The sequence below is a fragment of the Dreissena polymorpha genome, chromosome 13, assembly GCF_020536995.1.
Source record: "Dreissena polymorpha isolate Duluth1 chromosome 13, UMN_Dpol_1.0, whole genome shotgun sequence".
Lineage (NCBI taxonomy): Eukaryota > Metazoa > Mollusca > Bivalvia > Myida > Dreissenidae > Dreissena > Dreissena polymorpha.
In genome coordinates this window covers 22,392,245-22,464,333 of record NC_068367.1, presented here as the reverse complement: position 1 = coordinate 22,464,333, position 72,089 = coordinate 22,392,245, and the positions used below count along the sequence as shown (strand labels likewise).

General features: G+C 35.9%; 3 protein-coding genes across 13 annotated transcripts in view; 2 read left to right on the top strand and 1 right to left on the bottom strand.

Moving 5' to 3' along the window:
* Positions 1-6,859, top strand: part of LOC127855111 (histone deacetylase 4-like) — a 183,587-nt gene extending 176,728 nt beyond the window's left edge. For 4 of the 5 annotated variants that reach the window (XM_052390479.1, XM_052390480.1, XM_052390482.1 and 1 more), the window contains one exon: positions 1-6,859. This exon is cut by the window's left edge and continues 627 nt beyond it. The gene's annotated coding sequence lies outside the window, so the exon portion shown is untranslated. The other variant, XR_008037353.1, reaches the window with a different exon arrangement.
* A 6,809-nt stretch (positions 6,860-13,668) lies between these two features.
* On the bottom strand, positions 13,669-68,604 carry LOC127855380 (sodium/nucleoside cotransporter 1-like). 4 transcript variants are annotated; one of them, XM_052390884.1, is made up of 14 exons: positions 68,459-68,601; positions 63,218-63,431; positions 60,309-60,445; positions 59,363-59,592; positions 59,009-59,032; positions 58,838-58,955; positions 53,434-53,625; positions 52,742-52,903; positions 28,596-28,721; positions 27,389-27,519; positions 26,769-26,937; positions 25,065-25,241; positions 22,152-22,332; positions 13,669-14,940 (listed from the first exon to the last, which is right to left on the bottom strand). In XM_052390884.1, exons 2-14 carry the CDS (start codon positions 63,417-63,419, stop codon positions 14,780-14,782), a joined length of 2,010 nt encoding a protein of 669 aa, XP_052246844.1. In that variant the 5' UTR covers positions 63,420-63,431; positions 68,459-68,601; the 3' UTR covers positions 13,669-14,779. The 4 variants fall into 4 exon arrangements, with proteins under 4 accessions (XP_052246844.1, XP_052246843.1, XP_052246842.1 ...); XM_052390883.1 differs by lacking the exon at positions 59,009-59,032 and having other exon boundaries at positions 58,838-58,979; positions 68,476-68,604; XM_052390882.1 differs by lacking the exon at positions 59,009-59,032 and having other exon boundaries at positions 58,838-58,979; positions 68,459-68,600.
* Positions 36,171-50,066, top strand: LOC127855381 (uncharacterized). 4 transcript variants are annotated; one of them, XM_052390890.1, is made up of 4 exons: positions 36,171-36,376; positions 40,650-41,818; positions 43,033-43,197; positions 45,678-50,066. In XM_052390890.1, exons 2-4 carry the CDS (start codon positions 41,383-41,385, stop codon positions 45,962-45,964), a joined length of 888 nt encoding a protein of 295 aa, XP_052246850.1. In that variant the 5' UTR covers positions 36,171-36,376; positions 40,650-41,382; the 3' UTR covers positions 45,965-50,066. The 4 variants fall into 4 exon arrangements, with proteins under 4 accessions (XP_052246850.1, XP_052246847.1, XP_052246849.1 ...); XM_052390887.1 differs by lacking the exon at positions 36,171-36,376 and adding an exon at positions 37,314-37,484; XM_052390889.1 differs by lacking the exon at positions 36,171-36,376 and adding an exon at positions 37,314-37,488.
* Positions 68,605-72,089: the final 3,485 nt, after the last annotated feature.

Here is a 72,089-nt window from a genome sequence, read left to right as displayed (position 1 = left end):
TCCTTTAAACATAAAATTATGTAAAATTGGCAAGTTTGATCCCATGATAGCCTGTGCAGATTGCACAAGCCAATCTGGGATGACACTTAATGCACATGCAGTAAACCCAGTTTTCCCAGAACGTGTCTTGATTATAATAAATCTTATAAACCTTGCTCGTGTTCTAGAGGTGAAGTACAGATACCATACTCTCCCAGGTTATGTTTAAAATGCAAAATGAAGGGTGCAAAAATCCCCTACATACGCAAAAACTGTTGTCACAGTTACATGTATGGTCAAAGAAGTACCTGTGCAGTGAGTTGTCATAAACGTGATAAGATTGTTAAACTTTGTAGATATAGTGCAAGTATTTGCAAGACATCGTTCATGTAATGCACAGACTTTGTTGTTAAATGAATCTGAACGGTGATAATTTATTTGTACTGAAAGTGCAGGAATATTAAAACAAAAAATCATTAATATATATATATAATTATATAAATATATTATATAATCTGCATACACTTGTTAGAGGCTTGTAGTTTTGATATGGTATATATTTTATTCACTGTTACAGACGCTGTAAATTTATCATGAGTACACTCTACTCTAAATGTATCTAGAGAGGTTATACATGTATATACTGGTACTCTGTCCCTGTCTCAAGTGTAGACATTTCTGATAAGGTTTGAGATCATTGTTTTTTATCGAAGCTAGTCATGTCTTGTTAGGAATCGTGATTGAATAGCTGATTTTTATCATGGGTCCAATGGATGGTCCGGTTTTACTTGGAAAGCTTTTTAGTTCAAAGAGGATTGTTTAAGTAGCTTTTGTAAGAAACTTACTATATTTTTTAATTAAGTATGTTGTAGTAAAATAAAATAATTTAGATTTTTGTTTTTAGCGAGGCTGTCTGGAGAAAACCCGAGCTATCGTCATAGCCAGCTCGTCGTCCGCCGTCAGCCGTAGGCGTCGTGCTAAAACCTTAACATTGGCCATAACTTTTTATGTCCCCCACTATAGTAGTGGGGGACATATTGTTTTTGCCCTGTCTTTTGGTCTGTTGGTCTGTCTGTTGGTCTGTTTGCGCCAACTTTAACATTTTGCAATAACTTTTGCTATATTGAAGATAGCAACTTCATATTTGGCATGCATGTGTATCTCATGAAGCTGCACATTTTGAGTGGTGAAAGGTCAAGGTCATCCTTCAAGGTCAGAGGTCAAATATATGTGGCCAAAATCGCTCATTTTATGAATACTTTTGCAATATTGAAGATAGCAACTTGATATTTGGCATGCATGTGTATCTCATGGAGCTGCACATTTTGAGTGGTGAAAGGTCAAGGTCAAGGTCATCCTTCAAGGTCAGAGGTCAAATATATGTGGCCCAAATCGCTTATTTGATAAATACTTTTGCAATATTGAAGATAGCAACTTGATATTTGGCACACATGTGCATCTCATGGAGCGGCACATTTTGAGTGGTGAAAGGTCAAGGTCAAGGTCATCCTTCAAGGTCAGAGGTCAAATATATGTGGCCCAAATCGCTTATTTTATGAATACTTTTGCAATATTGAAGATAGCAACTTGATATTTGGCATGCATGTGCATCTCATGGAGCTGCACATTTTGAGTGGTGAAAGGTCAAGGTCATCCTTCACAAGGTCAAGGTCATCCTTCAAGGTCAAACATCATATAGGGGGACATTGTGTTTCACAAACACATCTTGTTAAATATTGAAGATAGCAACTTGATATTTGGCATGCATGTGCATTTCATGGAGCTGCACATTTTGAGTGGTAAAATTTCTAGGTGAACATCATCCTTCAAGGTCTAGGGTCGAAAAAACAAAGTCAAGGGAAGTAATAAGCTTTAGATGGACATAGTTATCTGACCTGCCAACGTTTATATTTTTGTTAAATAAATCAAAGCGGCGCAGTAGGCGGCATTGTGTTTCTGACACACACATTGTGGTAAAAGGTCAAGGTCATCCTTTACGGTCTATGGTAAAAATACAGATTTAAGGGAAGTAATAAGCTTTAAAAAGGGAGAAAATTATTCAATATTGAACATAGCCAACTTATATATTTGGCACGCATGTGTATCTCATGGAGCTGCGAATTTTGAGTGGTGAATCTACATTCACAGTAGTGGCTTTAATTATTTGCTACTAAAAATAGAGATTTGTTACAGACAATTATTTTCAAGGGAAGTAATTTATATAATTATAAATCTCATATATTTTCTTACCAAGAATTGAAGTTCTTTTCACAGTTACTGTACACATTTATTATTTTGATTATTTATAACAGAAATGATTGATTTGTCAAAGTTTTTTTTTTAATTATATAATTATAATTTCTTTGATGTTCATTACATACCTGTGGACTTATGTCCATTGATACATGATCAACTCTGGTTATGATCACTTTTAAACCACAGGCCTTGGTTGTCAGTGATGTCTGACATGGTCATAATTGAGTGTGAGAACCCCCCACCCCCCCTTCCCCAGTTGGATTGGAAAAAATTCAAGGGAAGTAATATCATTTAAAGGGAGATGAATTCTATACCTGCCAAATTATAACATTTTATTTCAATGCGGCGCAGTAGGGGGCATTGTGTTTCTGACAAACACATATCTTGTTGGGTCACTAGGTCAAAGGTCAAGGTCACTGTGACCTCTTAAAAAAAATCTGACAAGCTTTCGCAGCCGAGTGTGGCACCCGTTATGCAGTGCTCTTGTTATATTTCGTAATAGAAATAACAAGTTATTGTTAAAACTGTGACTCTGGCAATGTTTTGTTTGTATATTGGATATTTTATATTGTTTAAATATGGAGTAGAATTTCTATTATAATCTAAACAATTTAACTATAACAACTGTATAGGCATGTTTCTAACAAAATACCGTAGATCATGGAGTTTGAACTTTGTGATATCTATTAAATTGTTGAAGTAGTTTCTGTTGACATGGATTTTTTTTTACATAATTGAGTTGTTACAGTTGAAATTTGCTTTTAAAGATTAAAAAATTAAATATTCTGTTATGAAAAAGAAACATATTTACATGTTTAGTTATTTTTTTATTCTTGAGGCAAAAAATGGGTAAATGACAACTGCCCTCATGTGACTATTTGCAGACTGTTCTTTAATGTATACAACGCTTGTATGCAATTATGCCATTGCTTTTAGAAGTATATTCAGTTTAAAAGTCCATTTGTGCATGTTTAAAATTAACACAGATTCATTTAAGTCCTGCATAGCTAATTGACTAACATTACCCAGTCTGTAAATTCACACGGCATCATGTGTGTCTGGAATGAGTATTGCACATCCAGGCGTACATTTATACAGCTTCATTTGTTCAAGCATAGTTATCCGATGTATAAACGTAACAAAATGTCTTTTGTGTCTGGATTAATTATTTGACAAGTGTACATAAATTCAGCTAACATTAATTGTTTCAAGTACATCTTTTTGATGTCTGTAAAAGCATGTGTTTTTCCCACCAGTGCAATGGGTCACGGTCATGAACATTCAGTCATAAGTTTATACCTTTAGTTAGGTCATTTTTTATTTCCATCAGACAGCAGTGTACAGATCATTGTTATGTGTTGTACAGTGTGACATCATCACCAGGACATCTTTCCATTCTTCGTAAGACATCATTTTTTTCAGATAAAATCTAAACGTACATCGTTCTCATTTGTATCAAGATCTGATTTGTTATTTTAGCTCACCTGAGCACAACGTGCTCATGGTTAGCTTTTTTGATCATCTTTTGTCTGTTGTACATGGTGCATCATTTGCCAACAACATTTACCTTGACAACCGCCTAGAGGCCACATACATATACATTTTTTCATAAAAATTGGTCGCAACATTCGTTCCTATTAAAACTAACTAGAGAGTTTCAAACTGAGTCATAGTTGGTCAAAAGCTAGGTCACTTGGTCCCATTAAAAAAAAGCTTGTGAACACTGTTTAAGTTGCATGTTGATCCTTTTTGCAAAAAATTTCCTCTGAAAGTTTGTTCTCATAATATCTCAGCTGAGTTAGAAAATGGCTCTGATTTTGTTAAAAAAGGGCTGCCATGGGGAATGACAGCTTTCCTAATCTGACTTTAGTGAAAACTTTTAAGCTCTCTATAATTCATATTTTTGCCCAATTATTGTAATAGAATGAATGAATACTATCTGTTCAAAATAGTGTAGTTCCTGGAGGTGTCAGGTGAGTGCCTTGGGGCCCAATGGCCCTCTTGTTTTTGCATTATTATAAATCCATAATTTATAAAATTCATATTTTATAATTGTGTTGTCTACCGGTAGTTCGAACTTGTTGCTTTATGTAATGCTCCTTATGGTATGTTGTATTTCAGTTGTTTTATTTTAAAGCCAGGTTGTTTGTAAGAATTTTAATATTACGTATTTTGTGTATTACATGCTCTCAGTGACATAGAATATATGTGATTTTGAACAGGTTTTTTTGCACAGATTATACAAATTCTGGTTTTAAATTAATATTGATAATTTTTAGATGAATGATTTTCTGGTCATAATCTGTGAAAGACTCCAGAGAAGTATTTTCTCATAACAAGGAAGTTTTCTCCCCTTGATCAAGTTGTCCATTGATGGTTTGTACGTGGTATTCTGCTGGGTAAGCCCTGGCGTTGACTTGTGACTTAGTCATTGTGATTTCTGGCATTAAGCAATGGTATCCATATGTGGTGCAGGGAGATTGAAGGATGGATGTTAGTGTATGCATATTCCCAAGTTTGTTCCTGTTTATTTTGATTCTCCAAGGTTTTGTTGAAAATGCTGCAAGAAGCTTTTGAAGAAAAGGCAGTTTTTAGGGGTGGGGGAAGTAATGGTTTGTCTCTAAAAAGACAGCACATGTACATTTTAAATGAGATAATTACATGGTATGTATCTTTCTTGTGTCTAGAAACTTCATTTAAATCCTACAGAACTGGCAGTTTTTAGGCCAATCTTTTGGAGAAATTATAATTTCAAAGTTTATAGTTTGGATAATTTATAAACTTTTTGTCCCCTACCGTTGACTTATGGTTTGCGCTCTGTGCGTCTGTCTGTGATTCTGTCACACTTTTCTGCGATAACTTAAAAAGTTCTTCATATTTTTTCATGAAACTTGAAACATGGATAGATGGCAATATGGACAATATACACGTTGTTTCATTTTTTCTTACGTCAAAAATTCTGGTTGCTATGGCAGCAAAAAAAAAGATCTGACAATGATGGAATTTCTGACAATGGTGGAGCCGGTAGGGGACATATATTGCTTGGCAATAGTCTTGTATAATGTAACACTAATTATTTTCTAGCTCACCTGAACCAGAAGTTATAGTCTTATAGAGGTGAGCTGTTGTGATCACTCTAGGTCCACCATCCGTCTTTGTGTGGTGTGCCTAAACATCTTTTAATAACTCAATACACAACATGTTGTATCAAATCTTTATATAGCTTGGTCAAATTGTTTATCTTGGCAAAATCTAGGCTGAGTATGAACCTTGGTCATGTATGTTCAAAAGTTGAGACACCGGATCATATCTTATAAAACAATGTTACTACTCTAGAGACCTTATTTATGACTCAATCTAGATAAAACATGAGAATGTTTATCATGACAATATCTTGGCCGACTTTTGAATCTGGGTCACTTGCATCCAAAAACTAGATAACCTTGTCAAACCTTACAAATAATTTAAAATTCAATCTTGATGAAACTTGGGATTAATATGTATCTTGACCTTTAAATGTTTGTCCAATAACTTTGTTACCTGTTGAACTCTTATAAATACCTTGTTAAAACTTTAGAGGCCATATTTATGACTATAGCTTAATGAACCCTAGAATGTTTATCTTGAAAATATCTAGGCCGACATTGAACTTGTGTCATATGTGTAAAAAAATAAGGTCACCAGGTCAAATCTCAGCAAAACCTTGTTACAACGAAACAGGCCAAGTTTATGACTCGCTCTTGATGAAACATGGTCAGATTGTTTATCTTTACAATATCTAACTCTAGTTCAAAATTAAGGTCATGTGTGCTAAAGACAAAGTCACAAGTTCAAATCTTTTTATAAAATGTTACCAATCTAGATTCCACATTTGATTAAATATTGATGAAAATGTGGAAGAAAGTTTATCTTGACCAAGCCAAGTTTGAATGAATCTGGTTCACATGCTTCCAAAAGCTTGGTCACTTGGTCAAGCCTTCATTTATTGGTGTCTGTGACCTCAGGTGAGCTCTAGAGAGCCCCCCCCCCCTTTGTATTTCTTATATAATTTGATTAGAATTATATTTGGGGTTCAGTTATTTGTGTCTGCAGAAAAGTCTTGCAATGATCACATCTATGAAGAAATAGAAACTTTGTATATTTGTTCATCTGTAAGTATTCAGATTCTGATAGCAAGTTGTGATTTCATCTGTTTTATAGCAGTATATCAAGATTAGAATGTGTGTGCATCATACACCACCCTAAAGATTTGCCCCTGGAGGTCAGCTAGAAAAATATAGTCCCCAATGATTAAGGGATTTTCCCAATCTATTATTGTATCCAATTGAGCCAATTTTTTGTTTACTGTTTTATGTTTTAATTCCATGTTTGGAAGTTGTATTCCATAGCGTGGAATGATATACATACTGTTACATTTGTCATAAATTCAATTATGAATGTCCTAAAAACACTGATTGCAATATGCTTGTATTTTATGTTATAAAAGTAGTCGAATTGTTAGCTATTTCTTTTATTTTTGTAGTAGTTATATTCTTGTTTGTTGAGTGCTTCTAAATTAATTCTATTGCCACTGGGTACAGTGTTTCTGCAGTACTACATTTGTGAAGTAAAGTATTTGTTGTTATGCAGACTTTTGTCATGTTTTCCCCCCAACAAAAGAGAAACTAAGAGTAAAAGAAACCATACAGCTTGACCAAGGTTGTTAATTCCGCAGAAATATTTTAATTTGATTCTGAATGAATTTTTTAATTGCACATATTTTACCCTATTAATAATTGTAAAATACGCCATGAATGGTGGTACAATTAAATGTCGACCATGAGAAGTATATATTAACACAGGCATAAGCTTGTATATTGTAATTACAATGAGACCGCATATTATCTCCATTATAGAAGCGGCTCTGATGATTATTTCCATGTTCGTGTGGAACACTTGTTTGTTCTGTGCTCAGTACTAAGCAAGTTGATCTAGTCATAATCGCTGAATCAGCCTTCAACACTGTAATAAGGACATGACACTCATCTGAGGTAAAAGTAAAATATAGTTTATTTAAGATGTTATTTGCAATCATAGTTCGTTGTCAGGACCATGACAGAGGCATCGGAGCTGGGGCAGCAGGGGCGGCCGCCGCCGCCCCAGTATTTTAGGCAAAAAGGAAATATCGGTAAAGACCTTTTTTATTTATTTTTATACGTCCGTCTATGACGGGACGTATTATGGTATACCCCGCGTCCGTCTGTCCGTCCGTCTGTCCGTCCGTCCGTCCGTCCGTCCGTCTGTTAATGTCGTACGCTACGTCAAATATCCTTTGACAGATTTTCTTCAAATTTTAACACAATCTTAATATTGATAAACCCTGATCCCCTTTCGTTTTTGACGGAATTCTGAATTGTCGTTCCAGAGTTATGGGACTTTGTTCGTCAAAATTTCGTGATTTCATTGAATGTCCTACTGTAGCTCAAATATCCTTCGATGGATTTTTTTCAAATTTCAACACAATCTTAATATTGATAAACCCTGATCCCCTTTCGTTTTTGACGGAATTCTGAATTGTCGTTCCAGAGTTATGGGACTTTGTTCGTCAAAATTTCGTGATTTCATTGAATGTCCTACCGTAGCTCAAATATCCTTCGATGGATTTTTTTCAAATTTTAACACAATCTTAATATTCATAAACCCTGATCCCCTTTCATTTTTGACGGAATTCTGAATTGTCGTTCCAGAGTTATGCGACTTTGTTCGTCAAAATTTCGTGATTTCATTAAATAAACTGAAGTAAAAAAATGATTCAAAGGGTTATTTATTACCTTACTACTTCATTGGCGAACGACGGGCGTATCATGCGCTCATGGCGCAGCAGTTTATTTCCATTTCAATACCCGTATATTTGAAAATATCTTAACCGCGAAGCAAGGTACTCAAGCTTTCGCGGTTATGACACGTGTATTGTTGTTTGCCATCACCTGCCCACGGTAATGTACGTGTCAATTATGTTGTTAATTGATCGGTCTCTTTTATAAAGATAATCTCTTTATTCTTGAGTAATTAAAACTGGGAATCTTAAATTGTTGGTATGATCTAAGCCTTTGCTTCTTTTTTATTAATATCAAGGAAAGTATGCTTCTTTTTATTAATATAAGGAAAGTATGACATGAAACAAATGTGCCGATATCCAATAGTCCTTAATTATCACAAAATTAAAGATACCTCAAGATACCTGAATTAATTGTAATAACTCAAAGTAATTCGATAATTCCAAAAACTTATTTAATGTTTTTTACCACTTTTTTGTGTCATTTCAATATGTCTACTCCAAACCCAACAAATTTCAAATTTCCAAAACGGAATTGCGGGAAAAAAAATCTGAAGAACGTTATTTTAACCCACATGATACATATTGTTGTGTCGCCTGCTACAAAGTACAAACTGCGACATATAGAGATCACTTCTCCATCGATGGTCTGTCACAACTTTTGTCATTCAGAATATGCCTGCAATAGACGTGTATACGGACAGGTATCAGGCATAAAAACGCACCAGGAATGCGCCATTTGATGCTAAAATATGAAAAAAAATCCGGGGGAGGCTCGGGACCCCCACCAACGGGACTGGGGATACTCCCTCCCATACCCAACCCCTTCCGCCACCCCAATGTCAATTTGCTTCCGACGCCCCTGGCCATGGTCCAGTTATAGATTTGTAAGAATTAAATCACATATTCTCTAGACTGGTTTATTTGACAGCAAATTAGGATTAATATTATAATATTTTTCATTCTGTTTGTTTTCTTAGTTTGTATTTCAAAAGCTTATTCATTAGATTTTTATTGATTTAAACTCGACTCTTCTTTCTAAATGTACTTTAAACCCCCACAAATTAATAACATCATTTATTTACATGTGTATTAAAACAGTATGACATTAATTTCTTGCAAACAACAACGGACAGATTCCTTGTAAACAAGTGATGTTTGTAAAAAAAAATGTTAGCCCCCCCAACTTGCTGCAGTCCTACCAGTGTGATTACAACTTAGATCTCGTGATTTGAAATTCTTTAAATGTCACCCTTCATCGAGACTGACCAACATAATAAATTATATGATATTAAATCTGTTCTTGATATTGAGTAGAAACCAATATCATGATCTAAGCCCCTTGACTTGATGACCTAAATCTTAATAGATGTCTTTTCAGTTAATCACTATCATTTTGAAAGGCTTGCATGTCAAAGCGTTCTCAAGATATCCTGTGGAAACCAATTTCTTGTCACAAGCCCTTGTGGCCTTCTTCTTTGACCTGTTGACCTCTTAACAAACAGGGATAAATATTTTTAACAACTTACCAATTCACCCATTAAGATTATTATAGGTCAAAGCATTCTCAAGGTATCGTAAAGGAACCAATTTATTTGTTCAAGCTCATGAGACCTGGACATTTGAGCAGGTGAAATCAAAATTCTTCCTTTACCATTGATGTTTACAAAAGTGCATCATGATGTATGTCAAAATATTTTCTTAAAAAGAAATAATGCCAAAACGATTTCCCTGTTACAAGAACGTAATACCAAGGCCCTTGAAACGGTGACCTAATAATCAGTAGGCCATCGTCCTTTTTTCATAAATAACCACTATTCCATTTTCACCATCTTGCGCCAAAGCATTCAAAGATGTTATTCAGACACACAATTACAGTGAAAAGCCCATATAACCTTTGACCTATTGACCTCAAAATGTTTAGGCAGGTTTCCTTTCTTCACAACTAATCGCCATGTTGGTGTGCATGGCGACAGGGCAAAGCACTTTATAAAAAGGTTCATAGATCGCCGGACTGACGCACAGCCAAATACCCCCGCCTCTTTGAAAAGTGGAGGGAAAGCATTAAAATAAAAGATCTAATATGCTGTCATTTAAATTGATACTAGGTAAAAACAACATTCTAACAAATAAAGCTAAACCTAAAAGTTCAATATTTTGTTATGTTTATCATCACAGGAAGGTATAAAATATATGGAAAAATTCATGGTTATACTGTTCCCTTAAGTTGTATGGCATTTCTGTAATGTTTGAGGCTGTATTCCAATTCACTGAGGGCTCGTGCGATAAAAACCCACTGAAACACCCTAGGTCATTAAAATCTTAATATATATGTACGCAATTAGGTAAAGAACAATTAATTAAAAAAGAACATCACATATTTCATTAAGTTATATTTTACAAATATAAGAGATCCACTCATTTAGCCTAGTTGCACGGACATGTGTATATCAACAAATAGTAAAACTAATATAACAAAAATGCAGCAATTGTAAATTTACACGTGTAATTACCAACAAACATGGCAATCAAACAAAACCAGGTTGTCAACGTTTACGATATTCATTTAAATTATCATTCAATCCAAAACTCTGTCTAACAAGCAAATTCGTTGTATTGATATCCCCCGCCAATATGCTGCTGGACACAAAAGTGTTATATTTGACACTCAAAAAAGCATTTTTTCACAATAAAAAGGGCCATAACTCCATTATTAACAGATGGTGTACAATGCCATTTGGCGTGCATCATCATCTTATCCATATATATACTCATACCAAGTTTCAATAAAATCCGCCAAAGCACTTCCAAGATATGGCTGCGGACACACAAACAAATGCATTTTTTCAAGATACAAAGGGCCATAACTCTGTTATTAACAGATGGTGTACAATGCCATTTGGAGTGCATCATCCTCATATTGATATATATACTCATACCAAGTTTCAATGAAATCCGCCAAAGCACTTTCAAGATATGGCTCCGGACACAAAAGTGCCTATAGTAAAAAGCATTTTTTCAAGATACAAAGGGCCATAACTCTGTTTATAACAGATGGTATAAAATGCCATTTGGAGTGCATCATCCTCTTATGCATATATATACTCATACCAAGTTTCAAAGAAATCCGCCAAAGCACTTCCAAGAAATGGCTCCGGACACAAAAGTGCCTATAGTAAAAAGCATTTTTCAAGATACAAAGGGCCATAACTCTGTTTATAACAGATGGTGTACTAATGCCATTTGGCGTGCATCATCCTCTTATGCATATATATACTCATACCAAGTTTCAATGAAATCCGCCAAAGCACTTCCAAGATATGGCTCCGGACACAAAAGTGCCTATAGTAAAAAGCATTTTTTTAAGATACAAAGGGCCAAAACTCTGTTTTTAACAGATGGTGTACAATGCCATTTGGTGTGCATCATCCTTTTATGCATATATATATATACTCATACAAAGTTTCAATGAAATCCACCAAAGCACTTCCAAGATATGGCTCCGGACACAAAAGTGCCGGACGGACGGACAGCCGGCCGGACTGACGGACAACCTCAAAACAATACCCCTCCGCCTCTGTCGGGGGATAATTAGCCTTATTCCACCAAGATCTTCCAAATAGAAACATATTTAAAAAAATTAACAAACAGCTTAGTTTTTATGCCCCCGAAGGATGGCATATAGTTTTTAAACTGTCTGTCAGTCTGTCTGTCAGTCAGTCTGTTCGTCCGAAAACTTTAACATAAGTCATAACTTTTGGATTATTGAAGATAGCAACTTCATATTTGGCATGCATGTGTATCTCATGGAGCTGCACATTTTGAGTGGTGAATGGTCAAGGTCATCCTTCAAGGTAAAAAATATGGCTTCAAAGCAGCGCTGCAGGGGGCATTGTGTTTCTGACAAACACATCTCTTGTTTATTTTATTTTTTTCTGCGTAAGGAATAATGCCATTGCAGCATGAACTGACTAAATTTTGGGACTTAATCATTTATATAAGCCTTAGTTGTGGGTACATTATGTGCCATTTTGCTAGACATTGTATCAAATGGAATATTATGATTTTTATTTAGTCAGATTTGTAACAAAACAAAGTGATGCAAATTTAGACCACTCAAATCAACCATTTGTATTTTTTGCATTAAATGTGCATAACAATGATAGACCGAATATGATGTCATTTTCATTGATTCTACATTAAATCTAAAAAGCTTACCAACAAATACAGCTAGAATAAAAAGTTTAATAGCCTTTACATATTGTGTTAATGTAATTTTGACTTGCTTCATAAGATACTTTTTTGTTTTGATATTTTTCATCATAAGAATGGCAAATATTAACAATTTTATTAGAGCTTGTTTAAGAATGAGCATTTTAGAGTTTGATTTCCTGGAATTCATCGTAACTACAGGTATTTATAAAACATAAGGACCCATCTGTAAAGATTGCAGAATGGCCCACACATGATCTCCTTCCGTATCTGTAGAAAACGAGCAATATTGTTGAATTGATATCCCTCGCCAAATAAATTTGGATTATGGATTGGTGCAAATCTCAATATACGTTCTAAATCTTAACAAAAAATAGTCAAGTGTGGGGTTATGGTTTTTATACATTGCAATTCTCCTCATCGATACCTATACACCCATAAAGTTTCATGTGGAAATCTAGTAGCATATCCGAGATGTAGCCCTGAAAAGAAACATCATACAAAAAGGGCAATAACTCTTTAAGAAAGTGTAGGGTTATGGTTCTTGTGCAAGGCAATTCCCCTCATCAAAATCTACACACCAATCAAGTTTCATGTTGAAATCTTGTAGTGTATCTGAAATAGCACTAAAAAGAAACATCCTAAAAACAAGAAACCATCAGAGACGGGCGATGCTCCCCAAAGTTTTTTTTTGTCACAATATTGCACTATATATTCAGATAAAAGGAAACGTCTCGAGGGCACAGTAGTTGGGGGGACAATAATTTTTTTAAAGAAAATTTCAAAGGGCCATAACTCTGTGAAAAATCATCCGACCAGAACCCACTGATAATATGCACATCTCCTCTTGGAAGTGAAGCTTCCCATAAAGTTTCATTGAATTCCGGTCATTAGTTGCTGAGAAATAGCCCGGACAAAAATTGTGCACGGACGAACGGAGGGACAGACGAAGCGGCGACTATATGCTCCCCCCAAAATAAATATTAGGGGAATATACAAAACAAAGGTCAACAACTCATATTTAAGAATGTGTAGTTTTGGTTCTTAAGCAAGGCCCTTCTCCTCATTGATACCAATACACTCATGAAGTTTCATCTTGAAATCTTGTATGGTATCTGGTATGGTATGGTATAACCCTGAAAAGTTAAATCACAAAAAAAGCATAACATTTATTTAAGAAAGTGTAGGGTTATGTATCTTTAGCATGGCACCTCTCCTCATTGATATATATACACCCATTAAGTTTAATGTTGATATTTTATATAGTTTCTGAGATATAGCCCTTACAAAATTTTGTGACAGACAGTCGGACTGACAGACAACGCCAATTCTATATCCCTCAGCCCTTGTCGGGGAGAAACAAGCTTCATGTCCTGTTTGAATAAGAAACAACAGCATCATGCCAATTGGGTTGATTCATTTATTGTTACATTAAAAATGAATATACAAACACAATAATGATCATATTGATTAAAGCAGAGATGGAAAGTTTTAAAATAAAAGAAAATCGATGTTTTTACGTACATAGCAATTCATAAAATAACAAAATGTAACTGACTAAAAGCATATTTTATCAGAATTATACCATGAGGTTCAATGAAATAAATATCATGTTAAAATATTAATGGTAAATAAATTAAAATGGGCTGCATTTACAGTTGATTGAGCTCATGTGTTTTAAAAACACTTGTAAAATGAATGTCAAGTAATACACACAAACATACATTCTGTTAATCAACAATACACTACCTATTGTGTATCCTGCAAAATGATTGACAGTGACAACACATTATTTTAAATGTATAACTGTAGGAACAAATATCCCAAACAATTATTTTCCTAAAAAAAAATTACTTATAATTTGTTCATGTTTAATATTTTAAATAAAACGAACTGTTTAATCCAGATTGCGCCGGGGTAACTGTAGACATGCTTGAATTATCAAAGATCTCGAGTTATCAAGGTTTCCATATTGAGGCTTTGGAAAGAATATCCTTTATATGCTATAGTTTAGCCCATTTACTAGCAGTTACTTTGCATATTCAATAAATGAGATGTCTGAATTTCAATTTTAGTGACAGCATGTTACCATGGAAACCAAGATGGCATCCAAAGATTGTTTTACATTTCACAGGATCTTTGTTGCACTGTTATAAGATTTTCAAGTGTTATCGAGTTATCAATGCTAAGGTTGGTGACTTATTGTTAATGCATTAAAGCAAAGTAAACAGATGAAGAAGAATTACAAAAAATAAAACTTTTAAAACACTGTCAAAAATGATATAATTGCATCATATTGGTCCCAATATGTACACAATTATAAAATTGAATCATATTTTGTTGGTCCCAATACTTGCATGTTTGCTCTACTTGTCAATTATGTATCTATTGCAAAAAAATCACCACTCACTTCCTTTGATCGTGTTGAAATACTAAAAATAAATTTGAGCATCTTTGATCGCTCAGGTACACTTGCATAATATCCAAACAAACATGTGCTAGATATAAAAATTTCTATCAAACAAATGTGCCATTAAAAATATAGGTCACATTGCTAGAAACTAATGTGCCTGTTGCTATGGTAGCATTATGTGTTACTATGGTGATATTTGGCATCAAGGTCACTGTAGAGTTGCCGTGGACACACACATCATTGGGAGATTCCACTAGTAGCAAACCTGAAACAACACAAAAAAATGAAATAACTGTATCACAGTGTTCTAATTTTTAATCTTTTAATTCTAGTTTGCTTAAAAAGCATAAGGCTAAATGAATACCCTTAAGTTTGATTACTGGGTACAACCAGCACTTAACATCTTTGGAGGAGGTTACCAGAACACTTCCATAGTGGGGAAAGAACCTGTGACCCCCCAAGTCCCTAGGCAGTTACCAACAATTCTATTTATGTTCATAAGGTATTATCTTTTTTAAATAACATATACATAAGAAATATGCATTAATTATTAATCAATAATAACAAGGCATTGAAGAGCCATGATTGTTTAAGGACAAAAGTTATTACAAAATTAATACCCATTGGTAATTCAGTACTGGATAAGGTAAGATCAAGACCAAATACATGTAGAAGGATGTTACAAATGGACAGGCAAATGAAGAGACTTGAAGATTCTTGATCAACCTTTATACGCAGCATTTTTCAAATAAAAAACATTGACAAGGTTTATAAAATGTGATGTTTTTAAAAGTATCCTGTCATGAAATGGCAGTTAGTTCAAACATGGGCAAGATTAACCCGATCAAAGTTATTAACTACGACCAAGTGCACACATCAAATCTAAGTTGTTAACTACGACCAAGTGCACACATCAAATCTAAGTTGTTAACCAGTACCTAGTGCACACACAGGATCTAAGTGGTTAACAAGTACCTAGTGCACACAGGATCTAATTGGTTAACAAGTACCTAGTGTGCACATTGAACCACAGTAGTTAAGCAGAACCTAGTGCACACACCGGATCTAAGTGATTAACAAGTACCTATTGCACACACAGGATCTAAGTGGTTAATCAGTACCTAGTACACACACAGGATCTAAGTGGTTAACAAGAAAATAGTGCACACACAGGATCTAAGTGGTTAACAAGTACCTAGTGCGCACATTGGACCACAGTAGTTAACCAGAACCTAGTACACACACAGGATCTAAGTGGTTAACAAGTACCTAGTGCACACACAGGATCTCAGTGGTTAACAAGTACCTAGTGCACACACAGGATATAAGTGGTTAACCAGTACCTAGTGCACACATCAAATCTAAGTTGTTAACCAGTACCTAGTGCACACACAGGAATTAAGTAGTTAACCAGTACCTAGTGCACACACAGGATTTAAGTGGTTAACCAGTACCTAGTGCACACACAGGATCTAAGTGGTTAACAAGTACCTAGTGCACACACAGGATCTAAGTGGTTAACCAGTACCTAGTGCACACATCAAATCTAAGTGGTTAACAAGTACCTAGTGCGCACATTGGACCACAGTAGTTGACCAGAACCTAGTGCACACACAGGATTTAAGTGGTTAACCAGTACCTAGTGCACACACAGGATCTAAGTGGTTAACAAGTACCTGGTGCACTCACAGGATCTAAGTGGTTAACCAGTACCTAGTGCACACACAGGATCTAAGTGGTTAACCAGTACCTAGTGCACACACAGGATCTAAGTGGTTAACAAGTGCCTTGTGCACACACAGTATCTAAGTGGTTAACCAGTACCTAGTGCACACACAGGATCTAAGTGGTTAACAAGTACCTAGTAAACACATTCGAACACAGTGGTTAACAAGTACCTTATAGTGCACACATTGGACCACGGTTGTTTGCCAGTTCCTAGAGCACACATTTGACCCACTTGACCAATACCTAGTGCTACTGGGCGTTAATGCCATAAATTGAAAAAGACGGTCATGATGGCCCTGAATCGCTCACCTGACTAACCAAATACAATCCCAACCCAGATTTCATCAAGATAAACATTCTGACCAAATTTCATAAAGATTGGATGAAAACTGTGACCTCTATTGTCTATACAAGGTTTTTCTATTATTGGACCTTGTGACCTAGTTTTTGACCAAGTGACCTAGTTTTTGACCCCAGATGTGCCAAATACAATCCCAATCCAGATCTCATCAAGATTAACATTCTGACAAAATTTCATAAAGATTGGATGAAAACTGTGACCTCTACTGTCTACACAAACAAATTGTTGATGTTTTTTCAAATATTTGACCTAGTGACCTAGTTTTTGACCTCAGATGACCCAAATACAATCCTTACCCAGATTTCATCAAGATAAACATTCTGACCGAATTTCATAAAGATTGGATGAAAACTGCGACCTCTATTGTCTACACAAGGTTTTTCTATTATTTGACCTAGTTGTTGACCTAGTGAACTAGTTTTTGACCCCAAATGACCCAAATACAATCCCTACCCAGCTTTTATCAAGATAAACATTCTGACCAAATTTCATAAAGATGGGATGAAAACTGTGACCTCTACTGTCAACACAAGATTTTTCTATTTTTTGACCTAGTTTTTGACCTAGTGACCTTGACCTAGTTTTTGACCTAGTGACCAAGTTTTTGACCCCAGATGACCCAAATACAATCCCAACCCAGATTTTATCAAGATAAACATTCTGACCAAATTTCATAAAGATTGGATGAAAACTGTGACCTCTACTGTCTACACAAGGTTTTTCTATTTTTTGACCTAGTTTTTGACCTAGTGACCTAGTTTTTGACCCCAGATGACCCAAATACAATCCCAACCCAGATTTCATCAAGATAAACATTCTGACCAAATTTCATAAAGATTGGATGAAAACTGCGACCTCTATTGTCTACACAAGGTTTTTCTATTATTTGACCTATTATGTGACCTAGTTTTTGACCAAGAGACCTAGTTTTTGACCCAAGATGACCCAAATACAATCCCAACCCAGATTTCATAAAGATAAACATTCTGACCAAATTTCATAAAGATTGGATGAAAACTGTGACCTCTACTGTCTACACAAACAAATTTTTGACGGACGCACACACACACGCACACATTACGGATGCCGGACATCACACGGTCACATAAGCTCACCATGTCAATTCGTGACAGGTGAGCTAAAAATGAGTAAAAATCTCTGACTCGGCCCCACCCCAACCCCCATAACTTTTGACCCAGGGGTCAGATCAAAATTCCAAATAGTGCAGGGTCGCTCACATGCTCGAAGCTACCATGTGTGTAAGTTATAAGGTTCTAGTGCTAATAGTGTAGGAGGAGATAGTGGCCAGGACGGACGGACAGACAGACGGCGGAGATAACCACAATATCCCCACACTTTTCAAAAAGCGTGGGGATAAAAATTCCCAGCCCCCTGGCAGCCATGTTTTTCAACCAACCGGCATCATTTTTGAACTCATCCAAGATATTATCAGGATGAATCTTCTGACCAAGTTTCATGAAGATCGTACAGTAAATGTGGCCTCTAGAGTGTTAACAAGAGTTTACTATAGCCATATAAGGAAAAATGCCCCGCCCCTTGAAAGCCATTTTTTTCAAGCAATCATAATTATTTTCGAACTCATCCAAGATATCATTGAGACCAATCTTCTGAGCAAATTTCATGAAGGTTGGACAATAAATGTGGCCTCTAGAGTGTTAACAAGGTTTTACTATAGCCATATATAGCCATATAAGGAAAAATGCCCCACCCCTTGGCAGCCATGTTTTAAAAGCAACCAAAACCATTTTCAAACTCATCCAAGATATCATTGGGAAAAATCTTCTCACCAAGTTTCATGATGATCGGAAAATAAAGTTAGAGTGTTAACAAGGTTTTACTATAGCCATTTAAGGACAAGTAAACGTCGGAGATGGGTGATGCTCCCCAAAATATTTTTTTGTCACAATATTACACTATATATAAAGATTAAAGGAAACATCTTGAGGGGCATAACTTTGGACAAAGGGCCATAACTCATCTAACAAGAACCCACTAATAACATGTGCATCTCCTCAAGGTAGTTAAGCTTCCCATAAAGCTTCATTTAAGTCCAGTCAGTAGTTTGGGAGAAATAGCCCGGACAAGAAATTTCAAAGGGCCATTACACTGTGAAAAATCATCCGACCATAACCGGCTGATAATATGCACATCTCCTGTTGGTAGTAAAGCTTCCCATAAAGTTTCATTGAATTCCCGTGATAAATTGCTGAGAAATAGCTTGGACAAGAATTGCACTATATGTACAATGGAAAATTTCAAAGGGCCATAATTCTGTGAACAATCATCCGACCATAACCAGCTAATAATATGCACATCTCCTGTTGGTAGTAAAGCTTCCCATAAAGTTTCATTGAATTCCCGTGATAAATTGCTGAGAAATAGCTTGGACAAGAATTGCACTATATATACAATGGAAAATTTCAAAGGGCCATAACTCTGTGAACAATCATCCGACCATAACCAGCTAATAATATGCACATCTCCTGTTGGTAGTGAAGCTTCCCATAAAGTTGCATTGAATTCCCATAATAAGTTGCTGAGAAATAGCCCGGACAAGAATTGCACTATATGTACAATGGAAAATTTCAAAGGGCCATAACTCTGTGAAAAATCATCCGACCAGAACCAGCTGATAATATGCACATCTCCTCTTGGTAGTGAAGCTTCCCATAAAGTTTCATTGTATTCCGGTCATTAGTTGCTGAGAAATAGCCCGGACAAGAATTGCACTATATGTACAGTTAATGGAAAAATTCAAAGGGCCATAACTCTGTGAAAAATCATCCGACCAGAACCCCCTGATAATATGCACATCTCTTCTTGGTAGTGAAGCTTCCCATAAAGTTTCATTGAATTCCGGTCATTAGTTGCTGAGAAATAGCCCGGACAGGAATTGCACTATATGTACAGTTAATGGAAATTTCAAAGGGCCATAACTCTGTGAAAAATCATCAGACCAAAACCGGCTGATAATATGCACATCTCCTCTTGGTAGTGAAGCTTCCCATAAAGTATAATTGAATTCTGGTCATTAGTTGCTGAGAAATAGCCCGGACAAAAATTGTGCACGCATGGACGGACACACGGACGGATGAAGCGGCGACTATATGCTCCCCCCCAATTTTTTTTTGAGGGAGCATAAAAATAGCCCAGCGCCTGTGGTGGCCACGTCTTTCAACCAACTGGCATCATTTTTAACTCGTCCAAAATATTATTGGGATGAATCTTCTGACCGAATTTCATGAAGATCGGACTATAAATGTGGCCTCTAGAGTGTTAACAAGATTTTACTGTAGCCTTAAAAAGCCATATAAGGAAAAATGCCCCGCCCCTTGGCGGCCATGTTATTCAAGCAAACGTAACCATTTTCGAACTTATCCAAGATATCATTAAGACAAATCTTCTGACCAAATTTCATCAAGATTGGACAATAAATGTGGCCTCTTGAGTGTTAACAAGGTTTTACTATAGCCATATTAGGAAAAATGCCCCGCGCCCTGGCGGCCATGTTTTTCAACCAACCGGCATCATTTTCGAACTCGTCCAAGATATTATTGGGATGAATCTTCTGAGCAAGTTTCATTAAGATTGGACAATAAATGTGGCCTCTAGAGTGTTAACAAGATTTTACTATAGCAATATATAACCATATAAGGAACAAGGGACAAAATTGTCACAAAACCAGGTTTTCATTGTGAAAAAAAAATCTGATAAAGGGAGAAAACTCAAACTGAACTTTTGAAATGAACAAACAAAATTAACCCCCTTTGTAAGTTTGTTTTTTTTTTAAATCTATTTTTAGTCGTGGCGACCTTGACATTGGAGATATTGACGTGATTCTTTCGTGCGACACACCGTCCCATGATGGTGAACAAATGTGCCAAATGATTTTAAAATCTCACAATGAATGACATAGTTATGGCCAGGACAAGCTCATTTATGGCCATTTTTGACCTTTGAACTCAAAGTGTGACCTTGACCTTGGAGATATCGACGTAATTATTTCGCGCGACACACCGTCCAATGATGGTGAACAAATGTGCCAAATGATTTTAAAATCTGACAATGAACGACATAGTTATGGCCCGGACAAGCTTGTTCCGCCCGCCCGCCAGCCCGCCAGCCAGCCAGCCAGCCAGCCCGCCCGCATTCGCCAATCTAATAACCAGTTTTTTCCTTCGGAAAACCTGGTTAAAAATGCCCCGCCCCTTGGCAGCCATGTTTTTCAAGCAAAGGTTACCATTTTTGAATTCATCAAAGATATCAGTGGGACAAATCTTCTGAGCAAGTTTCATGAAGATCAGAAAATAAATGTGGCCTCTAGAGTGTTAACATGGTTTTACTATAGCCATATAAGGAAAAAAGCCACGCCCCTTGGCGGCCATGTTTTTCATCCAACCGGCATCATTTTCGAACTCATCCAAGATATTACTGGGATGAATCTTCTGACTTAGTTTCATGAAGATCAGACAATAAATGTGGCCTCTAGAGTGTTAACAAGATTTTACTAAAGCCATATAAGGAAAAATGCCCCGCCCCTTGGCAGCCATGTTTTTCAAGCAAACGTAACCATTTTCAAACTCATCCAAGATATCATTGAAACCAATCTTCTGACCAAATTTCATGAAGATTGGACAAAAAATGTGGCCTCTAGAGAGTGAACAAGGCAAATGTTGACGTCTCACAACGAACAACAGACAGCGCACGACGGACAAAAGGCGATCACAAAAGCTCACCATGAGCACGTTGTGCTCAGGTGAGCTAAAAAAATGCAACTGGAACCAGATGTAAAGAAAAGAGGGCCAAATAATTTATTTTACAACAAATCCTCAAAAAAAAAAAGTAATCTAGCCTGGCTGGGGAGTGAACTCATGAACCAGTTATAAGAGCAGCCCTCCTCTACCAACTCAGCAAGCTTGCCTCTTCAATTGAAAAAGAGCTCACAACAAATTATTTTGCAACTTACTCATAATAAATATGACCCTGCTAGGATAGGCAGTGAACTAATGAGCCCCACAATGCGAGCCCTGCACTACCACCAGTGTTGAAGTTAGATAGCCCACCTCTCCCACCCATGTTTAACCCTTTACCACTTAGATACACATTTGCACGCATTTGTAGTCCCTAAGAAAGTTATATTCAATTTAAGACCTTTCTTACTAGATTCAAGTTTTTAAGGCTTCATTTCCAACCCTTAGATACAGATGAACAGCAAACAGCATAAAACCTGAACAGACTGCGAGTTACTCGTAGGTTGTTCTGGTTTTATGCTGTTTGCACATAGCCATTTTTACTTTGCTTCTGAGTGGGAAAGGGTTAAATCAGCTAGCCCAGCTCCTCCCAGTTTTTAAGTGAACTCCCAGTACCTGTGACACATGCTGTCATCAGTCCGGCCATGATTCCTCCCAGAAGGGACTTCATGACAGTCCCAGCAAGATCCCCGCGTCGTTCTGGGGCCATGGGGGTCAGGGCTCCCAGTGTGACCCCTAGTGACCCCAGGTTGGCAAAGCCACACAAGGCATAGGTTGCTATGATACTGGCTCTCTCCTGAATCAGAAATCAAGCTTCACGATTTAGGTCAGACAAACGAATCTGACCTTAATGAGTGAATATTATCAGTTTAACTGAGATGAATGTAATATAAAACATTTGGAAAATCAACAAACCTACCTTGGATGAAATAAATAAAAACAAGAAACAGTCGGAGACGGGTGATGCTCCCCAAAGTGTTTTTTTGTCATAATATTGCACTATATATTAAGATAAAAGGAAACGTCTTGAGGGCACAGTAGTTGGGGGGGGACAAAAAAAAATTATAGAAAATTTCAAAGGGCCATAACTCTGTGAAAAATCATCCGACCACAACCCGCTGATAATATGCACATCTCCTCTTGGTAGTGAAGCTTCCCATAAAGTTTCATTGAATTGCGGTCATTAGTTGCTGAGAAATAGCCCGGACAAGAATTGCTCTATATGTACAGTTTATGGAAAATTTCAAAGGGCCATAACTCTGTGAAAAATCATCTGACCACAACCCGCTGATAATATGCACATCTCCTCTTGGTAGTGAAGCTTCCTATAAAGTTTCATTGAATTCCGGTCATAAGTTTCTGAGAAATAGCCCGGACAAAAATTGTGCACACGGACGGACAGACGAAGCGGCGACTATATGCTCCCCCCAAATTTTTTTCGGGGGAGCATAATAAAGTGGAACTGAATAACAAATAATTACATCAAACCATTATTATTTCACATAAAAACGATAAAATCATTAAGCTGAATTGTCCAAGCTACATAGATTTTGTTTGTTTGTTTGTTATATTTATAACCTATCATTTATATGCTAAATGCATAACATTGTAAAGGCTATACCGATGCACGAAAACAAAGATTATAAACTAAATTTACGTCCAAAAGACAAAGATATCCCCTGCTATAAATACTGAGACACAGAAACAAGTTTTAAGCAAAAACTACAAGTGTACATTGCAAACTTGACCTTAAAGTAAATGGTTGCTAATAATTGGTCATTTGTGCAAATTTTCTTCAAAATCTAGTAATGCACAACTGGCTTATGGGCCACAGAGGAACATGTACTTACACAATATACTATGAGAAATATATGAATAGTTCAAGTGTCCACGACGGTCTTAACAACATTGTTGAACAGGTACTTTTTCTCCAGCCATATAAGGAATATGCAAATATCCAAAAATTGACCTTTAAGCAGGCAACATGGTTTGCACAAAAGACAGTCTCTAAATGATGATCATTGGTACCAATCTATTTTGATATCCAATCATGCTTAACAAAGTTATTGGCCAGATACTTTCACTCTATCCATATAAGGAGTATGCAACATCTGTCCACTGTGACTGTGACTTGGTATGAGCAACATGGTTTGCATGCAACACATTGTCTTCATATGATGAGCATTCATGCAAATGAATTTAAAATCCCCCACATGTATGAGCAGAAAAAGAAATGCCCCACCCATATATACATATTTTACATACATACACATGGACCTATGAACACAAGTTACATTAATACACACACTCACATGGACACAAGAAACACTTTTTATCCTGACTCTGTTGCAAACATTGACCAAATAAAGCAGGGTCGGATAAACTAGTTGATATCCGGCAGTGCATCACGTGACCGTGATCTAACCGTAAGTATGTATTCCTACGCGCAGATTAACATGTTCTAATATTTGACCTTTGAAATTTATTTGGAGGCATTATGAATGTTATCGTATCATCCTTTTTTTGTTCTTTAAAATATATTACCGAACCAGCTTTCCGTATTTATCATTTTCATTTATTTGATTACGCAATTTATGACATATCTAGTGTGACGTCATTTCTCAGACAAAACATACTAGAGCTATCTAGTTTCTCTCAGGATTTTAGGGACACAATTTTGACGTGGTGGTTTTAACAGTATTTCTATTAAATATTTTAAAGCATCGAACGAATCATAAACGTATTTTGGATAGTGTGTTTGTGTTTCATAAGTGTTAACTTCGATAGGAATAAAAATAATTCGCTACGACAGGATTATGATTTCGTACATCGGGTTTTGGGTGAGAATGGTTAGCATTCGATACAAACGCTATCAAAAAATAGTGTGGTTTAAAATACATTTTAATAAGAGAAATGGAAAAACAAAAATGGAGTTTGACAAACTTTGAAAGGGATGGAAGAACAGAAAATGGATGTGTATATCGTTGTAAATAATAAATTTATTGTTATAAGCAATGGATTAAAGTTGTCATTAAGGTAAATAAAATTTAGTTTTTGTTTTGCTGCTGCATTTTGTTTTCATTTTTTACCAAGAAAAATATCACATTCTCAATTCGTTATTTTAATTTTATTTCTTCTCATGTTTTTAATAGGAAAGTATTAACAGGAACAGTTTAATGTGGAACTATTTTTCATGTGACACAATCGGTAGTTATTCAGTCGTCAGGAATGTAGGAGGCCCGACAAGAATAATTATATTGTTATGTCAATTAATCATTTGTATTTGATAAAATGTGTCAACGGCATGAAGCAGGATAAATCGATACATAGTTGGTGCCGAGATGGAGAAAGTTGATCGGGTTTGGCCCGAAAAAGAAAATTAGGGCTCGCTAAAGCTCGCCCTATTTTCTTTTTCTAAGCCTCAAGGGATAAACTTTCTCCATCTGGGCACCAACCATGTATTCTCTATAAGTCCTTCCTCGTTATCAAGGCAGGGGGGGGATACAAGAAATTACTCCTTGCACATACTGAGATCATGTCTCCCTGGCAGTTGCGGCGGTTGTCAAGGTAGCCAGACAGCTCCTGGTAGGCCAGGAACTCGTTGAGGAAGGTCTTGATGCCAATCAGTTTGCCCACCACCCCAGCGTCTGCCCACGGCACACCCATCAGGAAGGCAACGGGCATGAATACGTAGGAGAGAACCAACTGGGAATAGAAAAACAGGGGATCATTGGAACCTTGCTCTGTAAAAATGGAGTTTAATGCATGAGTCTAAAGTGGATTTTCCGTAAGAAGAGACTTCCTTTAAACAAAAATTATCATAAAAGCAGAACGAGTTGTTCCTGATTAGCCTTTGCAGACTGCATAGGCTAATTAGGGACAACACATGCATTAAGCCCTGTTTTCCCAGAGCAAGGCTTATTGAAACACCCACAGCATGCCCATAAAGATCGAAACATAAATACCAGCAGTGCACAAAAGACAGACATTAACACAGGAGAGAACTAGGAATTACATTTCTGTTCTGTAATGGCAGTTTTAGTGAATAGTTTTTGCTATTATTCAATTAAACTATTCAACGGGAATTAATATTGAATTATATGAGACAGAGTTCATGCTTATTAAGTACTTATAACATGAGTCCCTCTTTGGGCAAATCATTGTACCTTTAAGCATACACTGATGTCTGGTATGCAAAAGCCACCTCTCTTCTTAAATTATAATGGCAGAGACAAAAGAACAGTTGATTAATTTTAAAGCAGAGGAAAGTTTCAGAATAAACCAATAAAAACAAGTTTTTATAAGAATTACAAGAACCATGACAGTGCCAAGAAATCTGGTAGTCACTGTTGAAGAAATCAGTTTTGCAATCCCATGCTAATTCTGCATGGAAGCCAACAACAGACACTATTTACTCTTTCAGTGCTGGAACCGAATTTTGAAGGCCTTTGCAAACAGTTTGGATCCAGATGAGACGCCACAGAACGTGGCATCTCATCAGGATCCAAACAGTTTGCTATTCTGATAGTATTCTTTGAAAAAAAAATCTAAGAAAATGCTAAGTTTAGAAATTCAGCAGACGACATTTTAGCATACGACAAATTTCCCAGCATGCAAAGGGTTAAGAGCAATACCTTTATTCCATCTAAATTTATTATGGACTTAATGGTTTTTGTTTAATTTATCTACTAACTTTCTATTGTATTAATATATCTGTACTAAAAAAATTTAGTTGTTAAAGCACTGATATTAAAATTTACGATTTTGTGAAAGATATAGATATGCAATGTAAAGAATGAATAACACCTGGTAATAAGAAACAACTTCATAGAGCAGATGTGGCAATGTTAAAGATCGTTAACATAAACAGACATTAATACCTAACGTGCAGTTTGCAACATTGTTCTCTTTAATGAAGACTGCTACTTACACTAGAATTTTAATCAGAGAAACACTTAAACAAAAGATTTTATTTTGATGAAGTGGGTAGGCAAAACTTTATTTTAAATCGTTAGTACCAATGACCTTGACCTTGATCCCACATGCCCCAAAGCCAGCTCTCCATACAAATTGCTATATCCCAGTCAATTCAAACTAAAGTTATCCACTGGAAATGACCTGTTTGACACCACCTGCAATACCTCAATCAAATTACCAGGATAATGAACTTGTTAAAAACATGATAATTGTTTCTACTGCACTACAGTGACAAGATGAGAAGCTAACAGTAACCTGGAAAGAGAGTCCTGGGTACCCAACGTAGCTGCCAAACCACGACAACATGGCATCCGCGAACGACAACACGGCTATGAATGCGATTAGATTGGCTGCGATGTTCGCCACAAGCTTGATGGAGGCAGATGCTCCGGCCGCCGCTGCTTCTATAACATTCCTCTCCTTCCTGTGAACATATTAAAATTAGTCCTTAATACAAGTAACGGTAGTATGATTTAAAGATCCTCTCAAATAGTGATTCCCTCTTTATTTTTGGAGAGTGGAGGGTAAAATTAAGTATAATTCATATTCACCTGCATAAAATCAATGAGCGTCAATCTTGGAAAACCGGGCTAAATACAAAAGCATAAGGTGTCATCTCAGATCAGCCTGTGCACAGGCTAGGCTCAGCAGGGAAGACACTTTCTGCTTTAACTGCATTTTCACTAAACAAAAAATACCATAAAAGTGGAAAGTTTTGTCACTGATTACACTGTGCAGACTGCACAGGCTAATCTTGCCGGACACTAAATGCACACACATAAAGTCTCAGTTTCCCTGAGTGCTGCTCATATATGAAACTACATATACATTAAAATCTTTACTAACTGCAATTTTCTACATAATTTCTAACAAACCTTTCCCCGAAGTGGATGTCTGATATTTTCTTCATCTCGCTCTCCTCTGTTTCAGGGTACAGCAGCTTGGAAATAGCGAGTGCACAGGGAGCATTCATCACCGAGGCACATAGCAGGTGCTCTGGTGCCACCTGGGGACAAAGTAGCCATGACAACCATTCCAATCAGAGTGCCGACAGCATTGAAAGTCTATTTAAAAGATACAGGGAAGTTTTTGCTGAAGTAAATGTTTAAAGAACAGTTGACTGAATGAAAATCTAAAAGGCTATCAAAAAGAAAAGTAAAAAAAAAAAAGATAAATTAACTTCCAAGGCAATTGTATCAATCAGATAGATATGGTTTATTAAACATTCCATCCAGAAGGCCAAAAGCCCAAGTAGACAAAACAAGCATACATGATACAGTGTTTACAAAATACACAGTTTATGATTATACAAAATAAAGTTATACAAAGAAATAAAATCGTTTGGTTACAACAATGCATACATGAATTATTATACATTACACTAGAACATAAATGATTATCGAACGTATACATGTAATTAAATATATCCTAAGTGCGTCAGAGTGTATGAGGCTTATAAACCCAAATTTAAAGCAATTTACCAAATACTAGTATACTGTAATTTACATTTATTAGGTCTCCATAAGCAAGATGTGCTAATAAAAATACTTAGTACTAATCCAGTTTACTTATGAATATTCGTATGTTACTAGTACATGTATATATACATCATATGTTTAAGGGTAGTAGAACAGTTTGTAATAGTAACAGGCTTGTAAAAGACTTGTTGACAGATGTTCTAAAATAAAAGTCAATTAAAACACATGCATGTAATAATAGCATAAATGTCAGCCCTTACAGGCTACCTATACGAAACGAAAATATAGGCAACCCAAAGGCTCTGGAAACAATGAACTTTGTTAAATGGATGTTATAAATCAGTTCAAATATCTAAACAAACAAACACAACAAAATGTACTGAAAAGACGACAGATGTTCTTAAATAAAAGTAAATTAAAACTCAGACAGATAATACTTAGGAAATAACACAATAAAATCTGTTAAAATAATCGTGGAAATAATGAATTTGTTTTCACTAGCAACAAGATTACAAATGAACTAATTTCTTTTTAATTAATTGAAAAATTACTACATTCATCAAAGCAGTGGGCATGTAACTCTTCATACTACTTATATACCTACCCCAAATGTTATATAGGCGGCCATGACACCCCCTGCTATTGTGGCAAACCCGCCCGTCATGATGGCGTTGAGTTCAGAGCGAGTCATCTTGGACAGGAACGGGCGAATCATGATAGGGGCCTCTGACTGTAACAGAGAAAACTGGTTCATGATAGGGGCCTCTGACTGGAACAGAGAAAACTGGTTCATGATAGGGGCCTCTGACTGTAACAGAGAAAACTGGTTCATGATATGGGCCTCTGACTGTAATGGAGAAAACAGTTGATGATATGGGCCTCTGACTGGAACAGAGAAAACTGGTTCATGATAGGGGCCTCTGACTGGAACAGAGAAAACTGGTTTATGATAGGGGCCTCTGACTGGAACAGAGAAAACTGGTTCATGATATGGGCCACTGACTGGAACATGAAAACTGGTTCATGATAAGGGCATCTGACTGGAACAGAGAAAACTGGTTCATGATATGGGCCTCTGACTGGAACAGAGAAAACTGGTTCATGATATGGGCCTCTGACTAGAACAGAGAAAACTGGTTCATGATATGGGCCTCTGACTGGAACATGAAAACTGGTTCATGAGAAATGAGCATTTCATCTCCTTATGACAACTTGCACAATAGCATTTGGATGTTTTATGGAAAATTACATTGCGTTCATTACCTTTCCATGAACTATTCATGAATGCTTTTTTAGAGAAGTGGGCATATATGTTTTGTTTTAGGTCAAGAAGTGAACCTTGGTGAAAGGCATATTTCTTTCTTCAATATGCTTGTTTTGAAATTAATTGCTGTTTAAGGTTGTATATACACATAATATGAGCCATGTAATGGGAAAATGGGGCTTAATGTGTGCATGTACAGTTCAACTTAAGTGGATTTTCGCTAAGGAGTGACATCCTATTCACAAAAAATACAATACAAATGGTAAACAAGGGCTGTTTGTAAAACATGCATGCCCCCCATATGGGCTGTCCGTTGTAGTGGCAGCCATTGTGTGAATACATTTTTTGTCACTGTGACCTTGACCTTTGACCTAGTGACCTGAAAATCAATAGGGGTCATCTGTGAGTCACGATCAATATACCTATGAAGTGTCATGATCCTAAGCAAAAGCGTTCTTGAGTTATCATCCGAAAATCATATTACTATTTCGGGTTACCCTGACCTTGACCTTTGACCTTGTGACCTCAAAATCAATAGGGGTCATCTGCGAGTCATGATCAATCTACCTGCGAAGTTTCATGATCCTAGGCATATGCGTTCTTGAGTTATCATCCGAAAACCATTTTACTATTTCGGGTCAACGTGACCTTGACCTTTGACCTAGTGACCTCAAAATCAATAGGGGTTATCTGCGAGTCATGATCAATCTACCCATGAAGTTTCATGATCCTAGGCGTATGCATTCTTAAGTTATCATCCAGAAACCATTTTACTATTTCGGGTCACTGTGACCTTGACCTTTGACCTAGTGACCTCAAAATCAATAGGGGTCATCTGCGAGTCATGATCAATCTACCCATGAAGTTTCATGATCCTAGGTGTATGCGTTCTTGAGTTATCATTCAAAAACCATTTTACTATTTCGGGTCACCGTGACCTTGACCTTTGACCTAGTGACCTCAAAATCAATAGAGGTCATCTGCGAGTCATGATCAATGTACCTATAAAGTTTCATGATCCTAGGCCCAAGCGTTCTTGAGTAATCGTCTGAAAACCACCTGGTGGACGGACCGACCGACAGACAGACCGACATGAGCAAAGCAATATACCCCCTCTTCTTCGAAGGGGGGCATAAATATCCCTGATATGCCTATGCGAACTTCACAGGCTAATATAAGAAGACCCTTTAGGCATACCCATTATGCCTGGTTTTCCCAGATTGAGGCTCATACATGCAATATACACCCCAGGAAACCCGATGCCTGGTGAGCAGCGTAATACCAATTGAGCAGCGCTGCGTATTTACGCATGAACTAACATAGGGTAAGTAAATTGGAAAAATTAAAAATGTTCAAAGTCCAATTTGAAACAACTGTGAATTCACATTGATAACAAAGGTATTGGCCTACATGTAGAAAAATCCTGACAAATTTTCTCAAACAAGAGGGCCAAGATGGCCCTAGTTCGCTCACCTGAGAGGAGTCGGTTCATTCAATCTTTACCAAACGTCAAACTTGACCTAGATATTGTCCAGACAAACATCCTGGTCAAGTTTCATCATTATTGAACCAAAACTCTGGCATATGGAGTGTTTTTGTTTTTGTGAGATTTGACCCGGTGACCTTTATTTTGAGTTAACCCCCCTTACCAAACATCAAACTTTGTTTACAAAAATAATATTATGACCAAGATTCATAAAATCTGAAACAAAATTGCGACCTCTAGAGTGTTTAGAAGGATTTTGTATAATATAATGAAAATTTGGACAATCTAAGGGCATTAATTATGGCATTAATTATGTGATATATATAAAACCAATCTTTTCAACAAGTTTCATGATGATTGGGCAAAAAATGTGACTTCTAAAGTGTTCACAAGCTTTTTTTACTATGTATAAATATAAGAAAACTGCCCCCCCCCCACCCCCGGCAGCCATGTTATTCAACTGACCGGAACCATTTTTGAACTCAACTCTCATATCAAAGAAAAAAATGTTCTGACCAAATTTCATGAAAATTGGGCCAAAAATGTGACTTCAAGTGTTCACATGTTTTCACTGGCGGCCATGTTTTTTCACCGATCTGGACCATTTTCGAACTCGTACGAAATATCAATAAAACCAATGTTTTGACAAACTTTCATGACGATTAGGCAAAAATTGTGACTTCTAGAGTGTTTACAAGGTTTCTCTATAGCCAAATAAGAAAAACTGCCAACCCCCCCCCCCCCCCCCCCCGCCGGCAGCCATGCTATTCAACTGACCGGAACCATTTTTGAACTCAACTCTCATATCAAGGAAACAAATGTTCTGACCATATTTCATAAAAATTGGGCCAAAAATGTGACGTCTAGAGTGTTCACATGTTTTCACTATATACATATAGAGAAAAATGCCCCGCCCACTGGCAGCCATGTTTTTTCACCGATCTGGACCATTTTCAAACTCGTCCGAGATATCAATAAAACCAATTTTTTGACCAACTTTCATGATGATTGGGAAAAAATTGTGAATTCTAGAGTGTTTACAAGGTTTCTCTATAGCCAAATAAGGAAAACTGCCCTGCCCACTGGTGGCCATGTTTTTCAACGGACCGGAACCACTTTTGAACTCAACCAACTTACAAGTTTTTTCTTTTTTTTTGACCTATTGACCTAGTTTTTGACCCGGCACGACCCAGTTTCGAACTCGACAGAGATTTCGTTGGGACAATGCTTCTGACCAAGTTTCATGAAGATCGGACAATAAATGTGGCCTCTAGAGTGTTTACAAATGTGGACGGACAGACGGACAGACGACGGACAAAGACCGGTCACAAAAGCTCACCTGAGCAATCAGGTGAGCTAAAAATGAGCGAAATGTGGCTCCCTGAAGAGGAAGATCGGGCAAAATGGGCCATGCTCAGGCACTTAGGGGAAAAATACTGCTTTAATTTGCAAGCCCTTACAATAATTAAAGGATTTATACAAACTTACACATGTCTGCCATAACCTGTCAGCATGGGTTTCTCCAGAAAACTATTTATTGTGGAGAAATTTGCGTTTTTAATGACCATGTTAGGAAAACATGGATACCAAATGGAGAAGACCAGGAAACCTAATGCGATCAGCAATTTTATAATTCTTTTTTGTGACCAAAAATAAAAAATTCCAGCCATTTTGTTGCAATTTCTTTGCTTTGTAGAGACCTATAGGAAGTGTATGTGGGCACATATGCCTACAAATGTACTTTTAATACCTTATATATTATCAATAGTGCCTTTTCAACATGCTCCAGTTTTATTTCTTTTTACCAACACTATTTTGGAAAATATAAAGAATACTTGACTGCTTTGTCACATAAAGTAATTGGTTAGGTACATAGAATGATTTGTGTATGTGAAGGTTGTATGTATAATATTCAATTGTGGCGTCTTCTGAGACTTTTGGTACTAATTCTGCAAGGGTCATAATGAGAAAAACTCATGTGAAATGACGTCGCTCAACTTGTGCTTAATTTTGTTTAGATTGCCTAATGTTTTCTGTGATTTTACTGTTTCGCGTATTTAAGTAATATAAAAATCAGCACAGACTGGCCATGGAAGCAAATCAAATAGTTGATTTGACCTTTTAACTTTAATGAGCTGACTTGTTACTCCCCTTTTAACGAATTTGGCCATTGCTAGTTTATAGCCACAAACAAGACTTCAACACATGCCGTTGATACCGATTTTAGCTTGATGCTATTAATATTATTTGTATTAAACTTGTCTGTGAGCAAGGTAAGTGTTATTCTTTTAATCAACTTTACTTTTTATGGTTAAATGTATAAAATAATTACACAAAAAACAACATATTTTTATACGAAAACGAAAGTAAAATTGGCTACCACAGGGACCTATACAAACAAATATAAATGTATAGGTCCCTGTCTACCATGACCTTTCGAAGTTCCTGCGATATTTTGTTCACAGTTTAATATAACACATGAATTTTGTCACTGTTTTCTTATGCTTGAATGAGAAATTCAATCTGGTATTAATGCTTTTTTTATAGATATTTTATTCCTAAATTTGTCTATAATAAAATTACATTTTTGTTTTGGAGAAATTACCTATCTGGAAATTCACCAACAATCATTGTCTGTTGCTGCATTAGTGAAATGTGATATATTATGTTGCCAATAGATAAAGTATAATGAATTTAATTTGCTTAACTTCGTGACTATTGATTACATCTTATTTTTGTTCAAGCACAAAATAACATCAGACTGGGTCTCTCTGCAGAAGATCATGAAGATGTCAACGAATACATGACCTACTTTAGAAGAAGTTTGATACGTTATTAACACCATACCACCAGCAAACACTAAGCATCTCTGCTCAATGCCTGTGATATATTAAGACCAAGAAATGGAACACTGCGCAAAAGCAACTATTCCTGTCTATCCCACTTGCAGATGTAACAAACCAAGTTTCCAACCAATATGGGACTAATTAAAGCTCATTTTACAGCTAGTTGCTGTAACAAATTAACAATCACAAGCAGTCTTTGATATTGTGCAATGACAATGATAGATGATAGAGTAACTATAGCACTCATGTTGATATAATATGTTTGAATGTAGAAGACATTTTACCTATACTCACTTTATTATGCACTTTTAATAATTTATATTCCATTCCACAAAAGCGGCTTAAAATAAGTGCATGTATTTATTTATTTTAAAATGGTTACCATGTTAAGCACAAAGTTTTCATCATTGTCAAGTAACTAACTCTGTAATATATTTATGATTCCTGAATGTTTTGTTGTTTGATAAGTTTTATGATAACAATTTGTAAAATTGACCTTTGACCTTAAACGGCCAAATAATGTAGTGTGATAATGTAGAACTCATTGAGGTCAGGTGTATCTACATAGGTAATCTGAAGATTGTAGATGGAAGCATTTTTGTTCTGGAGCCAACATTAAGTTTTCTATAAGAGGTTGAAGTGACATTGACCTTTGACCTTGTGATCTGTCACTGGATTTGACCTGTACAACTCATAGAGGTGCATCAACATATGAATTTTGAATGCTGTATGTGAAAGCACTTCCATTATACAGTCAATGATAAAGTTTTCTATAAGAGATCAAATTGACCTTTGACCTAGTGACCTTAAACAGCGTGTGACATGTGAAAGTCATCAAGGTGCATCTACACATGAAATTTGAAGGCTGTAGGTGGAAGCAATTTAATTCTGGAGCCTATGCTACAGTTTTCTATAAGAGATCACAGTGACCTTGACCTTTGACCTAGTGACCTAAAAGACGATGTAGTGTATATATAAAGCTCATAAGGGTGCATCAACATATGAAGTTTGAAGGTTGTATGTTCATTTGTTAAAAAGTTATTTCATTAAAATAAATCAAGACGGACAGACGGACAAAAAAACGTAACGGACGTAACATACTGGGACAGGGACGGACGGGACAAACTGATTCCTATATAGCCCCCAAACAGACTTTGTGTGGGTATAATAATGTGTGTGTGTGTGTGAGGGGGGGGGGGGGGGGGGGGGGAGAAACACTAGCATTGTGATAAATTGTAATTTTAGCACAAACTGGCAAACGAGTTAGTAATTAAGATAAAACTATCAGTATATATCAGACAAAGGATTAAAGTTTCTGAAATGATGTTGGATGAAATGCAAAGAATATCATAGAATGTATTATAAAGCATTAAAAGTACATAGTACATTTGTAGGCATATGTGCCCACATACACTTACTATAGGTCCTTACAAAGCAAAGACCTTGCAACAAAATGGCTAGAATTATTTATTTTTTTCATGAAAAAGAATTATAAAGTCGCGCTCGCATAAGGTTTCCTGGTTTTCTCCATTTGGTATCCATGTTTTCCCAACATGGTCACTAAAAACGCAAATTTCTCCACAATAAATAGTTTTCTGGAGAAACCCTGTTGAGAGGTTATGGCAGACATGTGCAAGTTTGTATAAATCCTTTCATTATTGTAAGGGCTTGCAAATTAAAGCAGTATTTTTCCCCTAAATGCCTGAACATGGCCCATCTTCTACTTCAGGGAGCCACATTTCGCTCATTTGTTAAGAAAATTTGTCAAGATTTTTTCTACATGTAGGCCAATACCTTTGTTATCAATGTGAATTCACAGTTGTTTCAAATTGGACTTTGAACATTTTTAATTTTTCCAATTTACTTACCCTTAATATGTAAGTTCATGCGTAAATACGCAGCGCTGCTCGATTGGTGTTACGCTGCTCACCAGGCATCGGGTTTCCTGGGGTGATATATGTAACCACTTATATTCTTTGTTATCAGCAGTCAAGAGGTGTGACTATAGTTATCATAAAGTTTGTTGATAATGAGCTAGTTGATTAACTATTAATTAGTAATGTGGGAGAATCCTGATGTTTGCCTATATTTATAAATCTACTTACAAACCTCTTGTCTGACAAAGTTCAGAGTCAATAAATTAACCTTCAAGCTCATGTTACAATTCTACCTTTTTTCTGACAGTGGCAAATAAATGTCATTGGGTTACAGATTTATTGAAAATGGGATAATGGTATCAGGAAAGCTAACACAAAATGGCTTTGTAATACATAATCAACGTAATAATTCTTTGCCACATTTTGACTGTAATTTTTGTTTCACAGGGATTCCGTTTTGTATTTGTACAAATAAATGTAGGTTTTGTTCTAGTATTTTATTAATTGTTTTCTGTTCATGCAAATGTATGTTTTAAATTCCATTTGTCAGAAAATGCTTTGCATACTTATCAAATTGAATCACTTTGAAGACTATAGTATCAGAAAATATTATACAAACATACATGTTACACATTTTATCACCAACTTGTGATATCAGCATTAACATTAATTTACAAAAGACAGTGTTGTTACAAGGTTGTAATTGTAGAAGCATACCAGAGACAATCACAATAATTGTATGTTGATTGATCTTTATCACTTCTGCCTATTTAGTTTGACACTGGTCAAAGCAAGATTGGGGCAATTGTGAACACAACAGGAATGTACACCCGATGTGAATGGGAACTGTGCCTATTTAAATTGCGATTATGATTTTCCATTAGAATAAATTTAAACCTTCTACTCTTACAGGTAAGGCATATTACCATTTTATAACTTTTTCTAAATTTAATGCATTATTTGCACCTTTAAATAAATTGTTTCTAATGCTACTTAAGATAATGCTATTTAAAGCAACTTAATACAATGTTTTATGTAATTATTAATTTAACACCTAGTTTATCATGTACATGAGTGACATTTACTGTAATATTATTGCTTTAGCTGACTATCACTGTATACCTCATGACAGTAAATCTTGCTTAGGATATGCAATTCATATTGAAACTCACAAAATTGGTATTGTTTGTAAACACAGATTATTTGTATTATGTTATCAGTGAAGGCACTGATGCATTTATAAGATCCATGTCTACATTTATTATGCCCCCCCCCCCTGATCGAAAATATTGTTTTTGGTCTGTCTGTCATTCTGTCACTCTGTCATTCTGTCCCAAAACTTTAACCTTGGTCATTACTTTTGCATTATTGAAGATAGCAATTTGATATTTGGCATGAATGTGTTTCTCATGGAGCTGCACATTTTGAGAGGTGAAAAGTCAAGGTCAAGGTAATCATTTAAGGTCAAAGGTCAAATATATGGCTTCAAAGCGGTGCATTAGGGGGCATTGTGTTTCTAAACAAAAATGTCTTGTTTTGGGATTGCAATTTGACAATGAGCATGGTAAATTGTGGTATTCAATTTTTAAGATCATATACATATATTATTGAGATTGCATGTTATGTAAATCGCCTTATTTTCCAAAATATATATATATATTAACCCATTTATATTAGTTCTATTTTGCATTTCTTTTGAAATCAGACAAACAACAACAAACAACATGGGCTGGAAATAACCACTAATTCTCAAGTAAATATTGTGTATGGCAGTTGCCTTTCATAAGGTGATAATAGTTTGAACTTTTTCCCTGAGGTCATTATTTTCCCAATTCACATACATCATGTATGTTTTACCACCTTTCTATGACTCACTGATATACTTACCTGTGTTAACTTGATAAATGCTGATGTATTTTTGTGCTACCAGTATATTCCAGCTTTAAAACTTTGTTTAAGGTAATTTCACGGTCAAACATGTTTAACATGATAAGGAATTTGTGATACGAGGATATAGACAGTAAGTTAGTATTTTAAAGCAATTTTTCTACGTTGTATTTCTTTCTTAATGATTAATAGTTAATTGCCTTTATTAAAAATGTCATGTTTAAATCTGTATAACTGTCTTACACTATGAGATGAATTAGTTGATTTGTTTTGGCCATATTAATTATTTACTTATGATATGTATTGTGTTTTTTAATATAATAGGAAACTAGAAATTGTATTTTAGGAATCATATGAATATTTACAAACTTTCCCTATTAATTTTACTGATTCATGTTATTGTGCTAGCATGACTAGGTCACACAAGTCATGTGTTTGGCCGTACATTCGCGGCCATAAGTCTACCTCGGCCATAAGTCGAGGGGTATAATGTGGCTAGAAAAACTTGGTTTTTTGCCTTGACTCTGCCATAAGTCGGGGGGTAAATTTCCTTTATCTCGGACATGTTTAAGTGACGTTTTAGTCATGGTTCTGAGGGCTTCTGTACCGGCAGTTGACATTTTTTGGGATATTAATAATAAGAATACATTTAAAACGAAACATTCAACGTTTCAATGATTTATTATAACGAAAAATATATTTTATTGTTCAAAATCATAATAACATATCATTGATTATTTCGAACTTAATATATATTTCACAAATCAAAATTAGTATCCCATTTAACGTAATAACTTTCAGTGTTTATATTATGAGCAGATATTTTTGTATTCAAATGTTAGTGCTATTGATGTGAAAAAACGGTAAAATCTTGAACGCAGAAATTCATTATATGGTAAAAATAATTGTAACTTGCTCTCAAATAATCAACAACGCTTTCGCCATTATGCGTGAAACACGTGAATTTACCAACACTCGCATCGCTCGCTATTCGACTGTTATATACATATTCGTAAATCACGAGATACCCGAGGAATAATTTTTGCATTCTGGAAAAACGTCTTATCTGATAATACTAAGCAGATGATCCAAAGTAATTGTGTTTTTGATATGTCCACTTACACTTTTTAATAATTCAGGGTGAGTGCGTTATATTATTATAATCATTCAATGAATGAAATCTTTAATCAGATAAGATCTATTTATTTACGAAACGATTATGCATAAATTGTGGGACAGTTGTGAATAAATCAACGAAACCACACCTTCATCCAATCAAAAAATATACCATGTGAAGTTGAACAATAGCGATTGGTTAAAGGCGTATCCAACGATCAAGTAATTATTTTTGATTGGTCAGAAGTAGTTTGTAGCAGAACCGTTGTGCATATCATTAACGGATAACTATTTTAGGCGTGACGCAATATAGACAAATGATCGAAAGGATGCCAACACTATACTTTACACTTTGATCTTAGTCAAAGGCCGAGAAGCGATAATTGGTGGCATAAAGACACCTGCAACTGTTGACAGTTTGTATTTACACGGATTAACTTTAAATGGGTACAAGTGTCAGCCGTCGATTTACTATTGTTCTTAGCAGACAGCGGGCGATGTATCAATAGACAAATTGCTATGTATAATTTTCACCACTTTACCGTATGTCACAAATGTTTAATATTTTCGAAGTTATTTTTACATGTTTTTATTTGGACTTATTACGAAGATTAATGAATTAAAAACCAATGTAAACATGAATATTTTGTTATCGGCGGACATATAAGTAAAAGACGAGTCGGCCTTCCCGTAAACAGTCATCATTCCTCCGCTTCAGAGATTTATTACTTTTAAAAAAAAGGTACAGAAATATGTTTTTTTATTTTTTTTATTTAGTACCTCATCCATAAGTCGAGTTGACTTTTTAAGTCAATTTTGGCATCGTTTTTAGGTCGACTTATGGCTGCAAATTTACGGTAGTTGAAACCAGAGATTACAGGTAGATAATCACCTTTGTAAGACATGGACTTATGACTGGGTCAAGACAGGTGTTGGAATACAATAATTTCTGAGTGGTAATTAGTTTCATAAGGCACATTGGTATTTGGCACCTTGACAGAGAGATTGTGTACCTTACATTTAAGCAGGATTATGTATTGAAAGGAGAAACAAGCACACAAATGTATCTAAAAATAAAATCAGGATATTTAACTTTGTTTGTGTAAATTAACATTTTATAAAGGAATACATTATTTGCATAATCCTAATTACGATCAGCTAGCAGGTGGCAGTCAGGTAAACATAAATTCATATCAATTCACTCTGTGAATTTGTTGTTGAAGTGTTATTTGTAACATCTTGCACTCAAACACCATTCTGATTAAATGTTAACAAAATTGGTTCTTAATAAATAGCAATTTGTACAAGGGATGAACATCTTAATATAAACACAGTGCTTTTGAATAGGTGTAGTATTTGCAAAAAAAATATGTAATTTTTTTTTATGATCTATTGGTTTTAAGATAAAATAATTGATTGATATCATTGTCATATTTATAACAATCCTTTTTTCTTTTTGTGTAACTCAATTCTTTATTTTAAAAGGAAGCACACAATTTAAACAGATATGCACACTCGTATTTATTTTAATAAGAGAAACAAGAAATGTGTTTGTCGGAAACACTATGTCCCCTTCTGCGCCGCTTTGATTTTTTTTTTACCTTTGACCTTGAAGGATGACCTTGATCTTTCACCACTCAAAATGTGCAGCCTCATGTGATACACATGCATGCCAAATATGAAGTTGCTATCTTTAATATTGCAAAAGTTATGGCAAAATGTTAAAGTTGGAGCAAACAAACCAACAGACTGACAGGGCAAAAACAATATGTCCCCCACTATAGTGGTGGGGGACATACAAATAACAAATATTAAGATTAAAGGTTCTGAAAAACTCAGATATCAGACAACCATTGCACTGACTTTTAAAATTTTGAAAATTTTCCAGTCCATAACCCACTCATGTACATAAAGAATTATACAATATTAGTAAATCCCAACTATACTCAGTGAGCAGAATGATGTGTTTATACAAAACACACGATTTTTGTAAACAACATGTCTCTAAAGGTTTAACGCTCAGAATAAATTAATTGTTCTGAATTATAATCAAGGTGAATGTTTACATTTTGTGGTTATGAATTTTATTCAAAATGTGATGTTTAAATTTGACGAAATGTTGAGATGAAAATCATTCTATCCACTATGATAAGTAACGGTTTAAATCATGATATTTTTTTAGAGCACCAAGTCCAACTAATGTGACTGCAGAGTGAACCATCTCCCCAACAGACCATACTAGACTGGACCAGAGGACCAGTCATAAAGGAGAGGAAGATTGCGCAATCCTAAATGACACACTATTCAAGACATCCATGAATGCATTCATGCATGAATGAAGTACTATTATTGTGTTTACAGGATGTTCACACTTTAATAGACCAGATTGAAGTAGATACAGTCCTTTCAAACTGAATTTTGATATATAATACCAGTCGATTTAAGTGGTGAAGTCTAACTTAAAAGCTGGTCATTTCAACATATGAAAAGTACAATGTACATACTATAAGGACAACATTGAGTAGTGATTGTACCAGTAACTTAATTCAACTACAGTGAAGTGACGGTTAAACTTCCTGACTGACATTTAACAGTATTGAAAGGGAACTGCAGTGTTTAAACTTTTAACAGTTATAATAATCATGTGCATCAAAATGTCAGGAATACTTTGTGGTTTTTGAAATACTTGTTCTCAAATATCAGTGTTTCATTTAAACATTACATATAGAACTAAAAATAAGCCATTAAACTTATGGTGTGTGAGTGAAGCTAAAGAGAATTGCAAAGTTATATCGTTTCAATTAGAAATTTGTGCTGTGCAAGCTGACTTTGAAAAACTGAAGTGACATTTGTGAACATTAGTCAAGGTACTGTAGAAAAAATCGGAGATATTGCCCGCACTGAAGAGATCTACAATGCAGTCAAGAGTTTACAAGTACATTCTGATATCCACACTATCACTACTGGTTGTGGTCAACATTGTGGGTATAGCTCTTCCAGCGTGGTACCACACCGAGCATAAGCATCAAACAAACTCGAGCTCAACTAACCACACCAGCACACCATCACTATCGGCAACCAGCATCAGCGGACCAAACGTCACAACTGCTTCAGGACTCATTGGTGGCAGTGATTTTACTGGGCATACAAACTCAAAAGCCACCAGTAAGATTTCAACCAATCAGAATTCAACAAATCATATTGCCCTGGTAACCATGGTAACTGAGGACTCATCCGAAAGGCCCCCTGGCTGGGACTGCGAGATCAATGTACATATACAGGAGGGCCTGTGGCAGCGTTACTGCATCGAGAGATACCGCGAGGGGAAATACTGTGTGCTCAATGTACAGGGTGGGTGCATAACATTTTACGTTTTTTACGCTAAGCTTATTTTATTGTGATTTAAATGATTTACGTTTTTTTTTATTTTTTTTTTCCAATCTTTTTAGTTACAAATGCACCTCAATCATTATTTTCATTTCAAAGCTTTTTAAGTTCTAATGATAACCTAAGATTGTAATGAACGCCACACAATATTTAGTTTTCATAAAAAAGGCTTTATTGTTGAATTGAATTGACATGACGCCGCCTGTCAATCAAATCCTTATCTAAGAATTGATCTACCAATCAGCGATCTATTAATCGGGCGTGCTAATTAGCAACGAACTGTCCGCCATTTCCTAGACAAGCTATGTCTAGGTTCACTTTTATTTCATCGAGTTGCTTTTGTTTATCTCTTTAAAAACGTAGATTAAAAATGGTTAAATGGTTTCAATGGGGATTACGTAACTCGGACAATCGATATCCTGACAGATTAGTTGGTGGCATTGAATTTATATTGTTTCCAAAGCCGAAAAGAGATCTTGTGAAGTGTAAGAGATGGATAAATGCAAGCGGTCGTCCCCATGAACAACTGAACGTCAACACTGTCAAAGACAATTACAATATCTTACCATCGAATATACTAGCAGATTTAAATAGTTTATGTTATCGATCTGATCATCACATAATAGTTCATGTTTTTTATAGTTTTGTCAGTTACTAGGTGATTAATAGAAGTGTTAATTTATTGTTAATACCACCATTACACGTAGTAACAGGTTCGATTTCGGTAAGCGCGCACTCGTTTGAGAGCGTGTTTAATGTACCGAAAAAAACGTTATAAATAGCTGATGTTCTATATAAACGTATATTTTTGCATTTGCATAATAGCTAAATGACACAAACCCCTTTTACAAGTGTTATATTGTGTGAAAAAGTCCATAAAAATAATCCGGAATATCGCGTAAATCTATATGCAATATATAGGCAAAGGAGCCATTTTGGTGTTAGCTTGTCTAGGTTTGCTAACCGCTAAGCCACGTGATTAAGTGGGCGGATCGATCATCGTCCAGGCGTCATGTCAATTTGGTCCAAAATAGATTTTTGAATGAAATCATTATTTACCATAAATTACAGAAAAGTACTGAAAAAACTCTTTATGAAACATTAATTGACATGACACATGAACCAATTTTTGTAACAATGTCTTTCAAAATATTCTTAGGAACTATTTATTTCTTCAGAATGGTGCGACAACTTGGAGTTTTCTGACTTCAACAGTTTTGTGCTGGCCCTGCAGATTGTTGGGGACTTCATACTGGCTGTTGTCCTTGCAACAGTTGTGTACAGCCAACGAAAGAAACAAGACTTTGACTTAGAAAGATCAGCAGTGGCAGTTGGAACTGCTGGTAAAGAAATAACTGTGTCATGTGAAAATGTGTCTTATGCCTCATGCGGAATGCTTAAACCCGACCAGCCTGCACAAATTTGCCCTGTCTGGTCAGGAACTTCCCTGTACGCTAAAAAGTCACATAAGATTTCCTGGTCTTATAAGAGGATAGGGTAGCTCCTGATCAGACTGCAAATGTGCAGGCAAGTCTGGAGTTACGCTGGCTGCATATGACACAAGACCCTTTTACACATGACCAGGCTTAAATGATCGTAATTGTTTGCAGTAGAAGCAGCCTTTATGTTCTGTACTTGTCACTGATATCCAATGCCCCTCTATATGTATGCACATCTTCACAGGACTAGGGTACAAATAACTATAGAGCCGCAGGCTATATGAGTGTCTTCAGCATCCCAGAAAAGGCAATGCATGTGCATTTTCTGCTAACATAAAATGTAATTAATCTAACTAAACCAGCCTTTTGGTAATGTAAACATTTTTTTTTTTCATTCAGGATTATTTTCGAGTTGTACATAAGTATATAGACATATACTACAATGTATTCATTCATTAAAGTTGTTACATATACAACATATATTTGTCAGAGTTATACAAAACACACACACGCACACGCACACACGCACACGCACACGCACACACAAACACACACACACACACACACACACACACATACACACACACACACACACACACACACACACACACACACACACACACACACACACAATACACAATGTGTTTAGACGGTTCTTGAAAAAATAACAACATTTTAAAACATGTTCAGAGCATAATAAAAAAGTTTTTAATTATTAATTGGGATATACTTTTGGTTGACGTTTTTTTTTTAAAAATATAAAAAAATAAAACATACTATTATTGATACTATGGGCACATATGTATTCAAAGAGGTTATCTAAGTTGTATTGGTTGCAAAATATCTCACGAAGTGGATCCATTTTTGGTTATGTTTTTCAAGTTTGTTTTTAGAAAGGGCAATTTCTGCTTCTGTCTGTATTTTTATCTTAAGATAATTAAGAAAAATGTTGAAGTTTGGGATACATTTTTTTATTTTCATATTAAATATGAATGTTTTTATTAAGATTAATATAAAATTTAAAACATCGCTGTAAACCTTTTTGTCGATAATACCAAAAAAAAGCCATTTCTTTGTTTAATTTTATTTCAATATTCACTTGTTTTAGAAAGTACTGCAGTTTTGTCCATAATTCTTGAATGTAAGCGCATTCCCAAAATAAGTGGTCAATTGTTTCAATATCTGATTGGCAAAACTCGCACAAACTACACTCTTTCAGTCCGCATTTTGTTAAAAATTTATTTGTTGGTATTATTCGAGATAAGAATTTATATTGAAAGTTACGCAGATATGTATCAATGGTTGACTTAAATGGAATTATATATATTATTCTCCAGTCGGTATTTTCATTTACATTCAATTGTTTTTTCCATTTCATTTCAGTAGAGTTGTCATTTGTATTTTGTGATTTTTGTTGTATACTATAAAGTGTTTTGTTTATTTGCTTGGAATTCTCTATTACATTACAAAACGTTTTTTCTGGCATTGTACATGTATTTATCCCTTGTGTTTGCAATATTGTTTTATATTCGTTTGGAATCGCGGATAATAGTGAATAATAATTTAAAAATTCTTGTGGATTTATGTTATATAAGTATTGCATTTCACTAAACGTATAATATGTATTTATTTGATAATTGTAAAAATGGCCAATTGTTTTTACACCCTTATTATACCAGTTTACTAGGAATATAGATTTGTTATTGATTGTTATATCTTTGTTGTTCCATATAACATGATGACATAAGGGGATATTTTTTTGTGAATTATTATATTGGTTTTTGATGTTTTGCCATGCGGTAAGCATCTCTTTTAAGAATATATTTTCTTTACTTACTTTATTTATTATTGCTTCATCTAAGTTACATTCAAATATAAGACTTGTTCCAACGTTTTTTAGTTTTTCGTGTAGCAGGAGTTTCCATTTACCATGATTATTTTTATCCATGTAAACATGCATGTGTTAAATATCTTGCAGTGCATAAGATGATTGCCGCAAACCCTATTTGTATAGAGGATTAAGCAAATATGTCATGAAGCATAAGGAATGCTTATGTAGGCCGGGGGGGGGGGGGGACTTTCCAAATCATGGATGACACTTAACAAACATGCATTAGTTTAAACCTATTTATTTTAGCTCGATTGCGTCGAAAGCCTTAGGCTTATATAAATGCTCTCGAGTCCGTTTCCTGGGCCTAGAACCAGTACTTGGTGTCTTTGGGGGAGATCTAAAGAACGCTCCCACGGTGGGGATCGAACCCGTGACGTCCCGGTCGCAAGGCGGACACCATATCCATAACACCACGGCGACCTTTGTCATGCATTAAGCCCCATTTTCCCAGATTGAGGCTCAATAATTAACATTTTTCAAAAATCCCTTGCAGGCATCTTCATGTTGCTGGGAGTTCTCGTGTATGCAGCGGCAGACACAGGTGAGGTCAACTATCAGATCACTGACCTTCACGTGGGATGGGCCATGTGTGTGGCTGGGGGAGGGGCCTGTCTGCTGCTGGCAGTACACATCATGTACCGACACGTGAACCACAGACAGCCCACTGCAGGGCTCGGCTACTACCCCATCTCTGACAGGGAAGAGTTACCACAACAGGATGTTGCCCTACTACAAGACAGAGATAGTTCAAGACATCGGAATATATCACATAGCTATTGAGATTATGCAAGAGATCGGAACTCAACACATAGCTGATGAGATTATGCAAGAGATCTGATCTCAACACATAGCTGATGAGATTATGCAAGAGATCTGATCTCAACACATAGCTGATGAGATTATGCAAGAGATCTGATCTCAACACATAGCTGATGAGATTATGCAAGAGATCTGATCTCAACACATAGCTGATGAGATTATGCAAGAGATCTGATCTCAACACATAGCTGATGAGATTATGCAAGAGATCTGATCTCAACACATAGCTGATGAGATTATGCAAGAGATCTGATCTCAACACATAGCTATTGAGATTATGCAAGAGATCTGAACTCAACACATAGCTGATGAGATTATGCAAGAGATCTAAACTCAACACATAGCTGATGAGATTATGCAAGAGATCTGATCTCAACACATAGCTGATGAGATTATGCAAGAGATCTAAACTCAACACATAGCTGATGGGATTATGCAAGAGATCTAAACTCAACACATAGCTGATGAGATAATGCAACATATCTTATTGTTCAACACAGCTAATGAGATAATTCAAGACATCTGTATGTTGTACAAACCGGTAGATGATGAGATAATGCAAGACATCTGTATGTAAAATACAGCTAAGGAGATAGTTCAAAACATTTACATGTCATATGCAGCTCATTAGGTATTGCAAGGCATCTGAATGAATCATACAGCTGAACTAGTAACCGATGTATGAAAACTGTGATAAAATAATGAATTTCAAATTAATGAATCTTGGAAATCCCACACAGTTGGGCTAATATCTAAAGATTTTGATGTATGAAAACTGTGATAAAATACTGAATTTCAAATAAATGAATCTTGGAAATCCCACTCAGTTGGGCTAATATCTAAAGATTTTGAAATGTAGTATAGCTCAAACGCTGGCACAAGAGATATGATGTAAAGGGACACTGTTCCATATTGGATTACCTCACAGTCCAACAAATGCCACTATCTTGCCCAGTTGTCTCAAATCAGGAACAGATGGATCCTTTAGAGGTTTCTATATGGGTCCAACATGTGAGACCATGACTCAGTTGTGTAGTGCAGTTATTAATGAATATGGGCCGTGCTCTGTGAAAAATGGGGTTTAATGCAAGTGCGTAAAGCGTTGTCCCAGATTAGCCTGTGCAGTCTGCACAGACTAATCAGGGACAACACTGTCCACTTTTATGATATTTTTCATTTAAAGAAAGTATCTCCTTATTAAAAATGCAGTTTAGGCTGAAAGTGTTCTTTCAAGATTAGCCTGTGCAGACTTCCCAGGCTAATCTGGGACAGCACTTTACACACATGCATTAAACCCCCTTTTCACAGAGCAAACCCATATCATTCTAGTCCCAGGATGTTTACTCACACCTAGGAGATGATGTTTCTTTGCCAACAATTACAGAATTCTGAACGAACACAACCATGAACTGAGCTGACAGAAGAAGTCTGGTATCTGTGAGAAAATGCAAGAACATTAAAGGAAAAAAATAACACATTTCCCCAAAATGTACGCATTTAGTACAATGGACATGTTGCTTGTAATTCAAGGGGCCAACAATTTTAAACTTGTTTTTATATATTTTTCAATAATTGTGCAATTTTATCTAAAATAACTTTTATCAGAATATGAATTTTAAAGAACTGATGTATTTTTAATTGTTGTATAAGAATGTACAATATGATTATTTGAGTTATTCATGGATGTGTAAAACAAAACTATTGCATAAAAATAAAAATTCAACTTGTATTCATGCAATGTGTTTCAATTGTTAATTTTCTGCTTCACATTTGTTTTTACTTCCTTGTGTATACATACATGTCTGTATGCTTGATTAAATCTAAACCATTGTTCATACTTTATTTACATTTCTTAAAGTATAATCTTCATTGCTAGTCAAATGTCAATGTTGATATTGTTTCATTTTCAAACATGATAACTACTTTATTATGAATTACTTTGTTACCAGATTCAACACTGTATGCATGAAATATATTTTAACACAGGTTTAAAAAAGATGATTTTCACAAGGAACTTTTTTCCTCAATTACATGTTATTGAAAATGCATGATGTTGAAAATAGTGTTGTTATGGGAACAATACAAACTAGAACTTGCCAAAATAGTGATTAAGAATATCTCTCCCAAAATGCCCAGTTTTGCCCGAAGGAGCATGGTTTAAAGAGCTTTGTAGAGGATCTCTGTACAATTCTGTAAACTAAATATTACTCTACAGTGTGGTTTTAGAGAAGAGGTTTAACGTTATTAATACAGTTAATTATCTGCTTATAGTGTAAATTAACAAGGGCTGTTTGTAAGACATGCATGCCCCCCATATGGGCTGTCAGTTGTAGTGGCAGCCATTGTGTGAATACGTTAATTGTCACTGTGACCTTGACCTTTGACCTAGTGAACTGAAAATCAATAGGGGTCATCTGCCAGTCATGATCAATGTACCTATGAAGTTTCATGATCCTAGGGCTAATTATTCTTGAGTTATCATCAGGAAACCATTTAACTGTTTCGAGTCACTGTGACCTTGACCGTTGACCTAGTGACCTGAAAATCAATAGGGGTCATCTGCCAGTGACTGATCAAAGTACCTATGAAGTTTCATGATCCTAGGCGTAAGCTTTCTTGAGTTATCATCCGGAAACCATTTTACTGTGTCAAGTCACCGTGACCTTGACCTTTCAACTAGTGACCTGAAAATCAAACGGGGTCATCTGCGAGTCATGATAAATGTACCTATGAAGTTTCATGATCCTAGGCATAAGCGTTCTTGAGTTATCATCCGGAAACCATTTTACTATTTCGGGTTACCGTGACCTTGACCTTTGACTTAGTGACCTGAAAATCAATAGGGGTCATCTGCAAGTCATGATCAATGTACCTATGAAGTTTCATGATCCTAGACGAAAGCGTTCTTGAGTTATCATCTGGAAACCTTTTTACTGGTTCATGTCACCGTGACCTTGACCTTTGACCTAGTGACCTGAAAATCAATAGGCGTCATCTGCGAGGCATGATCAATGTACCTATGAAGTTTCATGATCCTAGGCGTAAGTGTTCTTGAGTTATAATCCGGAAACCGTTTTACTGGTTCGAGTCACCGTGACCTTGACCTTTGACCTAGTGACCTGAAAATCAATAGGGGTCATCTGCGAGTCATGATCAATGTACCTATGAAGTTTCATGATCCTAGGCGTAAGTGTTCTTGAGTTATCATCCGGAAACCATTTTTCTGTGTCAAGTCACCGTGACCTTGACCTTTGACCGAGTGACCTCATAATCAATAGGGGTCATCTGCGAGTCATGGTCAATGTACCTATGAAGTTTCATGATCCTAGGCGTAAGCGTTCTCGAGTTATCATTCGCAAACCATTTTACTGGTTCGTGTCACCGTGACCTTGACCTTTGACTTAGTGACCTGAAAATCATTAGGGGTCATCTGCGAGTCATGATCAATGTACCTATGAAGTTTCATGATCCTAGGCGTAAGCGTTCTTGAGTTATCATCCGGAAACCATTCAGTGGACGGACGGACAGACATGTGCAAAACAATATACCCCCTCTTCTTCGAAGTGGGGCATAATAAGCTTGATATTAAAGAGAATCTAAAAACTAAGTTGAAAAAGTTGCATAACATTTGTAATTTTTAATGAAATATGATAAGAATGGCACAATGTCACATCACAATGGACAACGCCAGCAGTTGTGAATGTTGTTGGGTGAAAAACTGCCAAAGATGTATCTATGGACAAACTTACAGACAGACTCATAACATTCCATGTGATTCTTTTATACCTCTTTCACTTTTTATCCCATTTTCACCGCGACATTGACGGTATAACACAGTGTGGAATATACTTGCTTGTATTCAACACTGTGGAATATACCTGTCGCGTGCACGGACTACTTTTAAATGACGTCATGCGATATGCGCTAAAATCAGGTCGATATTGTTTGGTCAATTGATCGAATTTTAAGGTCACCCATTAGAAGAAAATGTGCATATTTTGCAGAAAAATATATATATGACATATTCACCAAAAGAAATGTTGAAATAAAATATAAAATTACACGATTTTTGTTTTGTTATTTTTTTATTTATATTTACCACTAAATGATTTTTCATAAGAAACAAAGTCCACAAAACTTAAGCTTCAAAATTATACGACCTTAAACCAGGGACCTATACAAACAAATTGTATAGGTCCCTGCTTCAACCTTTAAATCTAGTCATATGACATAATTTTTCGCCATCCGTATAATGAATCAGCTGATAGATGGCTTCATAAAAGGACATACTTATTGCATCATTTTCCCCATTTTTTGACGATTTATTATAAACGCGACTTATTTCACATGTTTTCTACATGTACTGTATGCCTACATATCTGAATTGTCAATTGCTCACATTTTCCTTATTTCGTGTAATGTGCATTGTTTATAACCAAACCATATACTTTTGACATTTAACTTAAATATTAAGAATGTACAACAAGCCATACACATATCGCACAGTTGATGAATAATCTGCTATGTTTGCTGTCCTATTTAATTCACGTTAGGCATAGAGCTGTGTAAAGTATAAGATGGTAAAAATAGCACCACACTGGAATTGGGAACGTCCCATTTTGTACACGGGTATTTTCTACTCATTTATCTGTTGTGTACTGGAATGTTTTCCATTCTTTGTGTATTTATATATTAAATTATTTTCTCGTACAATAAGGGCATTTACCATAGATAAATGAAACATTGTGCAAGTTTAAACATAATTATGTTTGTATGCAGAAATCTGCAAATGCAACCGAGTTTACCAACGGCTATTATTAGATAGACTGCTCCGGTTCATTTGAACAGCAGTAATGTAGAGTAAATGACGTAGCATGTGACGAAGAAGAAAGTTTATCGCGTTCATAAACTCATTTGAATAAAGTGATAGAATGGCATAAGGGTCTTTATTTAAATATGCTGAAATAATTATTAAAGACCCTAGATGCAAAATCGTCAATTATTGAGTAAAATGGATTATTAGATGGATTTTAAAGGATAATTAAAGGTAAGATACTAGTTCTTACGTGTTTTTTTATTTTTGTTTGTACTTTTGTCGTTCCCTGTTCTCGGGGAAATGATTTTAACATGGGCGCCATTGATGCATCGGATCACATACGGCATACCCATAACATTATATATAAAACACGTTCTGCGCGTCCTTAAATTCGTCGTCCGAAGTCGGAAAACGTATTGCCCTGTATATTTTGTCAAATAAAGTGTCAGTCGCTGCAATTGTCTGTTTACTCGTCAAAATTGTCAAGGTCGTCGATAGCTAAAGAAACTTCAGCGTACAGTTTATTTAGTATTTACAGACCAGTACAAAGTCGTGCCAGTCAAAAATCATAAAAAGCGACATTTAAAGTTATGGTAGCCAGAACTAGGTCGTCGATGGTGTACATGTATGTTGACATCGACAGCATTTTGTCAGGAGCAATCGCCGCCATATTGGATTTTGATCATTTTCTTTCGAAAATAAAATGAATTATAGTAAAGTAAAATCTTCTTTTCGCGGTCGTAATGTGTTAAAATTCGAATACTGCGTAAAATTGAATGTAGGCATATGTTGATATTTTTACTTGTTTTACAGTTTGTGTGTGAATTTTTTAAAGACTATTTTGCGTACCAGAACAAATACATGCATATCATTACGCATGGTTACATTTGTTAGATTTTAAGCGCTTTTATGACTGAATTAAAATTATTGTTAAGGTTATTAGATCTATTTATGTTAAATGTCACGTTGAAAAAAATCAAATGGGATAAATAGAATCATGATCGCCAAAGCTCGGGCTTCCGGCGTTCTAAGCCTCGCAACATAAACTTCACTGTATTCAACGCTAACCTAGTATTCTCTATGTAAGTATACATAAACATGTCTATTTTACATTCTAAGTAAGTAAAATATAGGAAATAATGTAGAGTAGAATAAATAATATGCTACTTTGGTTCACAAGTGTTAAGTTAGCAATACCACATAATTGTGAAGTGAACTTTTAACAATTCTATGTGGACCTTTCAGAGATACTCAGTGGCTCTCCAAACCGATATTATTTTTCTTATTTGGCTTAAATTATTTCCTAACATGGGAGGTAAATGATGCTCCTCTTAAATCAATTTAATAAAGCGATTACTTCCCTTATTACCATTTCAACAAATCTTTGTGTGTGTTCTATTACCTCAATAACATGAATAATTATAATAATGTATCTGCAAAATGATTATTTAATGTTACAATACTTTAAAATACAATTTATCAAAAATTATTGAAAGATTCCCAAACAACTTTACTCAGGTGCTCTGCCTAGCCAATCTAAGGGAGCAAACCCACTCAGCTGACTACAGCGCAACCCACTCCCAAGATCAAAATGCACTCATGCACCGAACAAAGGAGCACTCTTATCTGACATAACAGCACTCAATTGCAAAATAAAAATGAGCCGCACTCTGTGAAAAGGGGGTTTAATGCATGTGCGTAAAGTATCGGCCAAGATTGGCCAGTGATGTCGGCACAGGCTAATCAGGGACAACACTTTCTGCCTATACTAGATTTTTGATCGAGGAAACTTTCTTGAAACGAAAAATATCATAAAAGCAGAAAGTGCACATGCATTAAACACCCTTTTCACAGAGCACGGCCCAAATGCAATTACTCACAAGTACATAGAACACAAACCCAGTAGACTATAGTGCACTCACCATTCCAATGAATATATTTCCAGCCACACAAAGTGACTCCGGGGCAGTGGTTCCCAGCACTTTCTGCAGTACCCAGCCAATTTTACTCATCAGCTGCTGCATGGCACCCATGTAGTACAGTACGTTGATTGTGCAGCTAAAAAACACAATCACTGGCAGAACCTGGAAAAAAACAAGACACATCTTAATACCAGTTTCACAGCTTTGTTGCATTGTTCTAATATTTATAGTATGACAATTTGGTTTGAACTCGATCAGTAGAAAGGCTGAGAAACTTCTTTAAAACACTTATTTTTGATTCAATCTTTGTTTGTATTTGTTCACTGGATTTCTGTCAATCATGTATAATGGTGAAAGCTCAAAGTCCTCAGCAAGCTGGTTTACCTGTAGAAAGTGCACACACTTTTGCCAGTAATAGACAACTACTCTACTTAAACGAAAGGTAGAGGTGAATGGCTGTAGAAGTAATGTCATGACCAATACCCACCCATGCTAAGTGGCAAGGCCAGGAAAAGAATCTGAGACCTTGGATTTGTAGTTCAAAACTCGACCAACTGAATTAGCCAGCCCACCTTTTCCCAATAAATGTAAAGAATTACAACCACTTGTATAATCTTTAATTATTAATTTGTAATGCTGCTAGATCATTTTTTGAAGTTTGAATATACTAATTGTACAATATATACCAGTACCTTGAAGGCAAACATGTGTTCCTTGAAGTTTTGTCCAAACACAAATGCTGAGCCTGAATCTGCAAAGTTGAGGAATTTCTGCATGCATTGCCCCACCCACTCAAATAGGCTCCGCCCAAAATTCCAGCGTAAGATAAGCAAGGCCAGGTAAAATTGCAGACAGAATCCAGCCAAAACGGGCCTCCAGTTTACCTGTGGACAAAAAGTTATGTAAAACAACAGAACAACAAGGAAAACAAGGGACAACATTGTCACAAAACCAGTTTTTCAATGTGAAAAAAAAGTATGATAAAGGGAGACAACTCAAACTGAACTGATTGTTTATAATTAACCCCCTTTGTTTCAAAATAGATATATTTTTAGTCGTGGCGACCTAGGAGATGTTGACGTAATTCTTTTGTGCGACACACCGTCCCATGATGGAAAACAAATGTGGCAAATGATTTTAAAATCTCACAATGAATGACATAGTTATGGCCCGTATCAAGCTCATTTATGGCCATTTTTGACCTTTGAACTCAAAGTGTGACCTTGAACTTGGAGATATCGACGTAACTCTTTCGCGCGACACACCGTCTAATGATGGTGAACAAATGTGCCAAATGATTTTACAATGTCACAATGAACGACAACGTTATGGCCCGGACAAGCTTGTTCCGCCCGCCAGCCCGCCGACATTTGCCAAGTTTATAACCAGTTTTTTCCTTCTGAAAACCTGGTTTTAAATGAAATTATTAAACATTTCATTTTATAAATACATAGAATACAATAAGGGTTCCAACGGCAGTTGATCTGACCATATAAAACAATAGGGCCAAGATGGCCCTAGTTCACTCACCTGAGAGGAGTCAGTTGATTCAATCTTTACCAAATGTCAAACTTGACCTAGATATTGTCCAGACAAACATCCTGGTCAAGTTTCATCGTTATTTCATCTGCGAGTCATGATCAATGTACCTATGAAGTTTCATGATCCTAGGCGTAAGCATTCTTGAGTAATCATCCGGAAACCATTTTTCTAAGTTGAGTCACCATGACCTTGACAGCCATTGTGTGAATACGTTTTTTGGCACTGTGACCTTGACCTTTGACCGAGTGACCTGAAAATCAATAGCGGTCATCTGCGAGTCATGATCATTGTACCTATGAAGTTTCATGATCCTAGGCATAAGCGTTCTTGAGTTATCATCCAGAAACCATTTTACTATTTCAGGTCACCGTGACCTTGACCTTTGACCTAGTGACCTGAAAATCAGTAGGAGTCATCTTCGTGTCATGATCAAGGTACCTATGAAGTTTCATGATCCTAGGCGTAAGCATTCTTGAGTTATCATCTGGAAACCATTTTACTATTTCGGATCATCATGACCTTGACCTTTGAACTAGTGACCTGAAAATTAATAGGGGTCATCTACGAGTTATGATCAATCTTCCTATGAAGTTTCATGATCCTAGGCCTAAGCGTTCTTGAGTTATCATCCGGAAACCATTTTACTATTTCGGGTCAACGTGACCTTGACCTTTGACCTAGTGACCTGAAAATCAATAGGGGTTATCTGCGAGTCATGATCAATGTATCTCTGAAGTTTCATGATCCTAGGCATAAGCGTTCTTGAGTTATCATCTGGAAACCATTTTACTGCTTTGGGTCACCGTGACCTTGACCAAGTGACCTGAAAATCAATAGGGGTCATCTGCAGGTCATGATCAATGTATCTATGAAGTTTCATGACCCTTGGCATATGTGTTCTTTAGTGATCATCCGGAAACCATTTTACTATTTCGGGTCATCATGACCTTGACCTTTGACCTAGTGACCTGAAAATCAATAGGGGTCATCTGTGAGTCATGATCAATGTACCTATGAAGTTTCATGATCCTTGGCATAAGTGCTCTTCAGTTATCATCTGGAAACCATCTGGTGGACGGACGAACCGACATGAGCAAAACAATATACCCCCTCTTCTTCGAAAGGGGGGGGGGGGGGGGCATAATGATGAGAAAACTGCCCCCCTCCCAGCAGCCATGTTATTCAACTGACCGGAACCATTTTTTAAGTCAACTCTCGTATCAAGGAAACAAATGTTCTAAGCAAATTTCATAAAGATTAGGCTAAAAATGTGACTTCTACTGTGTTCACATGTTTTAACTATATACATATTGAGAAAAATGCCCTGCCCACTGGCGGCCATGTTTTTTCACCGATCCCGTCCATTTTCATACTCGTCCGAGATATCAATAAAACCAATGTTTTGACCAACTTTCATGATGATTGGGCAAAAATTGTGACTTCTAGAGTGTTTACAAGGTTTCTCTATAGCCAAATAGGGAAAACTGCCACTATATACATATAGAGAAAAATGCCCCGCCCACTGGCGGCCATGTTTTTTCACCGATCTAATCATTTTCGAACTCATCTGAGACATCAATTGAACCAATGTTTTGACCAACTTTCATGATGTTTGGGCAAAAATTGTGACTTCTAGAGTGTTTACACGGTTTCTCTAAAGCCGAATAAGGAAAACTGCCCCGCCCATGTTTTTCAACGGATCAAAACCACTTTTGAACTCAACCAACATATCATTAAGACAAACATTTTGACAAAGTAACATGAAGATTGGGCATGAAATGTGACTTCTACAGTGTTTACAAGGTTTTTCTTTTTTTTGACCTAGTGACCAAGTTTTTGACCCGGCACAACCCAGTTTCAAACTCGGCCGAGATTTCATTGGGACAAAGCTTCTGACCAAGTTTCATGAAGATGGGACAAGAAATGTGGCCTCTAGAGTGTTTACGAGCAAATATTAACGGACAAACGGACAGACATACGACAGACAAAGACTGGTCACAAAAGCTCACCTGAGAAATCAGGTGAGCTAAAAATAAATAAAAACAAGGGCTTTTGTAAAACATCATGCCCCCCACATGGGCTGTCAATTGTAGTTGAAGCCATTGTGTAAATATTTTATTGGTCACTGTGACCTTGACCTTTGACCTACTGACCAGAATGTGATCAATGTACCTATGAAGTTTCATGTTCCTAGGCCTAATTATCCATGATTTATCATCAGGAAAGCATTTTACTGTTTCGAGTCACTGTGACCTTGACCTTTGACCTAGTGACCTGAAAATGTATAGGGTTCATCTGCCAGTCATGATCAATGTAACTATGAAATTTCATGATCCTAGGCGTAAGCATTCTTGAGTTATCATCCGGAAACCATTTTACTTTATCGAGTCACAGTGACCTTGACCTTTGACCTAGTGACCTGAAAATCAATAGGGGTCATCTGTCAGTCATGATCAATGTACTTATGAAGTTTTATGATCCTAGGCATAAGCATTCTTGAGTTATCATCCGGAAACCATTTTACTATTTCGAGTCACTGTGATCTTGACCTTTGACCTAGTGACCTGAAAATCAATAGGGTCATCTGCCAGTCATGATCAATGTACCTATGAAGTTTCATGATCCTAGGCCTAAGCGTTCTTGAGTTATCATCCGGAAACCATCTGGTGGACGGACCGACAGACAGACCGACTGACATGTGCAAAACAATATATCCCCTCTTCTTCGAAGGGGGGCATAATAAAGTGTACCATTATTTTAGCACATTCAATGTGGCATCAATTTGTGATCAAACAGGTCATATCCTTGTAAAATCTTTTTTTTTTAAGTTTCTGTGTTTTGAAATTCCCCCACGCCAAATTGGTAAAGGAAGAAAAAGTGCATTTCAAACATTTTAAGTCTAATTTAAGTCTAATTGAGATCAACCTCAAAGTGAGGTAAGGTAGTGGATTTGGCATGGTAGTGAGCAATACTGTGTAAGTATGAAAAAGATGTTGCAATAAGTATTTCTGCTTAAGTTAACAATACAATTAAACTAAGCAACAAAATTAAACTAAGCAACAAAATTAAACTAAGCAACAAAATAAACTAACAGAGCTAAAGATAAAGTGCGTATTTGCGTAAATAACCAATGTAAAATTGCAGATTATGCATAGAAAAATAAAACTCTGCGTACCGAAACCCAATTGAAATTGCCGATTACGCATATCGTATTTTTCCTCTGCACAACGAGTAAATTTGTCCCGGAAATACCCGGGTCCGAAATACCCGGATTCTTTCCGCTTCGTCCAAGCGCTTTCAGTATAACCTTCAGCGTCTATGTAACTACGTGTTATTATTGTGAAAATGTCGAAACCACGAGGCCATAAAAAGGGAAACATGGCATCCGAGGCACAAACAAACTCAATTTTAAGTTATTTAACCACCAGCAACACACAATCAGAAGAGGAAAATATAGTGAAACTAACTCTTGATGATATTTTGTCGGAGGCAAGCTCTGAAAGTGCTTACATTGTAAGAAAACTGATGGAAAAAAATCGTCAAACGTTTTTTAAATCAAGACTCTATATTATGGATACATCTACATAATTACACAAGATCTCTGAAACTAATCAATTAAGAGTGGAATTTCAACCAGCTCAGTCAGGTAAGCATTTGAGCATTTAAGACAATGAAAATAGCCAATTTTAATACAAAAATACCCAATTGTCAATTAAAGTAGAGGGTACCGTCTTTTTTTGTACCCAATTGAAAATGAAACTACCCATTGAACTTAAAAGTATTGGGTATTTACCCAATTACTCAGAAAAGTTATCTGGAGCTCTGACTAAGCAACACAATTAAACTAAGCAACACAATTAAACTAAGCAACACAATTAAACTAAGCAACACAATTAAACTAAGCAACACAATTAAACTAAGCAACACAATTAAACTAAGCAACACAATTAAACTAAGCAACACAATTACACTAAGCAACAAAATTAAACAAAGCAACAGATTGCCTATTTGAATGATTGCCATATTAGATGAAGATCATAGAGAGGTTTGATGATATGGGGGGATAGTGAATGGTTAGTAATAAAACAATAACGATGCATGAATCAAAGAGTTGTAGAGATTGCTGTTGGTTCTTGATAGAATGGTAAAATTAACTTGACCTGAAGCCCACTGATAGACAGAAGGTCCAACAAGAAAATCACTTATTGTATTAAGATGTCTTGGGCATAAAATGACATTAAACAATTTAACCCTTTCCCACTCATGCAAAGTGAAAATGGCTATGTGCTAACAGCATAAACCCAGGGCAGTAACTCGCAGTCTGTTCAGGTTTTATGCTGTTTGCTGCTCATCAGTATCTAAGGGTTGGAAATGAAGCCTTTAAAACTTGAATCTAGTAAGAAAATTCTTTAATTAAATTAAATTTTCTTCGGAACAGCAAATGCATCTAAATACATATCTAAGTGGTAAAGGGTTAACTTAAAAACAATATGTTGTTCAGTCCATGACTTAACCAAACACACAACAGACACTCCAGTATTTGTTAAAACATACCTTGGTTGGATGTTCTGACAGGAACCATAGAAACAGCACGAAGATTCCAAACCCCAGGAGGGAAAACAGGTTGCCAGGCGACTGAACGCAGGTGAAGACAAGGACACAGAGGATTCCACTGAATGCAACTAGTGCAATCACCCTGGGGACAGAGCAATATAAAGGTTACACCTGAATGCTACTAGTGCAATCACCCTGGGGACAGAGCAAAGTAGAGGTTACACAGTGAGTCACAAAGTCATGTTTTTCTGATAATTGTATTTACTTTGTGATTTTGTAGAAAATTTTCATATAATGATGTGTAACTGAACTTGTTACCTGTTTTGTATCTTGAACTTCATACCTTTTTTGGTTGGTGGGAATAAAAACAAAAGTACTTTGATAGATATTACTTCTGCAATAGCCACATTGATTTAGAAAGTAAATTTATGTTTATGCAATAATTATGGCGGTTGTGTATTGGTCCTCAAATGTGCATTGAAATCAATTTCCTTAAATGGTTTGGCGTGAAAACTATTGACTTACATGTTGAAAACCTTCATCACTTTCTTATTGAATATCTGTCTAAGCCTCATCGTCAATCTCTGTATCTGCCTGCCACACTTTGACTTCACCAGCCACACTACTAGGCATGTCACTATGGCAACCGCCAGGGTGACCAAGGGGCGGAGACTGGGGGTCTCCTGGCGATTATGGATGACAAGGGCTGCTATGAAGTAAGCAGCAGCCGCCAGTGTCACTATAGCAATACATATCTGGAAAGAAAATAGCAACAGATAACTGACAATTCCACCTAATGTGCTATACAGTAAACAAGAAACGTAAAGGTTGTTTTATAATTATGATAACTTATAACTTAGGGCTGGAATATTTGAGTGCTATGTAGGGAACCTTTGATGTGTTAAAAGTATCTTATTTATTCCCAATCAGAAACGATTTTCACACTTATTGTGACAGTGACCTTGACCTTTAATATAATGAACCCAATTTGAATAGGGGTCATCTAATGTCAAAGGCCAATGCACATGGGAAGTATCAAGCCAATCAGTGAATCAGTTGACGAGTTATTGATCTGAAACTATTTTACACTTAGTGCCACAGTGACCGTGACCTTTGACCAAATGACCCCAATTTCAAAAGGGTCCATCACTGTCCAACTCCAATGCACATGGGAAGTATCAAGCCAATCAGTCCCTCCGTTTACAAGTTATTGATCTGAAACAATTTTCACTCTAAGCGTGACAGATACCTTTGACCTTGTGACCCCAGTTTCAATAGGGGTCATCTACTGGCAAAGGCCAAGGCACATGGGAAGTATCACGCCAATTGATCATCCTGTTCCCAAGTTATTGATCGGAAACAAATTGGTGTACCAACAGACAGACTGACCAACAGACCAACATAGAGCAAAACAATATACCGGTACCCCCTCTTCTACAAAGGGGGGATGTCAAGGTCAAAGGTGACTTACATATCCCAGCAACCTTTTGTGCCTGGTGATGCAGTTATCTATGTATGTGTGCACTTCCACAACATTTCTAAAAACATTCATGAACGCTCCGGAGGTTTCACTGGAGTCGTCTGATTCAACACTAGGTGTATCAGGGTCTGTATAACAATAAGACAACAGTTTAGGCATAAATAATAGCTTATCAAAGTCTGTGATTTCCAAAATATCACAAAAATATACAGCAAGTCGTTGATTATGATTTTAATAATGTTTTCTACAACACTGTTGATCAGTCTCATCCTTACAATAAAAGTATACAAAATCTGACAATAGAAATATGTCCAGTATTTACTAAACAGGTTTGAGAATTTGAAACAAGGCCATTCTTATTCATGTGTTTTATCTTAGTTTTGGACAGCCCATTTGATCTTTGAAAACATAAACACTTAACCTTTCTCTTCATGCAAAGATTTTGACCTACTTTCATTTAGGGGCCAATGTATTTAAAACTCCTTAAAGAAGTAATTTACCACCAGGGTTTTTTTTACTAAGAAAGTGACGCCGATATTCGGCGTCTTCCCCTACCAGAATTTTTCCCCTTAAAATACAATTTCCCCACCAAAAATATCATTTTTCACCAAAATATAATATTTTCTCTCAAAGAAATGTTTATTTTTCCTTGGGGCATTCGACAATTATCCAATTTGCACCATGTATACTGGTCATCCGTATTCTCGCGTTACTTAACGTTCAAATAAAAAAAAAATATTGAAATAAATACTTAATTTATAAATTATGGACTCCTTTGCGAAGATAAACTACTTTTCTGCTGATATCCATCTAATTTTCATTTATATAAATAATGTTTTATTTCGTACCAAGCAGTTAATACACCATACTGTTCACTGATGCGTACGAGACGCCATATTCATATTCTCGCGGTAAGTATGTCAACAGGCTTTACGTCACTAAATCACAGTTAAAACATGATATCTGCACTGAAGCTTAACTTTGTAATAGTAACATTAATGATTAAAGATTAAATTTGATTTAAAATGAACATAAGTAGTTTAACAATCGTTTGAACTGCACAACAGTCATAATGCTACTCCTCTGGACAACGCATGCACCTCAAGGGGCTTCCTCTTCTGAGCATTTTAACATGTGTACACTGTTTCAGATGCACCCAATGTTTATAAATATCATATTGTCCCAATAAGATCAACTTCTCATCAGGAAAGTCTATTAGTTTTGGTGGAAAACTTTGTCTACATGCATAAATCATCATTGATAATTGATCGTTGCACCTTGAAGACCCAACCCTCATGATCATTCAGGTTCATCCTACCGTATAAAATTAAGTGGTTTAAGGCCTAATCTTTAAAATGTGTTGTGTAACCTTTGTCATGTGGGCGGAGCTTGTAAAATTTGCATATTAGTGAGATCGGGAAAATGCGAGCAGACGATGTGCAACAAGTTGTAAAAAGCTGAAATACTGAAAAATTGAATGTGAATATTGTTTAATTTGGTGGAAAAAATGTATTTCTCACGGATAACAATCCGACTTACCAAAATATTGCTCATTATGACTGAAAATATTGTTTTCTGACGGCAAAAGAAATTGGGTCACCAAATCTAACAGGTAAACAACACTAAAGGGGCGCAACCGAAATACCGCGGAAATAGGGATACCGCGAGAATACGGATGTTGACTATACAACGAATTCGCGCTCTCTCTCTCCAGACGAACACACAACATCTGGGAATCCCAGTTATTCTAAATATAGCTCTTAAATAACGTCATGTAAACTGGGCAACTAATCGTAATAATCATGTGACTATTTTACTGGATACCGGTCTTGCGCGAGAAGGGTGTTTCGTCAATTAAATACCGGAAACCAGTCGAATTTTCATCCGGGCTATGTGCAAGCCGATGTATAAACGTGAAAACAGAAAAAAATGTCTCACAATTAGCGTTCTTACACAAACAAAATAAAACATTCGAACTTGGAAGATACTGAACGCATCGAGGCATTTTTTAAGAAAGAATCATCGAAAACCGTTATAACCCAGCAGGATTCCGAGGTAATCAACATCGAACATTGTGAAAGTGAAAGTAGACAATCGGCAGCTGCCGCTCCTTTCCCTTCCAATACTGTAGCAAATCAAGATCGTCAACCCATTCATCATGAAATTGAAATCACAAAATTGACATCGTCCCCCGGCCCCAGTACAAAAATATAGTTGAAAACATTTCCCATTATTAGATCTACACCTGCAACTTTATTAAGGACTTTGACTTTAATACCTGTTAAATGTGTTTAAGAACAAAAAGGACAGAGACAAGTCTCTTTTGATGAGTTAAAGACATTGAAATGAACAGTTTTTATTTTTTCCCCTAATATCTCTCTTTCGCACTCTTTTTTTCCCCTTTCACCCAGCGTCCAGCGTCTTCCCCTTTCTCTAAAAAAAACCCCTGACCACTGATGTTGGTATAACAATATAGTTGTAGAGAATCACTAAGAATTGGTGGAAGATATTCATTCATACATACATCCGATCCATTATATATTTATTTTTTTATCAAAACCTTGGAAACTTTGCCCTATTAAAAAAATTGGAATACACAGTTTTTTGCGGTTTTCCTATTGACAACAATTTACACATTACGCAAATATTCATGAACTTAATTTGATTCATTGAAACAAAAAATTGCTAGTCAACATCCCGAAAACATTTCAATACTTGTGCATTAAAATCAATTATTCTGAACGTCAACAACCAGAGTTGCAGGTCAAATGAAAGCATCTGTATACAGATATAATTATCAACACAGCTAATTATAAATAATTGAAGAAACTTTCAGAGAATTGCAGTTAAAAAACGTGTTCTCTTGATAAAAAACTGAACTGATACTAAAGTTAACATACCATCCTTTAAAACAAGGACATAATGAGACTTGTCATGAACATCTACACAGGCAGGGGGGTTAAACACATCAGAGTTGTCAATATCATCTAAGGAAGGAGGGGAGTTAAATGCAATCTTCCCGCCTTTCTCCTCATTGTCACATGGATGGTAGACCTCCTGGGCACCCATGTCTGGTAGATTTACCACTGTGACCTTTGTCATGGCTGAAAGTGTCTGGAATAACAAACATGTTTCTGTGTAATGTACAATATCAGAAACAAACTAATGTCTTTAACCCTTTACCTCTTAGAAACATAATATTTTGCCGCATTTGTAGTGCTTTAGAAAGTTACATTTAATTAAAGACCGTTCTTACTGGATTCAATTTTAAAGGCTTCATTTCCAACCCTGAGATACTGATGAGCAGCAAACAGCATAAAACCTGAACATACTGTGAGTTACTCGCAGGCTCATCTGGTTTTATGCTGTTTGCACATAGCCATTTTCACTTCACTCTTGAATGGGAAAGGGTAAAATGTCTGTGTAGGCAGTGGCAAACTGGAGTACCCATCAGCAACCCCACCTGTCTGGTATGGTGACCACCTAGCTAACTCTAATGCACAGAGATTGGGCATTAAACCTGTATCATTGAGGTAAGAAGCCTGTGACCCAACCACTGTGCTATCTCGACAGACAAGAAATTGTACGTTCACTGTAAGTACCTTTGTCTTATGTGTCCAGATAAAAAGAAAATATCTGTCAAGAGTAAGGTAGCAAAAAGATATACATATATTAAGGTGTTCCTGATTACAAGGCAAGAGACAATTATTCATAATAACCTGTCATTTTTGAACTTCAAAAGGTGATACATGTAGTTTAATATATTGTTTGTTCACTCACTGGAAGATACTTAAATTTAAATGTGTAATTAATGGTGTAATTATTAATTCTTGTTTTCAAAGGAGTCCAAATGAATTCTTAATTTCTACCAAAATCAACAAGGGCTCAAAAACACTGCTTTTATCATATCAACGAAAGAGCCCATTATTTGGTCAGTGCTTAAAGGGTCAACTGGTAACATTTAAACTGTACAAAGACAGTTTTGTTATTCATGTGACCGGCCTAAATTTTTATTGTAACTTAATAGACCAATTAATCTGTCCTGTTATGACAAATTCAAAAACAATTTAATCTCCCACCCCTTTGAAATTTAACAAGGAAGCAAATGTTGTAGAAATGTGAGATTGTTAGCTATGACTATTGGATTGGCAGAACTAGATATATGAAATTAAAAAAATAAGACAATACGTAATAGTAGATATATTACATAGCAGACAAAAGCCTGTAGGTAGATATGACAAAGTGGACAAAAACCCTTGGTAGATAAGACATACAGTAGTGAAGCAAAGCCCACTGGTAGATACTACATCATGGACAAAAAACCCTTTAATAGAAATGACATACTAGACAAAAGCGCTTGGTAGATATGACATAGTTGACATAAGGGCTTGGTAGATATGACAAAATCGACAAAAGCACTTGGAAGATATGACATAGTCGACAGAAGTGCTTGGTAGATATGGCATAGTCGACATAAGCGCTTGATATATATGACATAGTCGACATAAGCATTTGGTAGATATGACATTGGCGTCATAAGCGCTTGGTAGATATGACATAGTCGACATAGACGCTTGGTAGATATGACATAGTCGACATAAGCGATTACTAGATATGATAAAGTCGACATAATCGCTTGGTAGATATGACATAGTTGGCATAAGCGCTTGGTAGATATGACATAGTCGACATAAGCGCTTGGTAGATATGAAATAGTCGACATAAGCGCTTGGTAGATATGACATAGGCGACATAATCGCTTTGTAGATATGACATAGTCGACATAAGCGCTTGGTAGATATGACATAGTAGTCATAAGCGCTTGGTAGATATGACATGGTGGACATAGGTGCTTGGTTGATATGACATAGTCGACATAAGCGCTTGGTAGATATGATATAGTCGACATAAGCGTTTGGTAGATATGACATTGGCGTCACAAGCACTTGGTAGATATGACATAGTCGACATAGACGCTTGGTAGATATGACATAGTCGACATAAGCGATTGATAGAAATAATATAGTCGACATAAGCGCTTGGTAGATATGACATAGTTGGCATAAGCGCTTGGTAGATATGACATAGTCGACATAAGCGCTTGGTAGATATGAAATAGTCGACATAAGCGCTTGGTAGATATGACATAGGCGACATAAGCGCTTGGTAGATATGACATAGACGACATAAGCGCTTGGTAGATATGACAAAGTCGGCATAAGCGTTTGGTAGATATGACATAGTCGTCATTTGCGCTTGGTAGATATGACATAGTGGACATAGGCGCTTGGTTGATATGACATAGTCGACATAAGCGCTTTGTAGATATGATATAGTCGACATATGCGCTTGGTAGATATGACATAGACGACATAAGCGCTTGGTAGATATGACATAGTGGACATAGGCGCTTGGTTGATATGACATAATCGACATAAGCGCTTGGTAGATATGACATAGGCGACATAAGCGCTTGGTAGATATGACATAGTCGACATAGGCACTTGGTAGATATGACATAGTCGACATAAGCCGTTGGTAGATATTACATAGTCGACATAAGCGCTTGGCAGATATGACATAGTCGACATAAGCGCTTGGTATATATGACATAGTCGATATAAGCGCTTGGTAAATATGACATTGTTGACATGAGCGCTTGGTAGATATGACATAGTTGACATAAGCGCTTGGTAGATATGACATAGTTGACATAAGCGCTTGGTAGATAACGCATAGTCGACATAAGGGCTTGGTAGATATGACATAGTCGACAAAAGCCCCTTGGAAGATATGACATAGTCGACAAAAGTCCCTTGGAAGATATGACATAGTCGACATAAGCGCTTGGCAGATTATATATTACAGAGACAGCACAAAGGTCTTGGAAGTTATGAAAAAGCGGACAAATCACCTTTGGTCGATATAATGACAAAGTATACGAAAGCACCTTGAAATCATGCATACATTTAAAAATAACAAAACTTCTTTCAATTACATTTCTTTATACAATTAAACTTATTGCATCTCACAATGTTGAAATTAAAATTAGCCTTATAAATCGTTACCAGTGTTGTATTCTCTTCAAATTCTGGGCCTGTATTCCGTCTCATTCCCAAAAGAGAAAAGAATATTTTTCCCCTAAAAATTCCCATTTGAAGGTTCCCTCATTTTCACCACCAATTTTGTTTTTTAATCTCAACCTATAGTTTTCATCCAGCTCTATATGTTGAAAATTAGTAAATATTAAAAACACTTATATTCCCAATGTAAAAGCATTTGTTTTACAATACTAATTTCCCAATTTTAGTCAAAAATAGTCACCAATCTAAGGGACCTGACCCCATGCGCAAAATGGTGAATTAAAAAAAACACACACTGACTTAAACATTTGTTTATTAAGAGTTTATATGACACTCCTATTTCACATTCAAACTAAATTCAATATCAATGCTTTTGGTGGTAATTAACTGATCAAAACTATAGTCCATTCTTTCACATTGAAAATAACTTAACGAGTTAAATATAACATTCATCTTTCAAATGGTGATAATTAAATGTTCATATCATATTTACTACTATAAAATTACTACATAACAGTGTTATGAAAACTCCATCAATTAATCAAATCCATGGTCCGTATAGTCCCTAATTCATAATTTTACACTTAACGAAATGTAATAGACACAATATAATATATATTTATATACACAAAGTTATATATTTGTGTCAACTAAAGGTATTTGTTCAGCATTTGGCATAATGACCACGGGCAAAAATATATTACTTTAAGTGTATTTTGTCGACTAAAGGAATTCGTTCACATTTTGGCAAAATGACGCACGGCCTGCATGATTTATGTTAATTTTTTACCTTACTGGTCATGTACGTAATTCCGGCCTGTACGTAAAAAATCGGCCATCTGTGTAAAATCATTTTCATGATCTTCACGCACTTATTTTGTTTTTATTTAGAAAAAACAACATGAAAACCATCCCTACTCTTAATATGTTGCAAATGTAAGAACCATATCATTGTAAACTTTTGTGTTAAAATGTCACAAATATAGCAGGAAATATTTGGCTCGTGGGGAAAGTGATGTCATCATTAGTTGCAACAATAATATTCATATAAAAAAACAAATATATTTGACAAAATTATTTAAATTTTATCTAATAAACTTTAATTAAAGTTTTACCAATTAATTGTACAAAAAATTATATTCAAAACATACAAATCAGAACCTAAATATAAATTTTTGATATATGAATTACCTCCCTTGATAAGAATATTACTAGATTACATGTTTAAATATTATATATAAGCGTTTACTAATAATCAACACTGAAGCAAACTTTTTAAACAAAATGTGTTAAGTTTTTTAGCTGTGTTTGAAAAAATTGATTAAACCCATTAAAAACAAGTATTTTTTTAAAGAATTAGCAGCTTCCCATTGTTTATATTTATTAAAATAGGTAGGGGGAGTAACTGGTATAACAATTTCACATTTATTTTAAATTTCAAGTCAAAAATTTTAATAGTATAAACATTGATTAATACTCTGAAATTGAGGACATTTGTCTAAAGATATTGCTTTGTAATTTTATCTGCAGATCAAACTGAAAAGTGGCCGATTTTTTAGGTACATTTAACCTACGAAAATGGATAGTTTACATGTCATCATCTTCTGTTCATTAAGTAACATTCACCGATCGAATTCTATTCAAATTTTCATGCCAGGTGAGTTTTGAACCCAGGATTATATATGTGAAGTTTAGTTTCAACCAGTTGCCTAACACTAAAGATTTTTCTTAAATAGTCCCAAAAGTGGCCGGAATTACGTACATGACCAGTATTCTTACAACCATTTAAAACTAATTCAAACATTACAGTTGTGTTCGTAAATATGGATTACCGATATGTGATTTTATTCATAAATATGAAAGTATGTAAACGATTTCTCTTAGTTGCAATAATCCAAGTCCCAGCTGCCCCTCCTTACGATAACCGTATTGCATCATCAATATCAACAATAGCTGTACTCGACTTCACAACGCTACAAAATAAGTGTCTGCAAGTACATATATGAGTTCAAAAATACTAAGCTACTGTAACTAATATAATACAATAATACCAGTTACCGTGTATTCTTATTTACCGGTAATCCGCTGTTTATAAATCGTCCACTGTTACCCGCCACACGTGGTCTTTTTTACCCGCGTGTTTTCAGAAAGAAGAGATCATCAGAATCAGCGGGAAACCTTTTAACCAGAGAAGTATGGTGAGCCATTTATGCAATCTATTTCATGCTGTTTGTCGGCAGTTCAAAATGTAATATTTTCATCTATATGGCTGTTTACATATGTTGCCACAATGTTTATAATATAGTTATTAACATTGTTTCGAATGGCAAAGACTACTGAACATATGTTGCCATGATAGTTGTATTATATACATGTATTCAAATAAAATGTCATTGTATTTGTGAATGGCAAAATATTGAAATTATCAATGAAACAATATTCGCCCCACTTTCTTAAAAAGTTGTATAAAGGGGTGTGTTCTCATGTTTTTGAATGCTTGAACAATGAAATTAAATGTATTTAATAACACAACTTTATAACTTGAAACATTCTAAAATAATTATTAAATCAGGATTCGAACCCTGGGACTATAAGAGAAAATCAGACACTCTTCCACTAGACCACTCAGAGAGCGTACCGGTATATTAAATCGTGTGTTTGATAGGGATTAAGCCTGACTACACAAAAGTGCGGGATGTGGGGGGGGGGGGGGGGTAAAGGTACAGGGCGACCTATTTCTGCACGCAGTATTTTTATTATGTTTGTTTATTGTCATTCTAAAATCAATGATCAAATTTCAAGTAACGTTGATTATAGAGAAAATGATCATCCCAATCTGGAGTTCTGAAACATAACACTTAAACCACACGAGCATTGGCCAAAATTGTATTCTTCATATGCTTGGATACACAATAGAACGGCAAATACATACTATTGATGAATTGAAAATGATCATGCGAAACTTATAATATATATAGAATATATTAAATCAGTTAATAATAGGTGATACTACATTTGATATGACTTTCACGAGGCTACTCGTGCAGCCCACCATACACCGTTATGATTGCATCATAAGTGAACATGCTAATGCAGGAAGTAACACTAGTAGTGTTCAGCCTTACTCTTTTGTGTCTCTTTATATTGAATAGTAAATATGCGAATGAAACATATCAGTGTACTTCACCTAACAAAGTTCTTACGAAATAGCGACAGAACTGACATACGTGTTTTACTGTTTTACTTGAAATGACGACTTAATGTAAATTGATAGCGTGTTCACTATAGCTACCGGTAGATCTATTGGCGCGAATGTCTTTCAATAAACTGTTCATTGATATATTTATGATAGCGCTTCTAATATGACTACAACTATACTACAACTATGTATTGTACTGTACGACAAGCAGCTGCGCTTTAACACACACCAGTGTACCGGTATATCTATATTTAATAAAACATTAAGATAAAAACGGCCATAGTCATAATAACAAACAAAGCCGCCAGAGAGCGTTCAGGTGCGTTCAATTCAAGCAGCTGACGCAATCCAGCAAAAAGTACATGAAATAGCAACAAAAGCGAACCAGTGAAGTATGACACAAAAACAGGGTGTGTGTTGAACCTTCTTTGTTTACTAATAGTTTGCAGTTACGCTTCAGCGTGCCACAAACTAAACATTAACAAGCTGTGGATCGATTTGAAAAAGAAGGATCAATATAATACATGGCATATGTTTGTGCGATTGATAGGATATCAAATTCTGACTACTCAATATTGATCATGTTCAACTTTAAAAACAATTAATAATCATTCAGGCGTAATTGTCGAATTTGGAATAGGCGGACGCAGAATGGACAGATTTCAGCATCTCAAAGGCGGCTTATTCGTTGTCTCTCAAGTTGTAGTTTCGCAAAAGAAAGGGCAATTTAACGACAACAATAAATAATGAGTTCGATATAACAAAGTATTGATTGAGCATGGCGTTTCTAACAACACATTTATTTGAATATTATTTTATTGAAAATGTAGAGATAAGAAAAGAATCGAACATTGTAAGTGCATACACCAAAGCCAGTAAATAAAAAGGACCCCTTATATAATACAAATTATGATGTTTGGAGCAAATATATATCCTTGTGTGGGCGAATTGGGTCACACGTGAACTTACTTACTTTATATGCCATTTTCAAGCACTGACACCGTTGAAATACGTTTCATGGGGTGAAAAGGAAAGTACTTATGATATGATAGTGCTAGTATACGAAAGCCTATTAGAACCACTTAAAAGTTAAAAAAAATATCGAGGTCGTAATAACGCGAAAAAAAGGCATTACTACGCAAACAAACACGTAACAACGCAAACAAACGCTAATAAAGGCGTAATAACGCTTAAAAAGGCGTAATAACGCCAAACTTAAAGCCACACCAAACTTAAACCCACACACCTTGAAATGAAAGTAAATATAATATAATAAGAAACATATTTTATCTATGCCAATTAGAATATATTTGGTGGTTACAAGGTTAAAATCAGTCATTTTTGCGCTAAAAAATAATCGCGTTTGTTGAAATGGACGTATGCGTCTAGAAATCCTACTTTCGGTTTTAAAAGCGGTACCGTTTGAAAAAATAATAAAATACTTGCTAACTAGGCTATAGATTTAATTGTATATATGCCAATAAGAATATATCTGGTGGTTACAAGGTAGAAATCCGTCTTTTTTGCGCTTTAAAACTTAAAAATAATCGCGTTTATCGAAATGGACGTATACGTATAGAAATCCTACTTTAAAGGCGTTATAACGCAGACTAAAAGGCGTACAAACGCTGGAAAAGGCGTAATAACGCTAAACTTAAAGGCGTTATAACGCTAAAAAAGGCGTACAAACGTTAAAAAGTGAGTAATAACGCCAATTTCAAAGGCGTACAAACGCTAAAAAGGCGTAGTAACGCAGTCTTAGCGACGTACAAACGCTTAAAAAGGCGTAATCACGTTTAGTTCATTGGATTTGTAAAGACAATTTCAGTATTTCTGGAAATTGTCTTTGAAAGCCAAAATAGGCAACCAGCAATTGTACGGAAATCCGAATCCTGTTAGTTTAATCCCCTATGAATGGGTTGATTTTATTCGTGTTACTCGACAGTAAGACGATGTTGTTAGTGTAACCATCCACATAGGAAGGCGACAATAAGTCAAATAAAGTCAAATGATCACATGTACACGTTTGGATCATTTTTATTTACCCATGACTGAGATATTCAAGTTTGAAAAGTGTTGCGTTAGAAAAGTGTACGTTTACGACAACTAATTTGTTTAGAATTAAATCGTCTATAACGATATGTGAGACTAAATATTGTGACGTGAAAAAAAACTTTATTTTCTATGGCGAATCTTTCTTTTTTGCCCACTGTAATTTAATTCAAATGTTTGTATTAATATGATACTTTTGCAATGTATTAAAATGTCATAGTACAGCTATGTTCCTGGATGAATGATTCAGAAGGGGCCGTCCAACAGATTTTGGCATGTATTGAAGCATGTCATTAAATGCTTTATATTAATAAATTTAAACATTTGACCTAAAATCTCCAGTAAAAAAACAAGAATATAATTTAAAAAAAGGAAAAAAGTAACCCTCAACAGGGCTCGAACCACTGCCACTGGAGTCCTGGAGTAAAAAGTATCCCG

Excerpts from the sequence above, each read along its gene's own strand:
- LOC127855381 (XM_052390890.1), top strand. The coding sequence starts at position 41,383 with ATGCAGTCAAGAGTTTACAAGTACATTCTGATATCCACACTATCACTA. Across the intron at positions 41,819-43,032 it reads CTGTGTGCTCAATGTACAGG|AATGGTGCGACAACTTGGAG; the intron begins GTGGGTGCATAA and ends TTATTTCTTCAG. Across the intron at positions 43,198-45,677 it reads AGTGGCAGTTGGAACTGCTG|GCATCTTCATGTTGCTGGGA; the intron begins GTAAAGAAATAA and ends AATCCCTTGCAG.
- LOC127855380 (XM_052390883.1), bottom strand. The coding sequence starts at position 63,419 with ATGACAAAGGTCACAGTGGTAAATCTACCAGACATGGGTGCCCAGGAG. Across the intron at positions 53,626-58,837 it reads TGTCAGAACATCCAACCAAG|GTAAACTGGAGGCCCGTTTT; the intron begins GTATGTTTTAAC and ends TTTTGTCCACAG. Across the intron at positions 26,938-27,388 it reads GACATCCACTTCGGGGAAAG|GAAGGAGAGGAATGTTATAG; the intron begins GTTTGTTAGAAA and ends ATATGTTCACAG.